Below are 72,089 nucleotides of genomic sequence, written 5' to 3'. Positions count from 1 at the left end.
TTGACATAGTTGGATAATGCATATTTTCCAACCAACAACAACAACAACAAACTACTTTATGAATGAAAGATTTATGCTAACACTTTTGGAATCCTTTTGTGATGATGATAATGCTCTAGTGTATTCTCACTTCTTTCTCTCTCTCTCATACACACACTCGTACAAACACACATACACAAGTATGAATTTATGAATTAATATGATTACACTGTACAAAAAAATTGAACTTTTTTTAAAATTACAAGAAACCCCGCACAGATTATGAAAGTGGACCGAAAAAAAGAAAACACGTGTATCTGCGTTTTGAAAGTTTACGTCGGGAAGTAACCTAAATAGGCGTGGCAAGTTCCGCCCATTTCTACAGGTTATTAAATATTCGACATCAGATTCCTTGGAATTCTTGCATTTTAGGTATAAAGTGTCTTTGGCAATATTACTGACAACAATGCGGGGTATCCTTTTATGAAAAAATTAAACCTCATGCGAGTCACTAAAGTGGTCATTTTGGTCCCTTTTTCCAAATCAATTTTAAAACTCCATTAAAATGTGATCGTATCAGTTCAAAATATTCTACAAAATTATTTGTCATAAAATTTTACTATAGGTCCCCGAATACACTAAAACCCTAAATCGTACCTAAACGCCAGGAATCTGCCAAAAGTAAAATCACGTTTTAGGGTTAATGTTGTACGTTACCGGAGTTTATTAAGTTTTTCCCACAAAACTTCATTATACATAGAAGACGTCAAAGACAAAAATATTCTCCATCAAATTTCAATATAAGTCGCCGAATAAATGAAATATATATTTGCAATATATTAAGAAAATATATACATCAAATTTGCCAACAAAACACCCAAATATTTTTTGAATAAATTTGTTTTGTTCTTTTTTCGAGTTGATGCATGAAAGTAACATGAAATTTAGTTTTAAACGAAAGGTGTTAAAAGAAGAAATATTGTACACAAAATTTCACTGTAAATCCCAGAACAGACTATATATCTAAGTAAAATACTTTGTTAAGAAAATTACGTTACAAAATTAGATATTAAAGATAGAAATTATTTGTTAAACTTTTACACTCTTAATTAAAGTTTATTCCATGTTGAGTCAAAATCGCCTACTTCACTTTTTGGGGATTGTGTCAAGGAAAGAAATGTTCCAAATGAAATTTCATTATGAGTTTCTGAACAAAAGAAATTTGTAGCTTTAATATTTAACATATCCAGAAGCTTTCGCTTTTTATATATGATTTTGGGACCATATTCTACCGTTTTTTACATTTTCGTTATCTGCAGTCACAAAATATATTATATTGACGTTTTTCATAATAAATTCTTTCAGAAGATTATGTGTGCTCGATCCAAACTGTTTTTGAAATATCTATGGTGAATATATATAGGGAAAATATTGATAACGCAGATCGGACTTTGTAAAATTACATATTTTAGTACTATAAACTAAAATAACGTCATCCGGATAAGTCATAGGTTCCTGATATTGTATCTGAAAATGCGGGGATAGTCCATGGCTATTGTCCAGTGAATATATTATCAGATATACGAGTCCTAACATCCATGATTTTGGCATGGTCCTAAATACTATAATTATGACAGCTACTCTTGCTCTGACAAAATTGACTGAATTAACCCTAGAAACTGACAAATATATATGTATCATGAATGATCATAACAAATTTAGTTAGGATATGGCTAGTTACTTCAATTTCAAGAGTGGCCGAAGTAGGAGTAATTTCAGTTTGAAAAGGCAAAAAGGTCCCTAGGGACCATCTCACTCATCGGAGGGTTAACACCTTTCGTCTAAAACTAAATTTCATGTTACTTTCACGCATCAACTCGAAAAAAGAACAAAACAAATTTATTCAAAAAAAAAAAATATTTGGGTTATTTGTTGGCAAATTTGATGTATATATTTTCTTGATATATATTGTAAATACATATTTCATTTATTCGGCGACTTATATTGAAATTTGATGGAGAATATTTTTGTCTTTGACGTCTTCTATGTTGAATGAAGTTTTGTGGGAAAAACTCCGATAACGTACAACATTAACCCTAAAACGTGATTTTACTTTTGGCAGATTTCTGGCGTATAGGTACGATTTAGAGTTTTGTTGTATTCCGGGACCTATAGTAAAATTTTATGATAAATAATTTTGTAGAATATTTTGAACTGACACGATAACATTTTAATGGAGTTTTAAGTTATTTTTTGAAAGGGACCAAAATGACCCCTTTAGTGACTCGCATGAGGGTTAATTATACCCTCAGCCTTTAGGCTAAAGAGGGTATTTACACTTTGATACGACCAAAAATGTGCCTCATCGAAATAATGGTTTTAGACCCCAAGTATGTTTGAACGATATCCGTTTTAGACAATTTTGAGTAGATCTAGCAATGTCCGTCCGTCTGTCTGTCTGTCCGTCTGTCTGTCTGTCTGGCTGGTGCGCACGATAACTCTCGAACGGATCAATCGATTCGGTTCAAATTTTGGGTATCGAAATATTTTGTCCAGATTCGATTTAAGTTCGAAGATGGGCCAATTAGGTCCACTCCTTCAGGTACCTCCCCCACAAATGTTCAAAAATTGTCGCAAAATTTGTGCGCACGATAACTCTTGTAGGGAATAACCGATTTGGTCCATACTTCGCACATCGTGTAATTTCTACCAAACTTAGATGAGGTTCCAATATGGACTCAATCGGTCCACTACTTCGGGTACCTCCCACACAAAATTTCGGAAAAGTTCAGTTTAGGACCTGGTCTCGAATCGCTTTGTTTTTTATTTACGCTAGTTGTATTCGCTGTCCTCTATACGACACTGTAAGTTTCATTAGGGGCAAGTCCATACTTCCTGAGAAAATAGCCTGAAAGTTACAAAAAACCCTATAACACCGTGTGTAAAGGTTGGAGCGCAAGATAACTCTCGAACGGATCTGCCGATTCGGTCCAAAATTTGGCTTTCGTAATATTTTGCCCAAACTTAGTTCAAGTTCAAAGATGGATTATATCGGTCCACTCCTTCCGGTACCTCCCCCACAAAAGTTCGAAAATGTTCGGAAAATTTGTGAGTACGATAACTCTTGAAGGAAGTAACCGTTTTGTTCCATACTTTGCACATTATGAAATTTCTACCAGACTTAGATGAGGTTACAATATGGAGTCAATCGGTAAACTCCTTCGAGTACCTCCCACACAAAATTTCGGAAAAGTTCAGTTTAGGACCTTCTCTCGAATCGCCTTGGTTTTTGTTGTAACATCTTGTATTCACTGTCCCCTATACGAAGGTACAGGTTTCCTCAGGGGCAAGTCCATACTTCCTGAAAAAATAGCCCGAAGGGTGTAAAAACCCCCTATTGCACCCCCATTGTCTATGTCGGTCCATTCCTTTAACTACCTTTTCCGCAAAATTTTTGAACTTTAATCCTAATCAACATTTTTGTGGGTTCATACGACCAAAATTTTGAAACCCCCTAAATACATAAGTTTTTTGTGAAAAAAGTGTTTCAATTTGCACAGGCTGAGGGTATATCTCTGTCGGCAAAGCCGACTGATACTTTTTTACTTGTTTTTTTTTTCATAAAAAGATACCCCGCATTGTTGTCAGTAATATTGCCAAAGGCACTTTATACCTAAAATGCAAGGATTCCAAGGAATCTGATGTCGAATATTTCAAAACTTGTAGAAATGGGCGGAACTTGCCACGCCTATTTAGGTTTCTTCCCGACGTAAACTTTCAAAACGCCGATACACGTGTCTTCTTGTTTTCGGTCATCTTTCATAATCTGGCCGAATTATTTTTATTTTTTGTGTTGTACAGTGTTATAAACTCCCAGTTGTTCGGGTAACTAGGGAATAACTAGAAATTTTGCTAGCAACTTGTAAACACAACTAGTTACCACCCAATCTACTCGCAATGCTATAGACTGGTGAATTTAACATGGGGATGTCATAGGATGGGGTCTATTGTCTCCTCACAGCATTACCAGTAACCACCCATTTCGATAGTCGATAGAAAGGCAATTGTGTCTTCATTACATTACCAGTCAATTCGATAGTCTTGGGAAACCCAATTGTCTCTTCGTTGCAGTACTAGTAACCTGCCGATTCGGTAGTCTGAAATGATAGCCAAAACAAGTAACAAAGTATCAGTCAGCTTTGCTGACAGAGATATACCCTCAGCCTGTGTATATTGAAACAATTTTTTCCCAAAAAAACGTATGTATTTAGGGGATTTTAAAAATTTTGGATGTATGAACCGACAAAAATGTTGATTACGATTAAAGATCAAAAGTTTTGCGGAGAAGATACTTAAAAGAATGGATCGACCTTGACCATTATGGAAGTGGATCTCGAGCTACTACATATGGTGCCATAGGGGGTTTTTATACTCTTCAGGCTGTTTGCTCAAGAAGTATGGACTTGCCCCTGAAAAAAAATTTACCATCGTAATTGAGGCAGCGAATGCTAGTTGCTTCAACAACAAGTAAGAAAGTATCAGTCGGCTTTGCCGACAGAGATATACCCTCAGCCTGTGCAAATTGAAACACTTTTTTTCACAAAAAACTTATGTATTTAGGGGGTTTCAAAATTTTGGTCGTATGAACCGACAAAAATGTTGATTAGGATTAAAGTTCAAAAATTTTGCGGAAAAGGTACTTAAAGGAATGGACCGACATAGACCATGGGGGTGCCATAGTGGGTTTTTATTTATTTATTTATTTATTTAATTCATTTTGTAATACAAGCCATCAAGGCCAAAAACATTACAAAGTATAATTCAACTGAGTAAGATAATAAAATAAAAGAGTAAGATAATAAAATTAAACATCAAAGAATATAAGTAAATATGGTTCCCCAACCATAAAATTTGAGAAAGAATTTATTAATCAAATAATAAGTCCTAGTCAGCAGTAGTCATAAAAATCAAAGTGCCTAGCCCGGCTAGTTTGGCCACAAAAGAACTGGAGAAGTTTTAACTTAAAAAGATTGTTAGAATGAGAGAAAACCCGTAACTCTGACGGTAAACGATTCCAGCTTCGAGCTATTCGTACTAAAAATGATCTTCTAAATACGTTTTTCCAAATTCTTGGGATAGGAATTTGCGGGTTTCTGAACGAGCGACCAAAGCTAAAACCACTATATAAAGAGACTGGTTTAGCAGTCTTTATTATTTTATGGAATGAAATCAAATTCCTAAAATGCACATATCTGTTGAACGTACATCCTAGAAATCTTATGACGTAACTTGACACATGATTTCTTCTAGGAATGTTGTAGACGAACCGGGTTATTGCATTTACTAGCCGCTTTATCCTATTCAGGTGGATACCCACAGTACCAGTAAAAACTTCAAATCCATAGTTAATGTGTGACATAAGTAAGGCATGGCCAATCTTATATTTTATATGGAAAGGTAAGTGCACCCTTCGGGCTGTTTTCTCAAGAAGTATGGACTTGCCCCTTAACTTTTACCATCGTAATTGAGGCAGCGAATGTAAGTTGCTTCAACAAAAATCAAAGTGATTCAATAGCAGGTCTTAAAGTGAACTTATCCAAAATTTTCTGGGGGAGGTACCGGATGGAGTGGACAAATATAGTCCATATTCGAACCTGATCTATATCTGGTAGATATTATGAGAATGTGTAGAGTATGGACCAAATCGGTCACTCCCATCAAGAGTTTCGTGCGCACAATTTTTCCGAATATTTTTGAACTTTTGTGGGGTAGGTACCTGAAGGAGTGGACCGATATGGCTTATCTACGAACTTAAACTAAGTTTGGAAACAATATTACGAAGGCCAAATTTTGGCCGGAATCGGCATATCCGTTCGAGAATTATCTTGCGCTTCCACCCATAAACATGGTGTCACAGGGTTTGTTTTTCAACTTTCAGGCTATTTTTTCAGGAAGTATGGACTTGCCCCTGAATAACCCTTTCGGGGATTCTATGCCATATGGCATAACCAGTTTTTGAAGCCCGTTTTAAGGCAAAATACCTATGGGCACTCTTTTTTTAATAATTTTGTATTTTTCCCTGAAGTGTTATCTAAAAATAATTCGACAAAAATTTTTGATTGGTGGACCCTATACATTGTTATGTCTCAAAGAGCAAGCGCTCCTCGTTCGATTTAAAATTTGCATGAAAATACCATCTTATAATTTTATATATTTTATTAACAAAAATATTTTTTTGGTTAACTTTTTGTATTTAATTTAGTAGATAATCATTGCCTTAATAATTAAAACGAAAAAAAGATCCGAAATATAGTTCAATGGAGCTGCCAGATGTTTTATATTTCATACTATGCCATATGGCATAGATTTTTCCCAACGGAAATGTTTCACTTTGTTTGACTCCCAGATCTTCTATTGTAAAACCCCTAGATCTTCTAAAAGAAGATCTCCAGATCTTGTATAAATAGACCTCCAGGTCTTCTAAAGGAAGACCTCCAGATCTTATATAAGTAGACCTCCAGGTCTTCTATACGAAGACTTCCAGGTCATCTATAAGGAAACCTCCAGATCCACCATAGGAAAACCTCCAGATGATGTATAACAATTCTTGCAGATTTTCTAAAATAACTCCTCCAGATATTATATAGGATGACATTCAGGTGTTCTATAAGAAGTCCTTAAGATCTGCTATATGAAGACATTCAGGTCTTCTATAAGAAGTCCTCCAGTTTTTCTATAAGAAGGCCTCAAATCTTCCATAAGAAGACCCTAGGTTTTCTATAAGAAGACCCTAGCTTTTCTATAAGAAGACCCTAGGTTTTCTATAAGAAGACCCTAGGTCTTCTATAAGACGCTTTAAATGTTCTAAAAGAAGACCTCCAGATATTCTATAAGAAGACCTTCTACGTGAAGACCTCCAAATCTTCTAATAGTAGACCTCCAGATATTCTATGAAAAACCTTCATGTCTTCTATAAGTAGACATCCTGGTCTTCAATGAGAAGATCTTATGCTTTTCTATAAGAAGGGCCCCTGCTCTTCTATGAGAAGACCATCTGGTTTTTTATAAGAAGGTCTCCTGCTCTTTTATGAGAAGACGTCCTGCTCTTCTATGAGCAGACCTCCTGCTCTTATATAAGAAGACCTCCTTCTCTTCTATAGGAATACCTCCTGCCCTTCTATATGCAAACGTCCTGCTCTTATATGAAAAGACGTCCTGCTCTTCTATCAGAAGACGTCCTGCCCTTCTATATGCAAACGTCCTGCTCTTCTACGAGAAGACGTCCTGCTCTTCTATGAGCAGACCTCCTGCTCTTGTATAAGAAGACCTCCCGCCTTCTATATGCAAACGTCCTGCACTTCTATGAAAAGACGTCCTGCTCTTCTATAAGCAGACCTCCTGCTCTTATATAAGAAGACCTCTTCCTCTTCTATAAGAATACCTCCTGCCCTTCTATATGCAAACGTCCTTCTCTTCTACCAGAAGACGCCCTGCTCTTCTATGAGCAGACCTCCTGCTCTTGTACAAGAAGTCCTCCTTCTCTTCTATAAGAAGACCTCCTGCCCTTCTATATGCAAACGTCCTGCTCTTATATGGAAAGACGTCCTGCTCTTCTATCAGAAGACGTCCTGCCCTTCTATATGCAAACGTCCTGCTCTTCTATGAAAATACGTCCTGCTCTTCAAGAAGAGAACCTCCTGCTCTTCAAGGAGAGGACCTCCTGCTCTTCTATAAGGAGACCTCTTGATCTACTATAAGATGACCTCCTGCTCTTTTATATGAAGACCTCCTGCCCTTCTATATGCAAACGCCCTGCTCTTCTATGTGAAAACATCCTGTCTTTCTATGAGACGACCTTTTGCTCTTCCAGGAGAAGACATCCTGCCCTTCTATGAGAGGACCTTCTGCTCTTTTATGAGAAGACGTCCTGCTCTTTTATAAGAAGACCTCTTCCTCTTCTATAAGGCCTCCTGGTGTTCTATAAGATGAAATTTAATTAAAAACTTGAATATTTTAGTTTTGTTTTTTTTTCCTTTAAATACATTCTATGCCATATGGCATAGTGTCCAAAAACCACCTTTCCAAACAAAATGTTAAAAAGTTAGTTTTGATTATTCATATTGTGGGCTTAAGTATATATAAAATTGGAAAAATATATTTTTCAGATCAAAAACAAAAAAGAAGCACCGAAAGGGATAAACTTGTACCTTCGTATAGTGGAAAGTGAATACAAGATGTTACAACAAAAACCAAGGCGATTCGAGAGCAGGTCCTAAACTAAACTTTTCCGAAATTTTGTGTGGGAGGTACTCGAAGGAGTTTACCGATTGAGTCCATATTGGAACCTCATCTAAGTCTGGTAGAAATTTCATAATGTGCAAAGTATGGACCAAATCGGTTACTCCCTTCAAGAGTTATCGTACGCACACATTTTCCGAACATTTTCGAACTTTTGTGGGGGAGGTACCGGAAGGAGTGGACCGATATAATCCATCTTTGAACTTGAACTACGTTTGGACAAAATATTACGAAAGCCAAATTTTGGACCGAATCGGCAGATCCGTTCGAGAGTTATCTTGCGCTCCCAGCACTATACACGGTGTCATAGGGTTTTTTGTAACTTTTAGGCTATTTTCTCCGGAAGTATGGACTTGCCCCTAATGAAACTTACAGCGTCGTATAGAGGTCAGCGAATACAACTTGCGTAAACAAAAATCAAAGCGATTCGAGACCAGGTCCTAAACTGAACTTTTCCGACTTTTTGTGTGGGAGGTACCCGAAGGAGTGGACCGATTGAGTCCACATTGGAACCTCATCTAAGTTTGGTAGAAATTACACGATGTGCAAAGTATGAACCAAATCGGTTATTCCCTACAAGAGTTATCATGCGCACAAGTTTTGCGACAATTTTTGAACATTTGTGGGGGAGGTACCTGAAGCAGTGGACCTATATAGCCCATCTTCGAACTTAAATCGAATCTGGACAAAATATTTCGATACCCAAAATTTTAACCGAATCGATTGATCCGTTCGAGAGTTATCGTGCGCACCAGCCAGACAGACGGACAGACATACAGACAGACAGACGGACGGACATTGCTAGATCTACTCAAAATTGTCTGAAACGGATATCGTACAAACATACTTGGGATCTAAAACCATTATTTCGATGAGGCACATTTTTGGTCGTATCAAAGTGTAAATACCCTCTTTAGCCTAAAGGCTGAGGATATAAAAATCAACGTGATTCGGTTGCAGGTCTTAAAGTGAACTTATCCGATCTGATCTATATCTGGTAGATATATTAGGATGTGTGAAGTATGGACCAATTCGGCCACTCCCTTCAAGAGTTACCGTACGAAATATTTTCCGAACGTTTTTGAACCTTTGTAGGGAAGGTGCCTGAAGGAGCAGACCGATATGGCTTATCTTCGAACTTAAACTATGTTTGGACCAAATATTACGCTCTTGTGCTCCAACCACCTCACGCGGTGTCATAGGGTTTTTTGCAACTTTGGGGCTATTTTCTCAGGAAGTGTGGACTTGCGCCTGATGAAACTTGTACCGTCGTATAGGAGGCAGTAAATACAAGTTGCTAAAACAAAAATCAAAGCGATTCGAAAGCACGTCCTAAACTGAACTTATCCCAACTTTTGTGTGGGAGGTACCCGAAGTAGTGAACCGATTGAGTCCATATTGGAAACTCATCTAAGTCTGGTAGACATTTCACGATCTGCAAAGTATGGACTAAATCGGTTACTCCCTTCAAGAGTTATCGTACGTACAAATTTTCTGAACATTTTCGAACCGGAAGGAGTGGATCGGTATAACCCATCTTCGAACTTAGACTAAGTTTGGACAAAATATTACGAAAGCCAAATTTTGGATCGAATCGATTGATCCGTTCGAGAGTTATTGTGCGCTCCAGCCAGCCAGACAGACAGGCAGACGTACGGACATTGCTCAATCGACTCCAAATTGTTCAAATTGAAACACATTTCGTCGAAACATACTTGGGGTCTAAAACCATTATTTCGATGAAGCACATTTTGCCCGTATGAAAGTGTATATACCTCGTTAGCATAAATGCCGAGGGTATAATTACTAGTAAATGGGTAAATGCATAAACATATGAATTAGCCACACTTTATATTATTAAATAGAGTGCAAAAATTTTACAAAGGACAATATAATAATCTTGATCCTTGATACTGGAACTTGTGTGTGACAACTTGATGCAATGACTTATGTTTATTTGGCTCTTGGTATGTTTTTTTCGTGTGTCCTTCAGATCATTCAAATGTTCCTGAAATAAAATGTATATAAGTTTAATGAAATGACGCTATAATGAGCAAAAAATTAGTCAATACTTACCACAGATATATTACAAATATTCTTCTTAAATTATTCATCCTTTATATGATTTAGCTCATAACACATTCTTGTTTGCATCTTTAACAAAATGACACAACATTTTTTCTATTTTGTTAAAAAAGTAAATAATGTTGAAAAGGGATTATAAGAGAGAAACATTGTCCATTACACTATCCATCGGTAGTCTATAAAATAGTTAATACAGTGGTGTGAAAAATAATAAGGACAGTGACATTCACAACTTTTGGTCGCTCATAAAATGTGTAAAATGGAGGAAATTGCGATGGAAATTTGTTTTTGAAAATGTACATGTATTGCAATAAGAAATTCCGTTACGATTTTGTTTTCTTTCTGTTTAGGTTTTATACAAAACAAATATTTTTCGTAAAATCCATGATTTCTGCTGTGAAAAATAATAAGGACAGTTTTTCGTTTTAGTAAAAATAAATTGATATTGTTTTTTGTGATTCATTCCTGTAAGTAAAAGTTTAAAATGAATTAATTTTTAGTCATTAAATGTTAAATCTATCGGTATTTTTTAGTGTTTCTTTGCAAATATGGGTAAAAATACGCATTGTTATCACGCTACTCGAGAAATCATTAAATTTTTACATAAAGAAGAAAATGCATACAGAAAAAGCTTAGAATCTTTAAAAACAATGGTGGAGTATGCAGCTAAGTGAACTTCAAAGATAAAAGTCGTAGCAGAAATCCAAAAATTGCACCTGTAATAATAAATGCGTTAATCGATGATTAAAAAAGATCCTTTTGCCACATCTTTACAAATAAAAAAACTACTTAAATATTAATTTTGACGCATCAACAACTCCTAAAACACTCTGTGGTGGCCACATTAGAGCTCACAGTGTCAGAAAAGTATAATTTTAATCGAAAAATTATGCACTTCACACGTAGTGGTGTAGGGTATAATAATATTCAGCAAATAATACAGGTTGCTAGATATCACATCGCTTGGTCTAAGAAAAATTGCGTACCATTCGTTGGTCTGATGAAACCAAATATATTTTTTTGTTCCGATAGAGGAGTTTATCAGCGTTGAAGACCTAAAAATCAATAATATAACCCAAAATATACTCTGAAGGCGGCTAAATATGGCAGAGCTAACAGCATGGTGTGGGGCTCATTTTCTTACTATGCTGTGGGGTCTCTATACAGTATTCAAAGTGTTTTTGAAATCACCAGATTACATTGAATTTTTGAAAAATATAATTCTTCCGTATGCTGAAGGGGGTGTGCCTCTCAAATGAGTCTTCAGCAAGGTTAATGACCCAAAAATGACGGCAAAATGCAAAAAGGTGTTCCAGGATAATTAAGTTAAGTTGTAAGAATGGCCCAAACAATCCCTTGATTTGAACCCGATTGAAAAATGTTGTGGAATGAAGTTAAAAAATCAAGCAGGGGAAAGTGTCCATCAAATTATGGCGACCTTTGGCAACTTATACAGGTTGCGTAGGACGCGATACCAGTAGAGAAGTGCCAAAATTTGGTCGACTCGATGCCCAGACGATGCGCTTCCGTTTTAGAAAACAAAGGATCGTCTACAAAGTATTAATGACACTGAAACACTTTATCTACCATTATTTAGTAAAAACCTGCATTAATTTCTTCCAAGTTTGGTCCTTATTAAAAGATGTCATGAAGTGTCCTTATTATTTTTCACACACCAAACTACGACAATTCGTATAAAATATAAAAGATAAATAAAATATGGTTACAAGCAATCAAAATATTTTTATAATACTTTTCTTAACATTTTAAGAAAACAATAAATTTTATAAACTAATGTAATTTTCACTTTTTTAGTCAGTTTTCAATGTAATCTTGGTTATGGATTGAAGTGTCCTTATTATTTTTCACACCACTGTATATTACATGCCTCATTACCTGTAACTAGAGAATTCACATGATAGGCAGGGACGCCCCTTTCCAGTGAGAAAAGCAAGCTATAGTCTATTTTGTGCGCCATTTTTGGGTGTAAAGTAACTAGGATCAATGAATAACTAGTTACATACATAAGTAGACAAATTATATTTGTTGAACTGGGTGGGCTAGGCCTGCTCATAAAAGTACAAAAATATTTTGTTATAGTGTTGGTTTTGAAACACAAACATTTTGAAAGTTTCCCAACGTACCATTCAGTCTGATTTTATAAAATTTACCAAAAATAATTGGTATAAACACATTCTACAATAACACGGATAAACTAATAATTAGCATACACATTCATTATTTTCAAGAGAATCAAGTCTCGTTTATTCTCCAGTGGCTACACAAGAGTTTACAATTCTAATATAAATTTTTCCCGAGAAATGTAGGTTTGTCTTTTGTAATGGACAAAATTATATGTTGAAAATCTTCATTTCAGAAACAAAAGCTCTCTCCTTTCATTGTGTGAGTTAGCAAATTGACACACATCGACAGCACGTCGGACCCTAATTGAGCACTGCTGTTATAAACTCATCTTGAGGTAGTTATGTATGTTTGCAAATGCACTTACATAGGTACATTAGGGCTATGACCACAAAAAAAAAACAAGTGAGAAAAAGCTATAGTCGGGACGGGGCCGACTATGTGATACCCTATACCACTACCCCTGTGCATCAGCATTTCACTCGTAAATATTTTTAGGGAGATACAAAAGTTTTCACCTATCTAGCTTTTGTACCAAATAACTTAAGGCGAACTGAACCAAAATAATTAATATTTAATTTTATATTTGACATCTACATTGTTGGCATGGAAATAAAATTGCAGAAATTGGAAATTGGGATATCCCAGAGTCCTTTTTTTTACATCACAATCATTTCACCAATTTTGGTAAAGCAATTGGGAACATATCTTCATTGTTGAATCGCATCCAACCAAAGCTGAGATACAATTCAAATAAAAAACGGGAAATTGGGATGTGCGCCAACCTATTTTGCATCATAACAGAGCTGACATTTTCCTCATCCATTGACGGGCTTTCCTTTTGGAATACGCCTACTAGAAGCGGAGATATTCGCATTTGAATAAAACGTTGAATGTTCTCCATATAAGTTTTTTGCCAATTCCGGCACCTGAATATTATCCGACCATCACCAACATCAATAGGTTTCTTTCTCTGTGAGACCCCCATCAACTCAATAATTTCGTGATGAGCCGATCAAAATTCAGACCTGTAGCGTGATTTCAAAAAAAAGGGAAAATGGGATGTATTACCGACTATTGCGATATCTACGTTCTTTGGCTACCTACAAAAACCTACTTTACTTGATTAGAAAGGTGATATTTTCTGCTTTCATAGTCAGGTTTTGCTTTTGGTATACTCCTTATAGAAGCTGGGATATTCTCTTTTGAATAAAATGTTGACGTTTTCTCCAAATAAGTTTCTTGCCCATTCCGACCCCTGAATATTATGTGGCCATCACCAAAATATGTAGTCATCTTCCAATCCGGGGTCCCCATTAAAAACCCAAAATTTGTGACGATCCGATCAAAATTGCGACCTGTAGCGTGATTTCAAAAAAATGGAAAAATGGGATGTATTACCGGCTATCGCGATAACTCCGTTATTTGACCATCTACGCCAGCCTACTTTGCATCATTGTAAGGATGGGATTTTCTATTTTCATAGTCAGGCTTTGCTTTTGGACAGTCGCTAACAAAAGCTGTGATATTCGTCATTATAGCTAAAATCGCAAAATTGAAAAGGGTTCAATTTGCGGCTATTGCGATATCTTCGTTGTTTGACCACCTACGGCAAGCTACTTTCAATCGTTAGAAAGGTGATTGTCAGATTTTGCTTCTGGTATAAACCTTATGGAAGCTGAGATATTTGCTTTGGAAAAAACGTTGACTTTTTCTCCAAATAATTTTTTGCCCATTCCGACCCCTAAATATTACCCGACCATCACGACTTCCCCTCCAAAATTTGGAGACGAAACGATCAAAATTGCGACCTGTAGCTTGATTACAAAGTTTAGATGGACAGACGGACACACATAGTCGGATCGACTCACCTCGTGGAGACATTCATTTTGGTGGATATAAGTATGGGTCTACGACCATTATTTCGATGCGTTACAAACTTTTTGGGCAAAACCAACTTATTATACCCTCCCCACATATTGGTGTAAGGTATAAAAAATACAACGCCAGTGCCACGTGCCTAATATGGTCCTGATAACGAAAACGCGTTTTATAGTTCGTTTCGGTGAAAAAAGTTCACGCACCGACAAGGATTTCTAAAGGCCTTTAGATCATTTCTTTGTCGTAATAATTTTTATTTAAATTTTTTGAGTAAACATTTTATATGTGTATTATATGACTTAATTAAGTTAAAATAACCGTTTAGTTACTGCGATTTTGGAGAACGGTCCGATATTGAAGACCATATTCAATATCACAAGTTTGTTTTTGCTAAAAATGCATGTAACACCGCGAAATATTCGTCGTAGACCTCCAATGTTATAAACCATTTTTAATATCTCGACGAGATAAAGCGATATAGCGATGTGTGTCCGTCTGTCCATTATTAATTGTAATCAAACTCCAGGACGCAATTATGGACCGATAGTCACGAAATTTGTTATGGAGGTCGGCTTCACATCAGGATAGATCGCTGTTGTTATTAGTAATAATCGTAAAATATTTAGGGGCTGAAATGGACCAAAAACCAAATTTTCATCCGAATTTGTATCTGTTCTGTATGTAGCAATCAAAATCCGATCAGCGCGAAATGTTTAATAAGGTGTGAGCATATGACAGAAAAAAGCTTCCAATTTTACACGATGATCAGATAGTTTTTAGCGGTTGAAATGGACCGAAACTTTTGTGTGAAAATTGGAAAAAAATTTAATATATATCTTATATCTGTATTTCTGGTAGGCACATTCCGCTCTCGTGAGTTATTTTTGAATGACAATCTCACGACCTTTCCATAAATGCCAATTATGTTAATGACGTGCTCAGATAACAGAGTTACAGCCTACTATATACAGAAATTCCAGATAACTTAACTACTGCCTAAAATATAAGTGTTTAAGTACATTCATATACATTCCATGTTACAAAATGTCGCAATTATGATAGAAAAGTTTTCAAATCATGAAAGAAGGATACCCAGGTTGTTACAAATTACAATGCTGTATGGGGTCTTGACGTTTTTGTGATACCTTTGGTAAAAAGTAATGTAATAGTACCTCGAAATATTGGTCTTTTTTCATTGATCGATTCGAAAAAAATCTCCGAAAACTATTTCTAAAATTCTTTTAATATTTGTTTATAACCCAACATTTAGGCCAATCGAAATAATGATTTTAGACCCCAAGTATGTTTGGACGATATCCATTTGAGACATTTTGGAGTCGATTTACCCATATCCGTCCGTCTGCCTGGCTGGCTGGAGCGCACGATAACTATCGAAGAATCAACCTATATAGTTCAAGTTTTAGGTCTCGCAAATTTTGTCCATCCTTAGTTTAATTTCGAAGATGGATATTTCGGTCTACCCTTCCGTTAATTACAACCACAAAAGTTTAAAATTTTTCAATAAGATTATTCGCATGATAATTCCAGGAGGGACTAACCGAATTGTTCCAAACTAGGGATGTGGAAATATCACTTCCATGCATATATCACGTTCGAATATGGACTATATTGGCCTACTCCTTTGGGAAAAGTATAGTTTAACAGCTCTTCTCGAACCGCTTTTACGACTATGCAACTTTTTTTGGGGCAAGTACATACTTCCTTTGACGACGCCAACTAAACTGGCTAGTGCCTAAGATAACCCTTGAAGAGAGAAACGGGTTTGGTCTTAAATTTGGACATCGTATTATTTCTTAGAGACCTAGATTACATCCGAAAATGGACTACATGTAAACACTCCTTCGGGTGCCTCCCACACAAATTTTGGAAAGAGTGCTGTTTAAGGACTCGTCTCGGATTGCTTCAATTTGTTTGCATTTTTTGTCTTTGTGGCCCTTGTTACGACTGTACATTTTTTTTTTTTTGTGTCAGACTCCAGTCTTCTTGGGAAATTGGCCCATTATTAAAAAACCAAAGAGGCGTTAGGTAGGTAGGCTGAGGGTATATCTCGCAAAAACCCCGATTGGTCATTATCAAATACGGAATATAATACCTTACGTTTCCAGTAATGACGGCGCACTATGTCGCGAGTTCATTTTAACTGTGGCCAAAACTAGAAGGAGTTATCGCAAGTGCATCGATTTTGGTACACGTACTTATTGTTGACATACAATCTCGAAGACAAAACATTGGGGTGTTCGGTCTACGTTTTGATATAGCCCTCATAGAACCGTACTTCCCGATTTTTGGTAATTTGAAAGTTTTAGTCATAATAACCAACCGAAGTGATTGAAATTTGGTGTTTAGTCTTCGGGGCAGGGTATGAAACATTTCAACAGAGAATTGTGAGTGTAAGTCCACGTTTTGATATAGCCCCCATATAACGGTACCTCCCGGTACCGAAATTGCTGAAATTTGGTATTTAGTCTTCGTTGGTGTTATAAAACTTTCCCCTTGAAATTTTTCGGTATATGTCCACTCCTTAATATAGCCCCCAAAGGACGCTACCTCCCGATTTTCATTATTTTGAAGGTTTTAGCTTCATTTTCACACCGAAATGGCTAAAAACTGGTATTTAGTCTTCGTTTGGTGGTCTATAACTCTCCACCTGAAATCTGTTAGTGTAGGACTTCGCCTTCATATAGCCCCCATGGAACCGTAGCTACCGATTTGCGGTATTTTGAAGGTTGTGTCCTCAATAACCTCCCGAAATGTCTAAAATTTGGTATTCAGTCTTCATATTTTTTTGGGCTTATTGAATATATCGAACTCTTGTGTTCAAAAATGAGGATTTCTCTTTAAAAAAGTTTTTGACCGACTAGTGGTCAAAAACGGCCAATTTTTTTGTTAAAAATCTAATGATGACTTCGGCTGTTCAGAATTTTTTTTAATTGTTATTTTAAAAAGTCTTTCGTCCAAAAGCAAGGATATTAAGTACTTAATTAGCCCACAAAAATATATGATGATCGGTCCATTCGTTTTCGAGCTTCAGTGGACACCGCAAAACATTTATATAAAAAGGGGGTAACTCACTAATGAGATGGTCATTGACCTCTGCAGCTGGCACCTTTATACATTTGAAGTACTCACTTTTCACAACTCAAACAGCAAATATACAATTTTTTTCCCACACCACTAATTTTCTACTTTTGGTTCACAAAATCGATGTACTAAGTATTACAGACTTAGGTACCTGTAAACACCATATGATCACTATTTACTTACTATTTAAACGAAAGTAAATCCACGTTTATTACATCCAGGGCAACTGAAACCTTTGAACCTTCACATCGACAAAACTACTTGACAAATCAATACAATAATTCAAATTCTTTCAAATTCAAATGTTTACTATCAATTCTCATCAATAAATTTGTATTCCGAAGTACTTGGTTTTGAACATTTTTGGCCACGGTCGTGACACTGTGCGGCGTTTATATGTATGTTCTATATCTCTGGTATCTTACCATATATATCAACTTATGTATGTATGACCGGACCGCTAAAATATGTAGCAATCATATAAAAGATATTCCTTGAAAAATAGTGCCCTGGTGTAGTGGAGTAGGGTATCACATGGTCGGCCCTGTCCGACTATAAACCTCTCTTACTTGTTTTGTTCTAAAAGGGATTGTTTTCGTCGATTAGGGAATATTGGTTTTAAAAGGAATTTAACATTTTAAATTCAATATTTTCCGTGTGGAAAATTCCGAGGGAAATATTCATGATTGCCCTGAATATTTTTCCATGCCCACCACGGTTATGTGGTGGTACTTTTGATATTTTCAAAAATTTCAAAAAAAAAAAAAAATTGATAACCCTAATGTATATATGCGTAGTGTCCCATTTTAACAACATTTTTCAGTTATATGCTTCTTTTGCATCATTCACATTCACAACCCCCTGGGTGTATTTTGGGCCTTGCTGGTTGATAGACGAATTCTTCATTTTTTTATTTTCTTGAATTTTGCTGTTGTTGTCTACAATTTGACAGGCATTGTCAATTGAACAGCTCTAACCAAACTAAATCCTAAGGTATATAAATGATGTCGATGATACCGTCGATGCTGTTGTCACATAAAAAACTGGCGATTTGTAAAAAAAAGCCTCAAATGAAGTTCGAGTAACATGAGTCTCTCAGGAGTAAAAAACTGGTCATCAATCAATCAATTTCATGCCAATTTCTGTTTGTTTTCCCCCTTTTCGGTTGTTCATTACGAAAGTGAGGGATGGGGCATGGTAGGCAGATGAAACCCAGCAACAACAAACCAAATATATGTATATTGAACAAATAAAGAAAATTCCTCGCTAAGACTAGAAAGACGATTTATTTTATGGGATTACAAAAGGATGCAATAACTTTTTTTACCGCTTTGGCAATATACTTTGAAAGTTATAAGAGAGTTAATTTGGGTGAACGAACAAAAAGTTTGCAAGACAGATAAGCCATGCAGACTTTGTGCACAAATCATAAGATATTTTTTATTTTGTGTTAAACGAGCAAAAAGGGAGGAACCATTAGATTTATTAAAAGGGCTTTGAAGTAATTGATCGATTAACAAATTAAACAATTACACGGGGGGGAAGATTATAAGAGGGGGCAAGTGGCTTTTGTGTGTTTATTTTGAAGGCTAATATCAATAATCGTGGATTTTTTAATGAATATTTTTCAAGGCCAATCAAAAAATGTTTAAATAATAGTTTCTCAAGGATTCTCAGAGCTGTAAACGTGGATTTTTTAAAGAATATTTTCTCGAGGACCTTCACAAAAAAAACCTGATTTTTTTTAAAGAATATTTTCTTGGGGAACATCATAACACTTATTTTCTCAAGGACCCTCACAACAATAAACGTGGATTTTTTAAAGAATATTTTCTCAGGAATCCTTGCAACAATAAACGTGGATTTTTTTAAAGAATATTTTCTCAGGAAACCTTGCAACAATAAAAGTGTTTTTTTTAAAGAATATTTTCTCAATGACCCTCATAACAATAAACGTGAATTCTTTAAGAATATTTTCTCAATGACCCTCATATTAATAAACGTGATTTTTTTAAAAATATTTTCTCAAGGACTCTCACAACAATTAACGTGGATTTTTTAAAAAATATTGTCTCTAGGATAATGTGTTTTTAAAGAACATTTTCTCAAGGACCCTCACAATAATAAACGTGGATTTTTTAAAGAATATTTTCTCAAGGACCCTCATAACAATAAACGTGGATTTTTTAAAGAATATTTTCTCAAGGACCCTCATAACAATAAACGTGGATTTTTTAAAGAATATTTTCTCAAGGACCCTCATAACAATAAAGGTGGATTTTTTAAAGAGCATTTTCTCAAGGACCCTCATAACAATAAACGTGGATTTTTTAAAGAGTATTTTCTCAAGGACCCTCATAACAATAAAGGTGGATTTTTTAAAGAATATTTTCTCAAGGACCCTCATAACAATAAACGTGGATGTTTTAAAGAATATTTTCTCAAAGACCCTCATAACAATAAACGTGGATTTTTTAAAGAATATTTCTCAAGGACCCTCACAACAATAAACGTGGATTTTTTAAAGAACATTTTCTCAAGGACCCTCACAACAATAAACGTGGATTTTTTAAAGAATATTTTCTCAAGGACCCTCACAGCAATAAACGTGGATTTTTTAAAGAATATTTTCTCAAGGACCCTCACAGCAATAAACGTGGATTTTTTAAAGAATATTTTCTCAAGGACCCTCACAACAATAAACGTGGATTTTTTTAAAGAATATTTTCTCAAGGACCCTCACAACAATAAACGTGGATTTTTTAAAGAATATTTTCTCAAGGACCCTCACAACAATAAACGTGGATTTTTTAAAGAATATTTTCTCAAGGACCCTCACAGCAATAAACGTGGATTTTTTAAAGAATATTTTCTCAAGGACCCTCGCAGCAATAAACGTGGATTTTTTAAAGAATATTTTCTCAAGGACCCTCACAACAATAAACGTGGATTTTTTTAAAGAACATTTTCTCAAGGACCCTCACAACAATAAATGTGGATTTTTTTAAAGAATATTTTCACAAGGACCCTCACAACAATAAACGTGTTTTTTTTAAATATTTTCTCAAGGACTTTCAGAACAAAAACATTTTCTCAAGGACCCTCACAAAAATAAACTTGGACTTTTAAAGAGTATTTTCTCAAGGACCCTCACAACAATAAAGTGGATTTGTTAAAGAATATTTTCTCTAGGATAATGTGTTTTTGAAGAATATTTTCTCAAGGACCCTCACAACAATAAACGTGGATTTTTTGAAAATATTTTCATAAGGACCCTGACAACAATAAAAATGGATTTTTAAAGAGTATTTTCTCAAGGACCCTCACAACATTAAAGTGGATTTTTGAAGAATATTTTCTCTAGGATAATTTGTTTTTAGAGAATATTTTCTCCAGGACCCTTACAACAATAAACTTGGATTTATTAAAGAATATTTTCTCAAGGACCCTCAGTGCATTAAAAGTGATTTTTTTCGATTTGTTCTTCTTTAATATTTCTTCAAGAACCTATAAAAACTATTCTTTAAAAAATCACTTTTATTGATCTGAGGCTCCCAAAAATATTATTTAAAAATCCACATTTATTGCTGCGAGGGTCATTGACAAATATTTGTGTAGGCCATATTGATGTTATCAAACAGTGTTAACTGCCACACACTCCCATTATACAAGAAAATAAAGTTCGGCCTCTCCTTTTTCTCGTCTTTTTGTTTTGTTCAAAAGTCGAAAATAGTCACATTTAATTCAATTTATGAAATCTCCTGATCTCTTATCACATACACGCTAAAAGCCACAGTATTCAGTAATTTGAAATGTTAATATATTCATAATGCCAATAATAAAAAGCAACATCAACTGTGCTTAAACACATTTGTGGCCACTTTTATTATCACTCGTATGTTTTTGTGGTCCTTTGCTGTTCTATACTATTTTTTTTTTGCTCTGTTTTATTGTATTGTTGCCTTATTTTACTGAATTAATTCAATTTTATTTTTATTTCACACAGTTTTAAGGATGGGTCTGTTAGTCGTCAGCCACATCTTTAGCAACAGCCTTCATACGAGGCCAATGATATCATCAAAGAATTTAATCCGATTTAATCATTCGTGTGCTGTTAAATATAAATGTATGTGTTCGTATATATGTGTGTCCTTATATTATTGTCATCATTATGCGTTGTACTTTTGTCGCTTCACTTATTGCTGTCAGTGGTGGTCCTTTAAAAACCATGTTTATTGCCGTGGTGGTTCGACTCTTTAAAAAATCAGCGTTTATTGCAGTGGTGGCCCTATTCTTTAAAAAATAGAGGTTTTTTGCAGTGGTGGCCCTATTCTTTAGTCCTTGAGAAAATATTTTATGACAGTGGTGGTCCTATTCTATAAAAATCCATGTTTATTGCTCTGAGGGTACTTGAAAAATTCACTTCTCACTCCTCCCTATTGTATTTATATTTTTACCTAAGCATAACCAATTAATATGCTCACCAAGGTTACCATAAAGCCGTTGCCCGATTGTATTAAAATCCTAACAAACAGGGCAAATGGCTTAATGCAAAATCAAAATGTTCTGCTTAGTATATGGCCCGGGGTGTGAGATTGTGTGTTTGTTCATTAACACCCATACACACATCCGCCCAAGGTTTCCAAATATGAGCTTACTAATGGGTTTGCTTGATAAGAGTTGCTCCTCAGGTGTTGGGATGGGTGTGTTAAAATAAAATCCCTACCTGTTCGGCACCTTACCGACTTTTCTCCACCTTCCAAATATAATGACATGAAATCGTTAATTCTAATATTTCACTGTCAGAACTTCTGAAATTGAATTTTGTGCATAGTCAAGAAGAAATTCACTAGCACTACGAATAAGGCTTCTACTCGTAATGTTTTTTCTTCCACTAGTTCTTTCATGATGTGTGTTCTCATGAAATTATTTTTTTTTTTATTTGAAATGTTCTTTTGTATTTGTGTTAGCATCTGTTTATGTGGAGGTGTGTGTTTAATTGTTCCTTTGTTAAGTTTTTCATTCACTTGGCCATCCACCTCTTGTTTCCGTAGTGGAGGCGATTCATATCCCTATTAGCTACTCATGCCACCTGTGCAAATGGCAAGCAACATAACCAGATATTGTAGCAACAAAAACAAAAACATTAACTATAAGAATTTGTTTTAGGTTTGGACCGACTAAGGAAAGTGTAATGCTGTCGTGCCAGCCAACATTTTCACTTTTAAATTTTTACGGAAATTTCTCTCTCCCCATATTTGTGCGATTTATTTAGGACAGAGTCAGGCACCATACTTTCCTATTGCATACTTTACGGGGTGTCATTGTGTGAGTGCATGCTTTTTCAATTGGTTGAATTGTGTGTGTGGAGAGCAACGTTCCGTGGGCGCTCTCTCGCCTGACGCTGATTTAGGAGCAGAATAAATATTGGTGTGTACTTAAGAGTGTGTGCGTAATTTCTTTAGTGGTTGTTGGGCATTGTTGCTTCTTTGGCCATGTTCATTGCATTCATCCATTCAACCAGTCATCCATCCATTCTTTTATTCGCTGCTTCATTCATTCTTTCATTTCAATCACTAATTCAAGACATACCCCCACAGGGATTTAGTCAGCCTTTGTTGTGGCGGAAAATCCCCCCAAACGAAACACACTCAGCCTTACTAAGACAGACAGGGAAGATATATCATCGTTTGAATCTCCAGAGCCAATATATATGAAGGGAGCCTTGAAATATAAATGCGAATGTTTTATTCACTGTTAATGATAAATATTATGCACCTTTAACGAAAAAGAAGAATAAAACAAAGTACAAAATATAGAGTAGAGTGGATAAAACATTAAAATTTCATTGAAATATGTAACGAAGTCATGAAAACATACTTACCAGGAAGTGCAACAAATACAAGATGATGTTAAGAAAGACGCAAACACAATAAGGACACTACAGCAAGGCAAGGTCTAAACAAATATTCTTTAAAAAATCAACGTTTGTTGGTCTAAGTTTGGTTGAAAGTATATTCTTTAAAAAAATTACGTTTGTTGGTCTAAGGGTCGTTGAAAAAAATTATTCTTTAAAAATCTATGTTGGTTGAACCAGGGGTCCTCGAAGAAATATTCTTTAAAAATTAGCGTTTGTTGGTCCAATGGTCCTTGCAGAAATATTTTTAAAAAATCCACGTTTATTGGTCTAAGGGTCGTTAAAAAATATTCAATAAAACATTTTTAAAATCCACGTTTATTTGTCCAATGGTCGTTGAAAAATTATCGTTTAATATATTTTAAAAATTCACGTTTATTGGCTTAAGGGTCGTTGAAAAAATATTCTTTAAAAATCCACGTTTAGTGGCCTAAGGGTCGTTGAAAAAATATTCTTCAAAAATCCACGTTTGTAGGTCTAAGGGTCGTTGAAAAAATATTCTGTAAAAATCCACGTTTATTGGCTAACGGATCGCTGAAAAATTTGTCTTTAAAAATCCACGTTTATTGGCTAACGGATCGCTGAAAAATTTGTCTTTAAAAAATCCACGGTTTTTAAAAGAGGAATTCTTAACTATATATGGACCGCGCCTACGAAAAATTAGGTCAGTGTGTCATCTGGGGGCTGAGCTGTGGATGCCTAAATTATTACGAATATAGACGAACGTTTATTGGCCTAAGGGTCGTTGAAAAAATATTCTTTAAAAATCCACGTTTATTGGCCTAAGAATCGTTGGAAAAATATTCTTTAAAAATCCACGTTTATTGGCCTAAGGGTCGTTGAAAAAATATTCTTTAAAAATCCACGTTTATTGGCCTAAGAATCGTTGGAAAAATATTCTTTAAAAATCCACGTTTATTGCTGTGATGGTCCTTGAAAAAATATTCTTTAAAAATCCACGTTTATTGCTGTGATGGTCCTTGAAAAAATATTCTTTAAAAATCCACGTTTATTGCTGTGATGGTCCTTGAAAAAATATTCTTTAAAAATCCACGTTTATTGCTGTGATGGTCCTTGAAAAAAATATTCTTTAAAAATCCACGTTTATTGCTGTGATGGTCCTTGAAAAAATATTCTTTAAAAATCCACGTTTATTGCTGTGATGGTCCTTGAAAAAATATTCTTTAAAAATCCACGTTTATTGCTGTGATGGTCCTTGAAAAAATATTCTTTAAAAATCCACGTTTATTGCTGTGATGGTCCTTGAAAAAATATTCTTTAAAAATCCACGTTTATTGCTGTGATGGTCCTTGAAAAAATATTCTTTAAAAATCCACGTTTATTGCTGTGATGGTCCTTGAAAAAATATTCTTTAAAAATTCACGTTTATTGCTGTGATGGTCCTTGAAGAAATATTCTTTAAAAATCCACGTTTATTGCTGTGATGGTCCTTGAAGAAATATTCTTTAAAAATCCACGTTTATCGCTGTGATGGTCCTTGAAGAAATATTCTTTAAAAATCCACGTTTATTGCTGTGATGGTCCTTGAAAAAATATTCTTTAAAAATCCACGTTTATTGCTGTGATGGTCGTTGAAAAAATATTCTTTAAAAATCCACGTTTATTGCTGTGATGGTCGTTGAAAAAATATTCTTTAAAAATCCACGTTTATTGCTGTGATGGTCCTTGAAAAAATATTCTTTAAAAATCCACGTTTATTGCTGTGATGGTCCTTGAAAAAATATTCTTTAAAAATCCACGTTTATTGCTGTGATGGTCCTTGAAAAAATATTCTTTAAAAATCCACGTTTATTGCTGTGATGGTCCTTGAAAAAATATTCTTTAAAAATCCACGTTTATTGCTGTGATGGTCCTTGAAAAAATATTCTTTAAAAATCCACGTTTATTGCTGTGATGGTCCTTGAAAAAATATTCTTTAAAAATCCACGTTTATTGCTGTGATGGTCCTTGAAAAAATATTCTTTAAAAATCCACGTTTATTGCTGTGATGGTCCTTGAAAAAATATTCTTTAAAAATCCACGTTTATTGCTGTGATGGTCCTTGAAGAAATATTCTTTAAAAATTCACGTTTATTGCTGTGATGGTCCTTGAAGAAATATTCTTTAAAAATCCACGTTTATTGCTGTGATGGTCCTTGAAGAAATATTCTTTAAAAATCCACGTTTATTGCTGCGATGGTCCTTGAAAAAATATTCTTTAAAAATCCACGTTTATTGCTGTGATGGTCCTTGAAGAAATATTCTTTAAAAATCCACGTTTATTGCTGCGATGGTCCTTGAAAAAATATTCTTTAAAAATCCACGTTTATTGCTGTGATGGTCCTTGAAAAAATATTCTTTAAAAATCCACGTTTATTGCTGTGATGGTCCTTGAAAAAATATTCTTTAAAAATCCACGTTTATTGCTGTGATGGTCCTTGAAAAAATATTCTTTAAAAATCCACGTTTATTGCTGTGATGGTCCTTGAAAAAATATTCTTTAAAATTCCACGTTTATTGCTGTGATGGTCCTTGAAAAAATATTCTTTAAAAATCCACGTTTATTGCTGTGATGGTCCTTAAAAAAATATTCTTTAAAAATCCACGTTTATTGCTGTGATGGTCCTTGAAAAAATATTCTTTAAAAATCCACGTTTATTGCTGTGATGGTCCTTGAAAAAATATTCTTTAAAAATACACGATTATTGCTGTGATGGTCCTTGAAAAAATATTCTTTAAAAATCCACGTTTATTGCTGTGATGGTCCTTGAAGAAATATTCTTTAAAAATCCACGTTTATTGCTGTGATGGTCCTTGAAGAAATATTCTTTAAAAATCCACGTTTATTGCTGTGATGGTCCTTGAAAAAATATTCTTTAAAAATCCACGTTTATTGCTGCGATGAAAAATATTCTGCTGCCTTGAAAAATATTCTTTAAAAATCCACGTTTATTGCTGTGATGGTCCTTAAAAAAATATTCTTTAAAAATCCACGTTTATTGCTGTGATGGTCCTTGAAAAAATATTCTTTAAAAATCCACGTTTATTGCTGTGATGGTCCTTGAAAAAATATTCTTTAAAAATCCACGTTTATTGCTGTGATGGTCCTTGAAAAAATATTCTTTAAAAATCCACGTTTATTGCTGTGATGGTCCTTGAAAAAATATTCTTTAAAATTCCACGTTTATTGCTGTGATGGTCCTTGAAAAAATATTCTTTAAAAATCCACATTTATTGCTGTGATGGTCCTTGAAAAAATATTCTTTTAAAATCCACGTTAATTGCTGTGATGGTCCTTGAAAAAATATTCTTTAAAAATCCACGTTTATTGATGGTCCTTGAAAAAATATTCTTTAAAAATCCACGTTTATTGCTGTGATGGTCCTTGAAAAAATATTCTTTAAAAATCCACGTTTATTGCTGTGATGGTCCTTGAAAAAATATTCTTTAAAAATCCACGTTTATTGCTGTGATGGTCCTTGAAAAAATATTCTTTAAAAATCCACGTTTATTGCTGTGATGGTCCTTGAAAAAATATTCTTTAAAAATCCACGTTTATTGCTGTGATGGTCCTTGAAAAAATATTCTTCAAAAATCCACGTTTATTGCTGTGATGGTCCTTGAAAAAATATTCTTTAAAAATCCACGTTTATTGCTGTGATGGTCCTTGAAAAAATATTCTTTAAAAATCCACGTTTATTGCTGTGATGGTCCTTGAAAAAATATTCTTTAAAAATCCACGTTTATTGCTGTGATGGTCCTTGAAAAAATATTCTTTAAAAATCCACGTTTATTGCTGTGATGGTCCTTGAAAAAATATTCTTTAAAAATCCACGTTTATTGCTGTGATGGTCCTTGAAAAAATATTCTTTAAAAATCCACGTTTATTGCTGTGATGGTCCTTGAAAAAATATTCTTTAAAAATCCACGTTTATTGCTGTGATGGTCCTTGAAAAAATATTCTTTAAAAATCCACGTTTTTTGCTGTGATGGTCCTTGAAAAAATATTCTTTAAAAATCCACGTTTATTGCTGTGATGGTCCTTGAAAAAATATTCTTTAAAAATCCACGTTTATTGCTGTGATGGTCCTTGAAAAAATATTCTTTAAAAATCCACGTTTATTGCTGTGATGGTCGTTGAAAAAATATTCTTTAAAAATCCACGTTTATTGCTGTGATGGTCCTTGAAAAAATATTCTTTAAAAATCCACGTTTATTGCTGTGATGGTCCTTGAAAAAATATTCTTTAAAAATCCACGTTTATTGCTGTGATGGTCCTTGAAAAAATATTCTTTAAAAATCCACGTTTATTGCTGTGATGGTCCTTGAAAAAATATTCTTTAAAAATCCACGTTTATTGCTGTGATGGTCCTTGAAAAAATATTCTTTAAAAATCCACGTTTATTGCTGTGATGGTCCTTGAAAAAATATTCTTTAAAAATCCACGTTTATTGCTGTGATGGTCCTTGAAAAAATATTCTTTAAAAATCCACGTTTATTGCTGTGATGGTCCTTGAAAAAATATTCTTTAAAAATCCACGTTTATTGCTGTGATGGTCCTTGAAGAAATATTCTTTAAAAATTCACGTTTATTGCTGTGATGGTCCTTGAAGAAATATTCTTTAAAAATCCACGTTTATTGCTGTGATGGTCCTTGAAGAAATATTCTTTAAAAATCCACGTTTATTGCTGCGATGGTCCTTGAAAAAATATTCTTTAAAAATCCACGTTTATTGCTGTGATGGTCCTTGAAGAAATATTCTTTAAAAATCCACGTTTATTGCTGCGATGGTCCTTGAAAAAATATTCTTTAAAAATCCACGTTTATTGCTGTGATGGTCCTTGAAAAAATATTCTTTAAAAATCCACGTTTATTGCTGTGATGGTCCTTGAAAAAATATTCTTTAAAAATCCACGTTTATTGCTGTGATGGTCCTTGAAAAAATATTCTTTAAAAATCCACGTTTATTGCTGTGATGGTCCTTGAAAAAATATTCTTTAAAAATCCACGTTTATTGCTGTGATGGTCCTTGAAAAAATATTCTTTAAAATTCCACGTTTATTGCTGTGATGGTCCTTGAAAAAATATTCTTTAAAAATCCACGTTTATTGCTGTGATGGTCCTTAAAAAAATATTCTTTAAAAATCCACGTTTATTGCTGTGATGGTCCTTGAAAAAATATTCTTTAAAAATCCACGTTTATTGCTGTGATGGTCCTTGAAAAAATATTCTTTAAAAATACACGATTATTGCTGTGATGGTCCTTGAAAAAATATTCTTTAAAAATCCACGTTTATTGCTGTGATGGTCCTTGAAGAAATATTCTTTAAAAATCCACGTTTATTGCTGTGATGGTCCTTGAAGAAATATTCTTTAAAAATCCACGTTTATTGCTGTGATGGTCCTTGAAAAAATATTCTTTAAAAATCCACGTTTATTGCTGCGATGAAAAATATTCTGCTGCCTTGAAAAATATTCTTTAAAAATCCACGTTTATTGCTGTGATGGTCCTTAAAAAAATATTCTTTAAAAATCCACGTTTATTGCTGTGATGGTCCTTGAAAAAATATTCTTTAAAAATCCACGTTTATTGCTGTGATGGTCCTTGAAAAAATATTCTTTAAAAATCCACGTTTATTGCTGTGATGGTCCTTGAAAAAATATTCTTTAAAAATCCACGTTTATTGCTGTGATGGTCCTTGAAAAAAAATTCTTTAAAAATCCACGTTTATTGCTGTGATGGTCCTTGAAAAAATATTCTTTAAAAATCCACATTTATTGCTGTGATGGTCCTTGAAAAAATATTCTTTTAAAATCCACGTTAATTGCTGTGATGGTCCTTGAAAAAATATTCTTTTAAAATCCACGTTAATTGCTGTGATGGTCCTTGAAAAAATATTCTTTAAAAATCCACGTTTATTGCTGTGATGGTCCTTGAAAAAATATTCTTTAAAAATCCACGTTTATTGCTGTGATGGTCCTTGAAAAAATATTCTTTAAAAATCCACGTTTATTGCTGTGATGGTCCTTGAAAAAATATTCTTTAAAAATCCACGTTTATTGCTGTGATGGTCCTTGAAAAAATATTCTTTAAAAATCCACGTTTATTGCTGTGATGGTCCTTGAAAAAATATTCTTCAAAAATCCACGTTTATTGCTGTGATGGTCCTTGAAAAAATATTCTTTAAAAATCCACGTTTATTGCTGTGATGGTCATTGAAAAAATATTCTTTAAAAATCCACGTTTATTGCTGTGATGGTCCTTGAAAAAATATTCTTTAAAAATCCACGTTTATTGCTGTGATGGTCCTTGAAAAAATATTCTTTAAAAATCCACGTTTATTGCTGTGATGGTCCTTGAAAAAATATTCTTTAAAAATCCACGTTTATTGCTGTGATGGTCCTTGAAAAAATATTCTTTAAAAATCCACGTTTATTGCTGTGATGGTCCTTGAAAAAATATTCTTTAAAAATCCACGTTTTTTGCTGTGATGGTCCTTGAAAAAATATTCTTTAAAAATCCACGTTTATTGCTGTGATGGTCCTTGAAAAAATATTCTTTAAAAATCCACGTTTATTGCTGTGATGGTCCATGAAAAAATATTCTTTAAAAATCCACGTTTATTGCTGTGATGGTCCTTGAAAAAATATTCTTTAAAAATCCACGTTTATTGCTTTGATGGTCCTTGAAAAAATATTCTTTAAAAATCCACGTTTATTGCTGTGATGGTCCTTGAAAAAATATTCTTTAAAAATCCACGTTTATTGCTTTGATGGTCCTTGAAAAAATATTCTTTAAAAATCCACGTTTATTGCTGTGATGGTCCTTGAAAAAATATTCTTTAAAAATCCACGTTTATTGCTGTGATGGTCCTTGAAAAAATATTCTTTAAAAATCCACGTTTATTGCTGTGATGGTCCTTGAAAAAATATTCTTTAAAAATCCACGTTTATTGCTGTGATGGTCCTTGAAAAAATATTCTTTAAAAATCTACGTTTATTGCTGTGATGGTCCTTGAAAAAATATTCTTTAAAAATCCACGTTTATTGCTGTGATGGTCCTTGAAAAAATATTCTTTAAAAATCCACGTTTATTGCTGTGATGGTCCTTGAAAAAATATTCTTTAAAAATCCACGTTTATTGCTGTGATGGTCCTTGAAAAAATATTCTTTAAAAATCCACGTTTATTGCTGTGATGGTCCTTGAAAAAATATTCTTTAAAAATCCACGTTTATTGCTGTGATGGTCCTTGAAAAAATATTCTTTAAAAATCCACGTTTATTGCTGTGATGGTCCTTGAAAAAATATTCTTTAAAAATCCACGTTTATTGCTGTGATGGTCCTTGAAAAAATATTCTTTAAAAATCCACGTTTACTGCTGTGATGGTCCTTGAAAAAATATTCTTTAAAAATCCACGTTTATTGCTGTGATGGTCCTTGAAAAAATATTCTTTAAAAATCCACGTTTATTGCTGTGATGGTCCTTGAAAAAATATTCTTTAAAAATCCACGTTAATTGCTGTGATGGTCCTTGAAAAAATATTCTTTAAAAATCCACGTTTATTGCTGTGATGGTCCTTGAAAAAATATTCTTTAAAAATCCACGTTTATTGCTGTGATGGTCCTTGAAAAAATATTCTTTAAAAATCCACGTTTATTGCTGTGATGGTCCTTGAAAAAATATTCTTTAAAAATCCACGTTTATTGCTGTGATGGTCCTTGAAAAAATATTCTTTAAAAATCCACGTTTATTGCTGTGATGGTCCTTGAAAAAATATTCTTTAAAAATCCACGTTTATTGCTGTGATGGTCCTTGAAAAAATATTCTTTAAAAATCCACGTTTATTGCTGTGATGGTCCTTGAAAAAATATTCTTTAAAAATCCACGTTTATTGCTGTGATGGTCCTTGAAAAAATATTCTTTAAAAATCCACGTTTATTGCTGTGATGGTCCTTGAAAAAATATTCTTTAAAAATCCACGTTTATTGCTGTGATGGTCCTTGAAAAAATATTCTTTAAAAATCCACGTTTATTGCTGTGATGGTCCTTGAAAAAATATTCTTTAAAAATCCACGTTTATTGCTGTGATGGTCCTTGAAAAAATATTCTTTAAAAATCCACGTTTATTGCTGTGATGGTCCTTGAAAAAATATTCTTTAAAAATCCACGTTTATTGCTGTGATGGTCCTTGAAAAAATATTCTTTAAAAATCCACGTTTATTGCTGTGATGGTCCTTGAAAAAATATTCTTTAAAAATCCACGTTTATTGCTGTGATGGTCCTTGAAAAAATATTCTTTAAAAATCCACGTTTATTGCTGTGATGGTCCTTGAAAAAATATTCTTTAAAAATCCACGTTTATTGCTGTGATGGTCCTTGAAAAAATATTCTTTAAAAATCCACGTTTATTGCTGTGATGGTCCTTGAAAAAATATTCTTTAAAAATCCACGTTTATTGCTGTGATGGTCCTTGAAAAAATATTCTTTAAAAATCCACGTTTATTGCTGTGATGGTCCTTGAAAAAATATTCTTTAAAAATCCACGTTTATTGCTGTGATGGTCCTTGAAAAAATATTCTTTAAAAATCCACGTTTATTGCTGTGATGGTCCTTGAAAAAATATTCTTTAAAAATCCACGTTTATTGCTGTGATGGTCCTTGAAAAAATATTCTTTAAAAATCCACGTTTATTGCTGTGATGGTCCTTGAAAAAATATTCTTTAAAAATCCACGTTTATTGCTGTGATGGTCCTTGAAAAAATATTCTTTAAAAATCCACGTTTATTGCTGTGATGGTCCTTGAAAAAATATTCTTTAAAAATCCACGTTTATTGCTGTGATGGTCCTTGAAAAAATATTCTTTAAAAATCCACGTTTATTGCTGTGATGGTCCTTGAAAAAATATTCTTTAAAAATCCACGTTTATTGCTGTGATGGTCCTTGAAAAAATATTCTTTAAAAATCCACGTTTATTGCTGTGATGGTCCTTGAAAAAATATTCTTTAAAAATCCACGTTTATTGCTGTGATGGTCCTTGAAAAAATATTCTTTAAAAATCCACGTTTATTGCTGTGATGGTCCTTGAAAAAATATTCTTTAAAAATCCACGTTTATTGCTGTGATGGTCCTTGAAAAAATATTCTTTAAAAATCCACGTTTATTGCTGTGATGGTCCTTGAAAAAATATTCTTTAAAAATCCACGTTTATTGCTGTGATGGTCCTTGAAAAAATATTCTTTAAAAATCCACGTTTATTGCTGTGATGGTCCTTGAAAAAATATTCTTTAAAAATCCACGTTTATTGCTGTGATGGTCCTTGAAAAAATATTCTTTAAAAATCCACGTTTATTGCTGTGATGGTCCTTGAAAAAATATTCTTTAAAAATCCACGTTTATTGCTGTGATGGTCCTTGAAAAAATATTCTTTAAAAATCCACGTTTATTGCTGTGATGGTCCTTGAAAAAATATTCTTTAAAAATCCACGTTTATTGCTGTGATGGTCCTTGAAAAAATATTCTTTAAAAATCCACGTTTATTGCTGTGATGGTCCTTGAAAAAATATTCTTTAAAAATCCACGTTTATTGCTGTGATGGTCCTTGAAAAAATATTCTTTAAAAATCCACGTTTATTGCTGTGATGGTCCTTGAAAAAATATTCTTTAAAAATCCACGTTTATTGCTGTGATGGTCCTTGAAAAAATATTCTTTAAAAATCCACGTTTATTGCTGTGATGGTCCTTGAAAAAATATTCTTTAAAAATCCACGTTTATTGCTGTGATGGTCCTTGAAAAAATATTCTTTAAAAATTCACGTTTATTGCTGTGATGGTCCTTGAAAAAATATTCTTTAAAAATCCACGTTTATTGCTGTGATGGTCCTTGAAAAAATATTCTTTAAAAATCCACGTTTATTGCTGTGATGGTCCTTGAAAAAATATTCTTTAAAAATCCACGTTTATTGCTGTGATGGTCCTTGAAAAAATATTCTTTAAAAATCCACGTTTATTGCTGTGATGGTCCTTGAAAAAATATTCTTTAAAAATCCACGTTTATTGCTGTGATGGTCCTTGAAAAAATATTCTTTAAAAATCCACGTTTATTGCTGTGATGGTCCTTGAAAAAATATTCTTTAAAAATCCACGTTTATTGCTGTGATGGTCCTTGAAAAAATATTCTTTAAAAATCCACGTTTATTGCTGTGATGGTCCTTGAAAAAATATTCTTTAAAAATCCACGTTTATTGCTGTGATGGTCCTTGAAAAAATATTCTTTAAAAATCCACGTTTATTGCTGTGATGGTCCTTGAAAAAATATTCTTTAAAAATCCACGTTTATTGCTGTGATGGTCCTTGAAAAATATTCTTTAAAAACCCACGTTTATTGCTGTGATGGTCCTTGAAAAAATATTCTTTAAAAATCCACGTTTATTGCTGTGATGGTCCTTGAAAAAATATTCTTTAAAAATCCACGTTTATTGCTGTGATGGTCCTTGAAAAAATATTCTTTAAAAATCCACGTTTATTGCTGTGATGGTCCTTAAAAAAATATTCTTTAAAAATCCACGTTTATTGCTGTGATGGTCCTTGAAAAAATATTCTTTAAAAATCCACGTTTATTGCTGTGATGGTTCTTGAAAAAATATTCTTTAAAAATCCACGTTTATTGCTGTGATGGTCCTTGAAAAAATATTCTTTAAAAATCCACGTTTATTGCTGTGATGGTCCTTGAAAAAATATTCTTTAAAAATCCACGTTTATTTGCTGTGATGGTCCTTGAAAAAATATTCTTTAAAAATCCACGTTTATTGGCCTTAGGGTCATTGAAAAATATTCTTTAAAAATCCACGTTTATTGGCCTAAGGGTCGTTGAAAAATATTCTTAAAAAATCCACGTTTATTGGCCTAAGGGTCGTTGAAAATATTCTTTAAAAACCCACGTTTTTTGGTCAAAGGATCGTTGAGAAAATATTCCTTAAAAAATCCACTTTTGTTGGTCTAAGGATCGTTAAAAAAATATTCTTTAAAAAATCCAAGTTTATTGCTGTGATGGTCATTGAAAAACGATTCTTTAAAAATCCATGTTTATTGCTGCGATGGTCCTTGAAAAAATATTCTTTAAAAATCCACGTTTATTGCTCTGATGGTTCTTGAAAAAATATTCGTTAAAAAAATCCACGTTTATTGTTGTGATGGTCTTGGAAAAATATTCGTTAAAAAATCCACGTTTATTGTTGTGATGGTCTTGAAAAAAATATTCCTAAAAAAATCCAAGTTTATGGCTGTGATTGGCCTTAAAAAAATTCTTTAAGAAAATCCACGTTTACTGATGTGATGGTCTTTGAAAAAAATATTCTTTAAGAAAATCCACGTTTATTGATGTGATAGTCTTTGAAAAAATATTCTTAAACAAATCCATGGTCCTTGAAAAATATTTTATAAAAAATCCAAGTTTATTGTTGTGATGGTCCTTGAAAAAAAGATTCTTTTTAAACCAAGTTTATTGCTGCGATTGTCCTTAAAGAATATGCTTCAAAAAATTGACATTTATTGACTTGAGAATCCTTGAACATTATTCTTAAACAACACACATTTATACTTTGAAGGACCTTGAAATATATTCCCAAATCCGTTTATTGCTTTCAGAGTTATTGAAAAATATTCTTTAAAAAATTCACGATAATCTGTCTTAAGGTCCTTAAAAATATTCTTTAGGAAATCCTCGTTTATTGCTTTCAGGGTATTTGAGAAAATATTCGGTCTTAAATTCTTTAAAAATTATTATTTAAAAAATCCACGTTTGTTGGTCTAAGGCTCAGATGGTCCTTGAAAAAAATATTTTTTTTTAAATATGTTTACAAGCCTTGTAGGGGGGAAGACTTTTGGAAGGTTTTCTAATGGAAACAGATCCTCTAAAGATCTTTTACAAAAGTGACGAAAAACCAAACATACCGATCATTTTCATGTGCATGTACAACTAAAAGAAGAAGATTCTGATGGTACCAACGGTGAATTGGCGAATTTATTCTTGTTAGCTGTTTGCCATTAGTGAATCTGTGATTGCCAGTCTGTCTATTTGCACTTGGGTTTTTTTGTTTAATTTTGTGTATAGAAATGTGTGTGTATTTACGGGTATGTATGTTCCTTGTCTTGGGTTCAGCGTTTGTTCTACTTTATGGTTTGACTATATTTTTCTCATAACGTTTTTAACAAAAAAAGTAAAAAAAAAAACCAAAAAAAAAAAACAGAACAACTTACCAGAATAACATAAAATTTTATTTTCATTCTAAGGATAATGGCAAAGATGGGGGAAGACAACGGAAAGAAGATATGAAATAAGCAAAGAAGCAAACGAAAGCAAAAGTCGGTAAGACGAAGAAGCAGAATAACCTGAAGGCACCAAGAGCTCCAAAGAAGTGACAAAATAAACTAACCGAACTGAGATGCTGTTGCTGGTATTGAGAACCACGAGCATCATTGCTCAAAAAGCAAGAGCGGCTACAACAACAATGACACTTTACCACACTACGACACACACACATCTACCACAAGTTGCTGCTGCAACCAAAAGAAATTTGAAATACTTACTCATCGTTACGCGCAAAAAGGTTTTTGTTGGTGTTCTGTGGAATCCTCAGTGTGGATGCCATCAATTAAAAATGTCATTGTTTGTTTTTTATCTTATTCACACCCCATAACATGCACACTCGCACACGTACTAAAAGGCAGTACCAGAACCAGATCCAAACACAGACTTTTAAACACATACCTATCTACACGCTTGACTATGCCAAGACATTGCAAAGCCAGGAATCTGGACGGACTTTAACTTTAATGTAAACAAAACAAACTTTGTTAAACCAAGCCTCACAAGAAGTGCATGGCAATGACAATGCACAGAGAGAAAATAGGGAATTCAAGCAGTCTGCATTTGCAGTTTTTGTAGAAGGTTTCAAAGACCACAGCTAGTTTTATAAGAAGATATCATGGTCTTCTATGAGAAAACCTCATGGTATTCTATAAGAAGAGCTCATGAGCTCTATAAGAGGAGCTCATGGTCTTCTATAAAGAGGCCACATGGTCTTCTATAAATTATTATCTTCCTCTCTACTCCTTCTGGTACGATCGTGGGAAAAATATTATGTTTTTAATTTTCTTTAAAATAACTTTCGTTTCATAATTTCCTTTTTTAATAATTCACATCATAATTGTAAATCGTTCTTCTAATCTAACAACTGAATTTATCTTAACTTTAAATTCTTTTTGAAAATTCTTCCAAAGTTTTTCTCTCTAAATTTGTTAATTATTTCTTTTGCGTTTTCGCTTTTTTGTGTGGAAAGTGTATATAAACTGATGCAATTATGCCTTCAGGGAGTTTCGCACAAACTTTGCAATGGCACACGCACATCGACGTTCACACATTTGCACAAACACAAAAATACGATATTAATGATGCTGTTTGAAACACTTTACCAGCACGGCACAGCACAGCATAGCACAGCGTACTGAACAGAACCGAACAGAGAGAAGATTGAGGTATAACCTAAAAACACATCGGCAGCAGTATGATTTTTTTTTTTTTTGAAATTAAAGTATCATTTCCTGTGTACATGGTATCATGCAACAGTGCACAGTGGGATGCAACCATAGGGGAAAGATGTAAAACAGTATGTCTGCATATGACACTTATATGAGCGTAAAAGTGTAAAAGCATATCGAAATTCACTGTACTAACAATGTTTAGAAAATTTGTAAAAATATTTTCAGATGGGAGCATCATAAAAACATGTGTTCATTCTTAACATGTAAGATAGGGTTATAGTCGGACAGGGCCGACCATGTGATACCCTACTGCACTACACCTGGGTACTATTTTTCACGGAATTTGTTTTATATGATTGCGACATATTTTAGCCGTCCCGTCATACATACATACATAAGTTGATATACACGGCAACATACCAAAGATATAGAACATATATATTTACATATATACGCCGTCATTACTAGAAACGTGAGGTATTATTTTCCTTATTTTATAATGACCAATCGGGGCTTTTAAGCAACATATTTTTAAGACAAGTTAGAAAGTATCAGTCAGCTGTGCCGACGGAGATATACCCTAAGCCTCGGACACAAAGAAAATAAGTAAACTCAATATTTATACTCGGGTGTCACCGTGGTGCAATGGTATACACACCCGTCTTACACGCAGAAGGTCGTGGGTTCGATTCCACGGCTAGGCCACATCAAATTTTCGACGGTGGCAAAATAAAACTCTGTAATGTTTGCGGCATTCTCTGAGTATTTCAGCCATGTAAAACTTCTCTACAAGTGGTGTCTTACACTGCGTTTACACATGACAGGACAGTTGACTTCATGTATTGATTGTCAAAATCCCAAAACTTGTGTATGTGACGTAGGCGTCCAGACAACTGCAAAAACAATTGTAAAATTATGAATGAAAATCATCGATTTCTCTTTGTTTTCTGTTCACATATTTTGTTTTTGTTCATGTTCTTTTGTTTTCAACACATTTCAATTATTACACTGGTCAACACGACTTTTGTTTCAGCCGAAGCTTTTGTTGTTTCTAAATGAAATCGGCGAGTTATTTTCAAATCCGGTCGAGGTTTTTCTCTATCAGCTCTTGTTCTTGAGATATAGCTCAAAATCGGTTTTTACGAGTTTTACCCAAAATTTCGCTATTTCCGGATACAAACAACAATTTTTTGTGGGTTTTTCGACACTAATATAAAACCGCGACCGGATTTGAAAATAACTCGCCGACTTCATTTAGAAGCAACAACAACTTCGGCTGAAACATTCAACTTTTTCAATTTTGTTGAGGAGTGTTATCTTACTTATTTTTACAAAAATTTCAAAAATTTTTTAACCCGACTGTTTGTAAAAAAATTATGGACATCTGGAAGACAGTCGACAAATGTACATATATATTTGAAGACAAACTGTCTGGTGTAAACGCCTAGTTAGGCCACGCCGTTCGAACTCGGCGATAAACTGTAGGTCCCATATCATTGAGCTAATATGAATCGGAGTCCACTCATTGATATGAGAGAAGTCTCCGTTGTCCGGCCTGGGAAGTTTGTGGAACAATTACACTGTGCTACAAAAGTTGACAAAATTTTTTTGCAGGGGTTCTGATGCATATATTCAGTTTTGTGGGAGTCCATGGAAGACGAAAATACTTGTGGTTTCTCTGGGTCACTTCGTTTTTTGATTTTATAACGGTAAATGTAGTGAAAAACGGGATTTCTTGGATTTTCAATTAAAAACGGACATAACTTCTTTTTTCCACAACGGACTTTTACAGCTTATTTTTTATTTAAAAGGTGAAAATCATGTCTTTCGAACAAGCCATAATTTTTAAATATCGGGTAACAAATGGTTAGGTTATAGTGATTTATGTGTGATAAAAACGAATTAAAAAACAGGAAAATGCTTTTCCTCGTGCTCTAGGCTGCGTTGAAGACACCAAACTGCATAATTATTTACTTTTGTCAAGAAGGAAATTTAGTTAGCTTTACAAAATAGGGAAAACCAATGAAATCGGTTGAAAAATGCATGAGTTATGCCACCTTTAGTGTTTTAACTTTTTGGTTTTTCCTTTATAAAAGGTTTTGCCCATTTTGTAAAGCTTACTAAATTTTCTTCTTGATAATAGTAAATAATTATGCAGTACAAAAATGTGAATCGCTTAACCTTAATGTTGATTTAACTACTAATGTCCATTATTAGCTGGCCAGGATAATATGGACCATGTTTAGAAAAGCGGGACGTCCTTCCCCCACATATGGGGAATCTCAGAATGTTTAGACATTACTCGATAGTGCTTCTAGCAATACCTTATATAGAAAATTTATTTCACCAAAATCTTCACATTTTTTAAATGAAATCGAGTAATCTATTAAACTGAATTTATTGTCCCTGATTACTGGTCGCCACTGTATATACAATTTTTTTTCCAATCTCCACACAAAAGTTTCGGTCCATTTCGCCCGCTAAAAACTATCTAATCATCATGTAAAATTGCAAGCTTCTTTACTGTCATAAGCTCACACCTTTTATAAAATTTCGGGCTGATCGGACTATGATTGCAATATACAGAGCAGATACAAATTCGGATAAAAATTTTGTTTTTGGTCCATTTCACCCCCTTAATATTTCACGATCATCACCAATAACAATAGCGACCTATTCTGATGTGAAACCGACCTCCATACCAAATTTCGTGACGATCGGTCCAAAATTGCTGCCTGGAGCTTGATGAAAATTTATAATGGACAGATGGACACACGGGCGACGCTTTATCTCGTCGATATATGAAAAATGGTATATAACATTGGAGGTCTACGACGAATATTTCGCGGTGTTACATGCATTTTTTGCAAAACAAACATATAATACCCTTCCCACATTGTGGAGTAGGGTACAAAAATTCAATTCACACAGGTTAAGGGTATATCACTGTCGGCAAACCTTATATTTTCTATACCCTACACCACAATGTGGAAAGGGTATTATAAGTTTGTTTTTCCGAAAATTCATGTAACACCACGAAATATTCATCATAGATCCCCAATGTGGTATAACAAAATTCATATCTCGACGATATAAAGCGATTTTGGGATATGTGTACGTCCGTCCATTTAAAATTATAATCAAACTACAGGCTGCAAATATGGACCAATCGTTACGAAATTTTGCATGGAGGTCCGGTTCGGACCAGTTATTGGTAATGATCGGAAAATATTTAGTGGGTGAAATGGACCAAAAACAAATATTTTACCCGATTTTGTAGTCCGCTCGGCTCGAAATTTTAAGTAATGTTTGAGTTTATGACAAAGAAGGAGGTTGCAATTTAACATGATGATCAGACAATATATACCCTGTTAATAGGACCAAAACTTTTGTGTGAAAATTGCTAAAATTTTCAATATGTATCCTACATTTTTATTTGTGGAAGACACATTCCACCACCGTGAGTTATATATACAAGAGGAACCTTTGACATTTCCATTAATGTCAATTAAGTTTATGTACGTGATTAGATAACAGAGTTACAGCCTAGAATATACAAGGTTTCCACAGGTATCGTTCAATACTTTTTCACCATAAGAACCGCGAAAAAAGGAAAAACAAAGTTGAATTTTGAAAAATGTCGAATGTTTAGAAGCGATTGGTATCATTATGTTAATAAAATGATGACACGATCTTTTTATTTTTGTCGTTGGGCGCATCCACTGTACATACGCTTTGCTGCCAGCCAGCTCGTAATGTCTGCGTATGCTCTCACAAAGCGTGTGAATATAACACCGACAGATTCAGTGAGAATATTATCAATTTACTTTGAAAAAGAAAAAATAAGATGGCATCATTTAAAAGCGAATGAACAAATAAAAAAATCATGAAACCGCTAAAAAGGGGCCAGAGGGACCCTTAGTCAGAATAAACACACACACATACATAAAGTGTAAATGTAAATAAATAACTACAAAAGTCAGCAGCTGAAAAAGTAAAGTAAATTCCAAAAATGGATGGCGGTTTAAATATGCATTTTAAAATTATAAAGGCGACATGTTTTTAGAAATATTGAAAAAATTTAATAAATATTTTAAAAGCAATTTCAATGTGTTTTAAAGAATTTGTCTGGATAAGCATACGCTTCTCCAAACATTCTAAACATATTAAATTATTGTTTATTTTTATAGTTGACCTTTGGACTGTTTAAACTTATGCTTTTTTGTTTGCCTTTAGGTCAGAATAATTAAAAAACAATTTTCGTTTTGTTTTTTATTTACTTCTTTGAAAATTGCTTTACAAATTTAAGTTTGAAGAGTACATATTTGTTTTTATCTTAGATATAACCACTCGTGTTTCTCTTGGCAGATGGGGCTTTTCTGCTGCGTTGGGTGGAGGGTGGTTTCCCAGTATAACATTCACACTTAATTTTTGAACTACGTGTGCAACAGAATCAGTGTGAATGATATCCAATTACAAAAATCTTTTTTTTTTTTTTGTTGATATACTGGTAAAATCTTCGCCTCCATGGTTGTTGCAGTCCTCAGGATGGTATTATGAAAGGATTCAATATTATTTAACTGCGTAGCGCAAACATTTGCACTGGTGCCGCATATTTTACTTCAGACCGGCCCATTGCTTTATAACTGATCAACAAGGTTTCACACCCCAGGTGCTGCCGGTCTGCGTCTTAAGAAGCTTTTTCCTACTTCAAATTTGTCGCAAATAGAGGTTTTTTTGCACATAATCATTTTCTAGAACTTTACAACCAATATCTTAGGATAGTTAGTGGTCGAAAGTGGTGGCGTTCGAAAGGTGTGGAATTTTATGAAGGTTGGAGCCAAACAGTTCTGAGATTCCAACCCAATTTAGGGAACATCTTGACTAACTCTACTGGTCTTCGACTTCTTATTTCTGAATTCCACAAAGGACTGACATTCGATCGCACGGTCGGTTCAGTCCTCGAATGTTAAGTGCGGATATGTCGTGTAATGATGTTGTGATACAGTGCATTTACAGGAATCCATGCTGGACAAATCGGTAACAGCTTCTCATAATAGGGAAGACTAGTGCCTCTAGAATATTCTCATTTCTGACATCCTTGCTTGGCTTCAGTAGCGGTATAACCTATCAACATTTCAGAATGGGTGACTGACTATAAATTAAGGTACTCCAATACCCAAATCTGAGTTCGCCCAGTGTCCAACGCTTTGGATAACATCACAACATAGCCTTTGTTCGGACGACTCAGGACACATCAAGAGCGAAGTAATATCAGGCATATAACACAATGCACATCATTATATACCTATTAAACATCTCTACCTCGGCAGTCCCACACTTTACTACTATCTGTAGAGTTGGGTAATCTAGTTCCTAGTTCGCTGTACTAGTTCCAAAACGTATGAGCAACGGCATAAAATCTAATGTGTGATATTACGTATACGCAGTTTGTTCATACAAATTATATGGGCCATTTGAACTGGGTAGTGAACTAGATTGCTCCTTATAGTTAATTTGGCTCAACTCTAACTATTCCCATACATTTCTTGTATGGGTCACCCGGAACAGATCCATAGACTGGGGTTGTTCTCGATACCGTCACGGTCCTAAGAACACGGAAAACACACGCACAAAAACATATAACTATTGGGGTGACGATCATACGTCGAAGATGACATCCAGTCGATCCGGTGAATGAAGCCGTCGTAGGATTGGTGAAGTGCTCATCAATTATTTTAATTGATGCCGGAAGGGGTTTTTGGAGCTATTGGGCCATTATATCGGAAAAGACCGTTGTGGTCCATCTTCAACGTTTAGCTAAGTTTAGACAAAATACTACGTTGTTCGAAGTTTGCACCAAATCGATAAATCCGGTCAAAAGTTATTGTGCGCGCAAGCCAGACAGACAAATGGACGTTCAGGGCTACATCGACTACAATTTGTGTGAAATGGATTTCATCCAAACAAACATGGGACCAAAATTATTATTTCGATGAGGCACAGTTTGATTGTGTTAGGGTAATGACTTTTTAACAACCTCGTATCCCTGTATCATATTTCATAAAATCTTAATTTTGTTAATGATACACAGACATACAAATGACATTTTTTATTTCGTAGTATTATTCCACTAAAATATAGTTTCAAAGGGGTTTGCGATGGTCCTTTTTTAATACTTAAATGAAAAAATGTTATTTTAGCCATTAATAGGCAAAACTTCATTCATACTTAGAACAGAAAATCATTTTTTAGAAAAAAGGTCAAAAAGTCATAACCCTTTTATATTTGCATAAACTCATTAGCCTAAACCCTGAGGCTATAAAAATAACACATCAAAACTGCTAAAATCAACCCTAAGCATAACTAATAATCCACGGGTTCATTACTCAAACGCTTAGATGTTATTGGGGACAAACTTTATTAAATTTCCAACACGAATCATAACAAGAATCCTCCACCCAGTCCCGCTGCCTTCCCTTAGATATTAGCAATTCCGTTCATTTGGGGAATTTCACTGGAATAACAAAATCTGTGTTCTCACCTTTTTTCTGCCGCCTTTACCCTCAAGGATCACTTAGAAAGCGTAAAAACACACATGAAGTCCTCCATATTTCCATTGTAAGGATTACAAGAGTGTTGTTACAACGATAAGATGTACAATAACGTTTCCTTCCGGTTTGAAGATGTTGTTTTTTTGTTCGTATTTTTTGTTTTGTTAAAGAAAATCTAAAATGAAGAAAACTAAGAGAAAAAGTGAAAAAATATGAATTCAGATGTTTGTTCACCTTACAACCCTTCCCTAATAACACGAAGCACACACACAAACAACGTCAAAAAGAATGAAAAAACATGAAACGAGGGAAAGGAAATTAATAATATTGATACTGTATGGTCAAGGACCATACCGGTCATAATTACTTTGGTCGAACCTGTTGTTTGTCAAATTTGTCATTTACTTTGGGCTAGCGGTTCGCAAATATACATATATATTTACATATTTATGCAACTGCTAGTCTATTCCCTTTGCTGCCTTCCAATAGCATTGGAAAACATAGTTATGCTTTAAAAGCGATCAAGGCAGCAAAGGGATTTCAGTTTCTCACCGGTATTTCAAGCGCACGTTACTCTCACAGTGAACACAAGTTACAATAACACAATTTGTTACAACATAAAATCTGCTCAAGTCACATACATATTGTTAAAAGAACAGAAAGTGAACATAAAATAATCACAAGTACAAACTAGAAATTACACACAAGAAACAATCACATTTTGTTAAACACAAAACATAAAAGTTGTTAACCATCTTTGTACATATAACACGTAATTGCATACAAAAACAAAAATCACAAAGTTTAAAATATTTACTTAAAACCTAATTAAAATCACAACACATTTTGTACAGAACAGTTAAAAGTGAAAACTAGCCTAAATTGCACATTACTTAAACATATTTAAAACCTAAAACTATGTAAAACTTAAATCTATCTAAAATCTAAACCTACCTAAAGAATCTAAAACTAGTTAAAATCTAATATTGCACGAAGTATATTGCATTACCCACCAATTTGTATAAAAAAGAACCTAGCCTGAATTAAATATATTGCACTAAAAATTTCACTAATTAAAACCTAATCTCAAAACAACACAAAATTGAATTGTACATACACATACAAACCACATTGAATTACAAATAAAACCACTCACTATACTTTGTACAAATATTAAAACGAAAAACGAAAATCTTATCATTTGTGAGAAAACGGAAAATTAAAACATTAAAAAGGTTTGTAAAGAAACATTTGGTCCATACGAGCCAGATTTGTGTTTTTTAAAAATCATTTAAAAATTGCGTATAGTGCTGGAAAAAGAAAAAAATAAAATTTCATTGCCAAAATAATTTAATAAAAGAGAATAAAAATTGAACTAAGCCCCTAGTGAACCGTTCAGTGAACACCGGCAAATTGAACGCATAAAGAGAAATAAATAAAAACATCAAAACAATTAGTGACAGTGAAAATATAAATGAATTCAATTACGAAAAAATTAAAAGAAATATAAATAAATTTGAAAAAAATAGAACAGTGAGTGGTTAAAACAATAAAAACAACAAACACAGCATAAGACAGTGAAAAAAGTGCAAAAATAATATATAACAACAACAAGTGCAAAAGTGGAATAATACAAGAAATAGAAATATTGGAAATATACAACAAAAACATAAAGATAGATCGGTGAGAGAAAATTGGAAAAAGTGAGAACATGGAATACAAAAATAGTGGAAAAACACAAAAAAGTTAAAATACAAAGAAATTAACAAAAAATTAAAAACAATAAATAAACTGTGCAAAATAAATATAACATAAAAGTGTCAAATTAATACCGGTTATGTACAACAACAACAACAACAACGAAACAGTGCATAAAAGACAGTGAATACAACAACAACATAAACAGTGACATTTAAATTTGTGGAAAGTAAATACATAAGGAGAGTGCAAATTAACTACATTTACAGTGGAACCCACATACATTGAACACGAAAGGCAAACAGTGGAACCTTAATAAAAATCATAATTTAGTTTTTTTCAAACATAAAAAAAACACAAATACATAAACAAAATCAATTTTTTTTTCACAAATATAAAGTTCATTTTACATAATTATTTTTCAACAAATACCAACAAAACAACAAAAAATTAACAAATAACAATACGGTACGGGTCGCAAAAACAAATTAAAATAAAGAGCAATCCAACAGTCAACAACAAAAGCGGAGAGCCACGGAGAACAGGACCGACAAGAAGAAGCAAAGGAGCCAAGAGAGTGGTAACAAATCACACACATATACACATACACATTTTTGTCCACTAAAAAGGAAACAAAGTGAGTACCCATGAAATTTTTGTTGTTGGCGTGATTCAAAGGATACAGGGTGCGGCAAAATACGGTACCGACTCTGTATTACCCTTGATGACGCGTCCCAGTATTGGATAATTTGACGCTAGAGACACAAAAATACCCAATCTCTGGATAAAGGACTGACGTTGACCCATTAACGATTACGAGGGAATACACATACACGTCCGCACAAACACATACGAAACTTGCTCTCTTTTTACTTGTTTCACATACAATTGTTTGGAATTTTGGAAACTTTTTTTGGATAAGCCTACACATACACGTACAAATCCAGACCTTTTCGCTCTCTTCTCGTAAAATTGTGGACTTTTTACTAAATATTGGAAGAAAAGAGAAATTTTATTGGAAACGTTTTGGAATTTTGAGAAGTTAGCATCCAAAGCTTGGAAATTAGAGCTAAAATCTACACATACAATCGCATAACCTAGAAATCTTGCTCACACATACATTGGAAATTGGGAATTTGGTGTTAAAATCTTGGCAAAATAGACACACATACATACAAAACGTGAACCATTTATAAAAAAAAGGTTGGAAATTTAGAAAATTGTTGGAAATTTTGCTCTATTTGTGGAAAGTTGGAACATTTTAACACTTTTTCTCTCTCGTACTCTCTTGTGTCCGTCCGAATACAGTGGGAACTGTGGAATCTGACCCGCCTTTTTGAACGCTTTAAATGAAAGCATAACCTGTTAGCCATTTTGAAAACAATACAAACTCACAGTTTTTGGAAATTTTACATAACTATGGAAAGTTGCCATCTCATTTTGAGGAATTTTTTACATTACATACACAAACAAGTTTTTATATGAAAATTTTGGCGCAATCTTTGGCATCATAGTGTTGCAAAGACATATTTTTTCTCACTCTCTTTTGAAAAATTTTACAAAAATTACATACACCAATACATAAGCGTACATCTGAAACTTATGGCGCATTTTTTGGCGGCATAATTTCACAAATTCATAACCTCATAAAAACATGCAAGCTTTTTGGGAATATTGAACTCCTTGTTTTTAACTCTTGCAATCCCAATACTGGGAATACTCTCAAAAATTCATAACCAAACTAAATTTTTGCAATTTGGCGCGGATTTGCGGCGTCATATTGATGACACAACAACATTTAGAGGAATTTACATAAAAATAACCCATCTTTTGTTGGAAGAATTACAATAACTTACAATACAAACCTAATATAAACAACTATTTGGAAATTCAAGCGCAGATTTTGGCGTCACTTATACAAAACAACATAACCTTACTAAACATATATTTTTTTGCGGATTTTGTTTACACATAACCCTATAGGGAAAATACTTTACATAATCGCCATATTACATTACCCTATATACAAATTCCGATAACCGTTGGAGAAGCGTGGCGTCATTGTCATACACAACCGAGTAAATACAATACAAGCGTGAACACACTTGGAGGTTAGATAACCTCACTTTATAAACTCAACATTTATGAATATTTCATCCTTTATTATATTTACCAATTGATAAAACATTTACTTTGCTCAAAAGCATTTACTTTTGTTTTATGAAACATTTTTGTTTGAAACTCTGAACATTTACTTCCCCAAACATTTTCACCTGTGGAACAGTTTGCTGGGACTTGTTGAGTACATGTATTGTCTCAACAAAAAACTTTAAAACTTTGGAAAAATCTAATTTTGGATATTACACTGGCTAAAATTAAATAAAATCCTCCTGTAAGCGGAATCTTAAGTGATTTTATAAAATTTTGATAAATTGTGCTTCTAAAATTGACACGTTGCTGAACCCATGAAGTGACAACCCAACAAACATTTTTTGAACAATCTTTTGTGGATAAAATTTATTTAAAATTTTTAAATTTTTTTTTGCTCATTTGTGCTTCTTATCGTGTTGTGGACCATCAAGAGTTGCCTTTTTGTCGTATTTTGCACATTTCTGACTCAATTTGGAAAACTTTACTCAACTTTTTTGGAACAATTGCATACAATTCTATTGCTTTTCTCGCCACTATTTTTTTATGCTCGTTTTGGAAGAATTTTTCTTGTCGAAGTTAAATTTTTTGGCGATTTTAAGAGATATTTGATTACAAATATTTCTTTTTCTCTCACAAAAACCTCGATAGTGATTTTAAAACCATTTAAGATCATTTTGACTCCTCAAATTATTCGTCGTTGATTTTATAATTTGGAAAATAACATCCGAAATTTTGAAAACTCAAAATTTTTTTGGATTTGTTGCAAAACCAAAAGGAACAAGTTTGTCCTCGTCATTGGGCGACTTTGTCAAATTCTTGCTAAGCAAAAATCTGTTTGAAAGTTTGACCCTTCACTTACCAAAATGGACAAATCTTTATGCGAAAAGTTTGCGAATTGCGTGAATGATCTTAGTGATTACACGTCAATTTTAGCAATCGCGAACCAGATAGACGACATACATTCACTGGAGTCATCACGAGTGAAACTGGATGCGGTGTTCGATCAAGTCAAACGAGCTTATGAGGAGTGTCGAGACTATGTTCCTGAAGCCGAGGAAAAACCGATCGATAAAAATAAATTAAGGAAACATTATTTGGAAGCAATGGACGTCTACAAAAAGGCGATTGGTGCACTTAACGGACAAATACAAACAGTTAAACTGAATGAGAAGGAAGAAAAGGCCAAACGAGAATCCCAAATGGAACAAAAAGCCAGCACAGAACCCGATTTCACCCCGATTTCGAGATTGCCGCCATGTGATACGGAGTCTTTCAAAGGAGGATACGCGGCCTGGCCAACCTTCAGAGATTTATTCACAGCCATATACATAAAGAGCTCCAAAATGAGTAACGTGGAAAAGCTTTTTCATCTCATGCAGAAAACAACAGGCGAAGCTCAGGAAATTATAAGCCACGTGCCTTTAACAAATGACGGGTTTGAGGTAGCCTGGAAACTTTTGATAGACCGATATGAGAACAGGAGGATGCAGGTAAACGAGCAACTCAAAATACTTTTCAATCTCCCAAACGTTACCACTGATTCAAGTTTCACAATACAAAAGTTGCAGAGAACAGTAAATACTTGCGTTCAGACATTGGAAACACTAAAAATTCCAGTTTCTGGATGGGATCCAATTCTAATTTATCTGTGTTCCAGCAAATTACCCAGATCCTTTTTGGAGGAATTTGAAAATTCGCTGGAGGATTGCAAAACTTTGCCATCATGGGAAGATTTCAATAAATATCTTACTCATAAATTCAAAACCATGGAGTCGGTGGGAAATATTAAGCCGAACTTTTCTAAATATAGTCAACCTAAAGTGGAGCAAAATAAAAGGATGAGATACACCAACAGTTTCCAAACAAGTACATTTCAGAAACCTCAAAATCAGAGCGCTATGGGAAAAAATAAAGCCAATTTCTCTCAACAACCCAAGCAACAATATCAGAATACTTGCCAACTTTGCAAGGCAAATCATTTTATTCGAGATTGTGCACAATTTTTGGCCAAAAATGTGAATGACAGAATTCACGTTGTCAAAAATTCTCACTTATGCTATAATTGTCTATCTTCCAATCACGGAGTTAAAGAATGCAAGAGTCGTTTTGGCTGTAGGAATTGCAGTCAACGACATCATACCATGCTTCACAAAGGTACGGAGAACCGAACCGCAATACAAACCCTAGAACGAGATGGAGAACGCCCTAGTACAAGTACTTCAACTCTAACTACATTCATACAGTCCACTTCGAATGAAAAACCACTAAATACAACTACTTTGACTCTCCAGGATAATGGAAACAACAAACAAAGTTCTGGAGAAACCTTGCTTTTTACGGCTCTTGTGCGAATTGAAGCAAATGGCCAATTTTATGACGCCAGAGCAATAATTGACTCTGGGTCTCAGTCTACATTTATTACAGAAAAGCTCAAAAATCGATTAAGTTTGCCAACAAGAAAGAACCTTGTACACGTCTCAGGCATAAATCAACTTGTTGCAGAAACATCAAATAGATCTTGCGTTTTTACTTTACGATCACGAGTCGAACCCAGCTTTAAATTGGAAGTTTGGGCACCCGTGTTAAAATCGTTACCATCTAATTTGCCGCCATATACTTTGGATAAGACTCAACTAAGAGATGCCACGAATATGGAGTTAGCAGATCCTAAATTCTATATCAGCCAACCAGTCGATCTGTTAATTGGAATGGATATAGGACCACTTATCTTTACAATTGGAGCTCCGATGAAATCAATTGGTACTCTATTAGCCCAAAAAACAGTTTTTGGATGGATTATTGGCGGACCATTGCTAGATGAATCACAGAAACAACGACAAATTACACTTTGCAATACAGTTTCCTTAGAGAAAATATTGACACGTTTTTGGGAGGTGGAAGAAACCCCAAAACAGGTTTTGAGGTCAGAGGATGATGTCTTTTGCGAACAAAATTACATGGAAACCACTCGAAGAAATCCAGAGGGTCGATACATAGTTACCCTCCCTTTTAAAAAATACGAGGAGCTCGGAGAATCGAGGAATATAGCACTGGCGCAATTCTATAGGATGGAAAGAAAACTAATGAAAACTCCTGACATTAAGGAACTTTATGATAAAACTATCCTGGAATATCTTGAGCTAGGACACATGCGAAAGATTTCTGCACAGGACATTAGCAAAGCTCCGAACTATTACCTACCTCATCATGCGGTTATCAGACCCGATAAGATCACATCGAAACTTAGGGTTGTTTTCAATGCTTCGAGTCCAACATCAAATAAGAAGAGCCTGAATGATAACTTATTTGCTGGACCAATCTTACAACAAGATATTGTGTTACAAGTACTGAAATGGCGATTCTTCAGATATGTATTTAATGCCGATGTGACAAAAATGTACCGGCAAATATTGTTGAACCCCAAGCAAACCCAATTCCAAAGGATTCTATTTAGAAAATCTCTCAATGATCCTGTTGAAGACTACGAATTACTTACGGTCACTTTTGGAGTGAATTGCGCACCTTTTCTAGCTCTGCGAACTCTAATACAACTAGCGGAAGACATAAAGGATACTTACCCTCTAGCATCAAAAATAATATTGGAAAATTTATATGTCGATGATGTGTTAGCCGGAGGGCACACATTACAAGATACAATCAATTCTCGGAAAGAACTCATTTCTGCAATGGAATCTGCAGGATTCGAGCTAATGAAATGGACATCAAATGACCCACAGATTATTAGTGATTTACCTGCAGAAAAATTACTTCCTGTAAACCTACTTGATATTTCCGAGGATGCATCTACAAAAACCTTAGGGATACGTTGGAATATCTCAGGAGATTTCTTCACATTCAACCCTCCAGACATGGAAAATAAGGATTCATATACAAAAAGAGAAGTACTTTCAACGATCGCGAAATTATTCGATCCATGTGGTTGGCTCGCGCCTATTGTAGTGGTAGCGAAGCTAGTCATGCAACAAGTATGGCTAGATAAGATAACCTGGGATGATATTCTGAAACCCCTTACAATGCTAAATTGGAAAAACTTCGTCAAAAATAGTTGCGAGATAGAACACTTGAAAATACCAAGATGGATTCATTTCTCACCAGACACAAACATCGAAATACATGGATTTTGCGACGCATCAGAGAGTGCCTACGCAGCCGCCTTGTACATAAGAATTGAAAAATCGAATAACGAAATTGAAACTTTTTTGCTAACGGCCAAAACTAGAGTTGCGCCTATTAAAAAAATCTCTCTTCCACGGCTGGAACTATGCGGAGCCGTTTTACTGTCGAAGTTGACGCATACGATCTTAAAAAATCTTCAAATCTCAAACTTTTCATTACACTATTGGACTGACTCTACAATAGTCCTTGCCTGGCTCAAGAAACCGCCTTGCCATTGGTCAACTTTCGTCGGGAATAGAGTATCAGAGATTTTAGACAATGTGGGGAACGAAAATTGGCATCATATTGACTCAGAGGATAACCCAGCAGACATTGCTAGTCGCGGTTGCTCGCCTAATGAACTAAATAGTCATCATTTATGGTGGCATGGCCCACACTGGTTAAAATTACAGAAATCCAGTTGGCCATTAAAGGAAGTTAATGAAGAAACTAATCTAGAAGCGAAAACTGTAAAAGTTCTGGCGATTAGTATCGATGAATATCCCTTGCAGAATTTTTCCTCTCTATCAAAACTTTATCGAACATATGCTTATGCTTTGAGATTTTGGCGGAATACCGGTGAAAATAGACGGCATCTTCGAGTTTCATCGATGGAGCTTACAGCAGAGGAAATTCAAAGCGGAAAACGAGCCGCCATTATACGAACCCAGAAATTCTACTTTCCCGATGAGTACGATGTTTTACAAAAGCGCTCTCGAATATCATCAGGCAGTTCTTTGCTAACCTTGAACCCGTTTCTAGACGCAAAAGGCATTATGCGTGCAAATGGTAGGCTCGTACAATCGCCGGCTCTCACCTACAATGAGCGGCATCCTATTATTCTGCCGTACAATGCGAAGTTGACACATTTGCTTGTTGAATTTTCACACAAGGTAACGTTACACGGTGGGAACCAGTTATTAACACGTATTTTGAGATCTGAATTCTGGATATTCAGACTGAAGCCGTTGATAAAAAAGGTTATCAACAACTGCAAACCATGTGTATTATACAAAAGTCATGCTCAAAAGCAAATTATGGCATCTCTGCCCCCCGAAAGGACGTTATTGTCGCGCCCATTCAACACAACAGGGGTCGATTTCGCGGGCCCATTCAACATCAAAAACTTCACTGGTAGAGCTTGTTTGATCACCAAAGGCTACGTCTGTGTTTTTGTCTGTTTCGCGACAAAAGCTATGCACCTCGAAGCCACCAGCGATTTATCAACTCAGTCATTCCTAGCAGCATTTTCGAGATTTATTGGTCGGCGCGGCTGCCCATCATGTATTTACTCAGACAATGGTACGAATTTTGTGGGAGCTGCGGAAATTTTGAAAAAGGAAAGACTCGCTTTTTTCAAGACTCTACAAAACTCTGTTATTCATCAAAACATACAACAAAATCTTAATTGGAAATTCATTCCTCCTGGAGCTCCCCATATGGGCGGTCTTTGGGAGGCAGGTGTCAAATCCTTTAAAACCCATTTGCGTAAATCAATTCCGAAAATGAACTTTACATTTGAGGAACTTTCTACTATTTTAATACGGATTGAAGCATGTCTGAATTCTAGACCCCTCAGTTCTGCTAGCGAAGATCCAAACGATCTATCCCCACTAACACCCGGTCACTTTTTGATTGGCACGCCAATTCTTGCTCCACCCGAACCTGATTTCTCAGATTGCGACATAAACTTAGCAAATAGATGGAAAAGGCTCAAGATTATTTCCCACAATTTTTGTCAGAGATGGGAGTTAGAGTACTTGAGGGAATTACACCGTAGAACTAAATGGAAATATCAGCAAGATAACTTAAAAGAGGGGGATTTAATAGTCATTAAAGACGACAGACTGGCTCCCAATGAGTGGAAAATGGGAAGAGTCGACAAAACATATCACGGGGTAGACACCAATGTCAGAGTTGTAGATATACGTACTAGTGGAGGAATAGTAACTCGACCCATAACGAAAGTCGTCAAATTATTTACCGACTGACTAGTCGGACCCCCTACTTGTAAAAATCTTGGTACTCGCCTCTCCCTCTTTTCAGATATGGCAGCCTATTTGCAGGATCGCAACATGCCAGCAGCCAATGGTGCACCAGTACAAGCCCGAAGACCCCGATCCCGTTCACCTGGAAGCCAGCGACAACAGCATCACCAGCAACCAGACAGAAGCCGTTCATCCCAGCGCCGTCGCCAGCAAGATGCCCGCCGTGATCGCCCCAGCTTCTGGCAGCGTGCGTGTGGTCTGTGTCAGGATGACCACGCGCTAAGTACGTGTCGCCGCTTCCTAGATATGTCACCCCATCAAAGATACGAGACAGTAGAGAGGCGAAGCTACTGTCGTAACTGTCTGGCTAGAAGCCACCTCGCACCCGACTGTACATCATTGACGAGCTGCCATAAATGCGACAATCGCCACCACACCCTTTTACATGGGGCTCCCCAAATTCAAGAGCCTCAACCGATGATTCCCGATGTAGTTGTGAGGTTCACTTGGGACCTTGTCTTTGTGCCAACAGCGATGGTACGTGTGGTGGCGGAAGAAATTGAGACGTACGCGACAATTCGAGCGCTCGTTCTTCAAGGGGCAGCAATGTCCAGGATTTCTTACTCATCCTTCAGGCGCCTGGGTTTGCGTTCATTCCTGCACAAAAACAGAAGATTTACGACATTTAAAATCATGAGTCGCAACACCAATGATACGTGGGCATTGAAGATAAACGCCCTAATTACGAATGAGCTCCCATACCGGCCATATAGCGACCCAATTATCGAGGACCCTACAGTCGACTTCCCCGCAAACCGTCTGGCCGATGTTGATCCCAGAGGTAACCTCCCAATTGAACTGGAACTAGGCGGTGACACGTACCCGGCGATAAGCAGAGAAGGCCGAATGTTTACTGGGCTGGGCGATGTTTACGGCTACGAGACGGCGTTGGGCTTCGTCATCAGCGGTCCAATTAAAAACATGGAGAGAAGCTGAGCTGAAGAGAAGCGGAGTTTATCACTGTGTCACTGTGAGGGGGAGCATGTATGGTCAAGGACCATACCGGTCATAATTACTTTGGTCGAACCTGTTGTTTGTCAAATTTGTCATTTACTTTGGGCTAGCGGTTCGCAAATATACATATATATTTACATATTTATGCAACTGCTAGTCTATTCCCTTTGCTGCCTTCCAATAGCATTGGAAAACATAGTTATGCTTTAAAAGCGATCAAGGCAGCAAAGGGATTTCAGTTTCTCACCGGTATTTCAAGCGCACGTTACTCTCACAGTGAACACAAGTTACAATAACACAATTTGTTACAACATAAAATCTGCTCAAGTCACATACATATTGTTAAAAGAACAGAAAGTGAACATAAAATAATCACAAGTACAAACTAGAAATTACACACAAGAAACAATCACATTTTGTTAAACACAAAACATAAAAGTTGTTAACCATCTTTGTACATATAACACGTAATTGCATACAAAAACAAAAATCACAAAGTTTAAAATATTTACTTAAAACCTAATTAAAATCACAACACATTTTGTACAGAACAGTTAAAAGTGAAAACTAGCCTAAATTGCACATTACTTAAACATATTTAAAACCTAAAACTATGTAAAACTTAAATCTATCTAAAATCTAAACCTACCTAAAGAATCTAAAACTAGTTAAAATCTAATATTGCACGAAGTATATTGCATTACCCACCAATTTGTATAAAAAAGAACCTAGCCTGAATTAAATATATTGCACTAAAAATTTCACTAATTAAAACCTAATCTCAAAACAACACAAAATTGAATTGTACATACACATACAAACCACATTGAATTACAAATAAAACCACTCACTATACTTTGTACAAATATTAAAACGAAAAACGAAAATCTTATCATTTGTGAGAAAACGGAAAATTAAAACATTAAAAAGGTTTGTAAAGAAACAGATACAAAAAAGTGGCAGACTATGACACTTCCTTCTCAGCAGAAGATATTAAAAGTTGAATATAAATATGAATAAATTTTTCTTATTTTTCTTGGAAGTCTGAAGTGGAAGTGCGTAAAGGCTTGGCAGGATAATCCTGCTGTTGTTTTTTTTTTATTTTCTAGGCAGTGGGTAGTTAAGACCAGATATTGAGGTTATAATTTACTTAAAAACAGGTGGTGGTGGTGGCGGTGGGTCGAAATAAGGATTTGGAAAATCTATGAACACCAAAACATTGTAGTACCCTTAAATAAGTCATATTTTTTGGGGAGCAAGGATACATGTCTACACATTGAAACACCTTCTCTTGGGTATTTGGTGTGTATGAATTGACGTGCTGTTTTTGTGTAATTTTTTTCACTCCATTACACTTAAAATAATATTTTTATTGAGAATTTTATAGGTTTTTTCTGTATCCTCTTTTTCCATTCTAAGCATGCTTTTTAATCCTCTTTTGCCTGTGACATTAGTTATTCAATTCAAGTTTCGCCATAAAATAATAGTTATTTATTACCTTCAAACAAAAAACCACTGGGTTATATAATATGCAAATATCGAAATTATGTTGGGTATTGAAATCGTATATGAATATCTTCCCTCACAAAAATGGCGTTTTATTTGCCTAATGGAATTGATTCAATAGAAACTCATAAATGTGTTGTGTTTTTTTTTCGTTCTTTAATAGCGGAAAGGTGTTGTTGGTTTTACATTTCAAAAGGATGATACATTGCTAGAAAAATTGCAGAAAATCTAAAACAATTTTTATAAGAATTTAAAATAATATTTCCTATCCATATCATTAAAGGGACAAGTATAGATTAATCTCATAAAAATAGGCCAATGTGCAAAATATTATTATTTTTATACCCTCTGCCCTATGACCAGTGATATATAACCCCTCTTTGATACCATCACAAATCGAGTTTGATTACAATTTATAATGAACAGATGGACACACATCTCAAAATCGCTATATATAGTCGAGATATGAAGATTTGTATGCCACATTGGGGGTCTCCGACGAATATTTCGCGGTGCTACATGAATTTTTGCCAAAACAAACTTATAATACCCTTTCCACATTGTGGTGTAGGGAATACAAAATAATATTTCCAATATATTTCGTTCTTAATATTATAGGTCACACTACATTTAAGTTGAAACACAATTAATGCCAGCAAAATGCTTTCAATTATTTCACTTTACAAACAGAAGGATTCATTATTCTCCCCGCCTCAATCGTTCATGCCCATAAATAAACGATGAAATCTGAATTCTGAGAAATAATTAAGCAGAGAAACGATTCAGCAGATACATGCAATTTGCATGTCTCTTATCACTTTTGCAGTTCATTCAGGCAAACTGTCATTTATTAAGTCAGTCAGACGAAAAGTCAAACAGTTTGTCACTTAGTCACTCTCTCACTCACTTATTATTTTTTATCAAAAAAGAACTGGTGGGTGACAAAAGGTCCTAAATGATTGCATGTAAATCACGTTGTTGCAAGACAAAAACAAAAAAGGGATTTGATTTCAATGTATTAAAGTAATAAATACAAGAACATCAAGCAACAATAAATTGCATGACAAACTTACTAAGTGACTAACTGAATGGCCTGTACTGTCCATGTGGCTCATGGGATGAGAATTGTTTGTATTACGGTTGGGTTGCTAGTAAACAAAATGGCTTGTGGTCAGATATATATTTCTGACTAACGAATCAATTTACCAAGTAATTCATCATTCGAATTTGACTTTGTAATCTGTGGTATACGTATTTGAAATTCTTTTGTGTAGAATATCATAAATACCGAAAATTCCAAAGAAATAGACAAAAATTAAAGAAAAATTGAGTTTGTTTGCCAAAGGGTTTAAAACCTCACAATGAAATACTTTGTGATTTATTGACACTAGAACGATTATAAGATTTTACAATTGTCCTGGATATGATTTGTGTTTATTGGAATATGCAACATTTTGCAATGTGGTATACTAGAGTTGCACAGTGGTGGCACTTACATGGGAAGGTGTGACAAAAATACTCCTAGATAATATATCGAATTGAAATTTGTTATCAATGGGTCCTCGTGGCCTAAAAACACTCTAACAAAAATATTGCAGTCCTACGTCCAAGATTTCGCGTGGTTCCCATGTAACGAATCATCTTGAATTTAAGTATTTTACTGTTACCAAGACATTGTTCAACCAAATTTGCTGTAATCCGGTACCAGCACTTATTATTGCATAGTAAGCATACCCACGAAAAATTGTCAGTATGTCCATGATTTGGTTTACTCCCCATATGATTTATATATCGATTTATTTGGGCAGATGTCAACCAAATATTCTAACCGAATAGGTTTTAATAATGAGCTCAGAGTTCAGAACACCACCATATAGAGAAATTGTATATCGGTCCACTTTTGACTACAACCTCCATATAGGGTTACCATCCTTTTTCGGGCTTTATAAGCTTTAATCACCTTTTTCTGCAGATTTACCTGTAATAATGTATTTATAGTTCTCAGTAGAGGGAAAATCTCCATGTTTTGGCGTGGCGCAACATTAGGGTGTCTCAAAAAAGAAAAATTATTTGTTAAAGTGAATACGCCCAAAAAATTGTCTTCTTTTTCACGAGTTTTCAATGCGGCTCTAAGTTACAATAGAAATCTCTAATAGTACAAAAACATTATATTGAACATAAAGGATAATACAAATAATTAAAAAATTCAAATAATATAAATTCAGCATTTAAAAAGGGAGTTATACTTTTGGTCATAACTGCCAAAACCGCAAATTTCCGCAAAAAGTCTACACAGTTTTGAAATCTATAGGCGCTAGGCTACAATTTGGTACTAGTGGCCATTCTTGCGAATTTGTGGAAAGTAACTAAAACTTTAAGGAAATCCATACATCTATATTAAATATTTTAATTTTGACCAATATTATAACCAGGGTTTCGGAGTCGAGGTATTTTTGACCCGAATAAAATATGCACAATTTTTTAACTTTTTCCTATATTTTGGCCTATATAGGCTAACGTGTTAGTCTTACCTTACATATTCATTAGAAAGGGTAACAAATAGCAAAGTTATAAAGTTTTTTCGGGTTTCCTTTTTTGCACGAGTATATTCTTGGGTGCCACCGTGGTGCAATGGTATGCACACCCGCCTTGCACGCAAAAGGTCGTGGGATCGATTCACAGGACAGACAACATCAAAAATTTTCAACGGTGGCAAAATACCCCTCAGTGATGTTGGCGACATTTTCTGAGTATTTCAGCCTTGTAAAACTTCTCTACAAGTAGTGTCTTAGGACACGCTGTTCGGACTCGGCAATAAACAGTAGGTCCCATATCATTGAGCTAATATGAATCGGGGTGCACTCATTAATATGAGAGAAGTCTCCCTTGTCCCATCTGGGATGTTTGTGGAACAATTATACAGTTAAACCTCGATTATCAGTGAATCGATTATCCGGGAACCTCCATTATCCGTGATAGAAAAGAAATGTTGGACTTTTCCCACGTCTTCTATGTTTCGTTATAAACTTCATTACCCAGGAGTTAAAACACGCTTTCCAATGAATTTGATTAAGCAAACAAAAGGTAAACAAACGAAAAGTGCAATTCTCCCGTATTACACAATTTCTGTATTTATGGTATCACTAAAACCATGGGACAAAGTCAATTCAGATGAATCTGATGATGATATTATGTATCTTTCTAAAATTTGGTGGATTACACATTTAGTAAAAATTGCAGATTTTGAAATGATTTTCGTCCCATAGGATATTAGCTTATGCTACACATTTTTTTCAATTTTTGAATAAAACTTTAAAATGTTTTAAATTTCTCAAGAAATATGTAAAGTATTTGGAGGAAGTATTACAGAGAATTACTACATTAACTACATTGGTATATTTATTGTCCAACATATTTGAAAGTACAAAGACTAATGAACACGTTAGGCTTTTTGAGCAATTTTCCGCATAGTTTTTGTTAAGTTTTAAAGTGTTGTTTAAGCGTTTATTCGTTATTTTAGGCTGACTGCAAGTGTTACTTAGTTCAGAACAAGGTGTTTATTTGTATTTATTGATCGTTTGTTGCATATTACGTCCAATACTTTGGCTTATAAACAACATCAAGAAACAACATTCTTGCTATCTTTTGTTTTTGAAATTTTTGCTAAGAGCAATTCAACAATAAAAGATAAAATCGTTGCTTAATGTTTGTGGTTTTAAATTTTTGTACATAGTTTCTAGCACGTTTTTGTAATGAACTATTTTAAACATCATAACAATTACAAATTCTTTATTATGTTTGAAATTTGCAAAAAAAAAAAAAAAAAAACTATATCAACCATTTGTATACCCTCCACCATATGGAAGGTATAATTAAATTTGTCATTCCGTTTGTAACACATCGAAATATTCGTCGGAGACCCTATAAAGTATATATATTATTGATCAGGTTAAAATTCTATGTCGATTTAACCATGTTCGTCTGTCCGTCCGTCCGTCTGTCTGTTGAAATCAAGATACAGCTCGCAATTTTAAAGATAGAGAGTCAATATTTGGTACAGAAATGTTTATTACTTGCAATATGGTTGGTATTGAAAATGGAATATATCGGTCCACGTTTTAATATAGCCCCCATAGAACGGTACCTTCCGATTTTCGGTATTTTTAAGGTTTTAGCTACATTATCCTACCAAAATGGCTGAAATTTGGTATTTAGTTATCTTTGGGTGTATAAAACTATCCACCTGAAATTTGTTGGTATAAGTCCACGCATTCATATAGCCCCCATAGAACGGTACCTCCCGATATTCGGTATTTTGAACGTTTTAGATTCATTATCCCACCAAAATGATTGAAATTAGGCGGAGCTAAGTACTTTCGCAGATGAAAGGAAAATAATTCTTCCATTCTCTTTCAATTTAATTTTGGTGGAGAGTATAAAAAGTTCGGTCCGGCCGAACTTAACGTTTTCTTACTTGTTTATGATATAATTCTGTTCCACCGCAGTGTCGCCCGTTGAGATTATTTGAAACTGGTCTCTTGCTACAAATTAGTAGATGCCTATTGTACAAAAAAGGGATTTTTCTGTCGTTTTTTTATGTTTTGTTCGACCTTTTGAGTGATAGTAAAATCAAGATTATTGAGGTTAAAGTTTATATTTTTATACCCTCCACCATAGTATGGAGGGTATATTAAGTTTGTTTTTCCGTTTGTAACGCATTGAAATACTCATTTGCGACCCTATAAAGTATATATATTCTTGATCAGGGTAAAATTCTAAGTCGATCTGAGCACGTCCGTCCGTCCGTCCGTCCGTCCGTCCGTCTGTGGTAATCACTCTAGCATCCACAAAAATAGAGATAGGACGCTGAAATTTTGGGAAAATGCGTCTTTTGTTTGCAGGCAGGTCAAGTTCGATGATGGGTTATATCGGTCCACGTTTTGGTATAGCCCCCATATAACGGTACCCCCCGATTTACGGTATTTTGACGATTTTAGCTACATTTTCAGACCGATTTGTCTATAATTTGACATTTAGGGTTCTTAAGTGTCAACAAACATATATAACAAAACTTGTGGACATAGGTCCACGTTTTTGTATAGCCCCCATATAACGGTACCTCCCGATTTGCGGTATTTTGACGTTTTTAGCTACATTTTTAGACCGATTTAGCTATAATTTAAAATTTAGGGTTCTAAAGTATCAATAAATTTATATAACAAAAGTTGTGGACATAGGTCCACGTTTTGGTATAGCCCCCATATAACGGTACCCCCCGATATACGGTATTTTGACGTTTTTAGCTACATTATCAGACCGATGTAACTATAATTTGACATTTAGGATTCTTAAGTGTTAATAAACTTATAAATTAGAAGTTGTGGACATAGGTCCACGTTTTGGTATAGCCCCCATATAACGGTACCCCCGATTTGCGGTATTTTGACGTTTTTAGCTACATTTTCAGAGCGATGTAGCTAAAATTTGACATTTGGGGTTCTTAAAAGTCAATAAACCTATATAACAAAAGTTGTGGACATAGGTCCACGTATTGGTATAGCCCCCATATAACGGTACCCCCCGATTTACGGTATTTTGACGGGTTTAGCTACATTTTCAGACCGATTTAGCTATAATTTGACATTTGAAGTTCCTAAATGTCAATAAACTTATGTGACAAAACTTGTGGACATAGGTCCACGTTTTTGTATAGCCCCCATATAACGGTACCTCCGGATTTGCGGTATTTTGACGTTTTTAGCTACATTTTCAGACCGATATAACTAAAATTTGACATTTAGGGTTCTTAAGTGTAACTAAACTTATATAACAAAAGTTGTGGACATAGGTCCATGTTTTTGAATAGCCCCCATATAACGTTACCGCCCGAATTCAGGTATTTTGAGAATTTTACCAACAAGTTTTAACCGAATTATCTGTAATTTGAACATTTGACATTTGAAATTCTTAGTGGTCACCACACCTCTCCACCAAAAATTGTCAAGAAAGCCCCCATATAACGGTACCTCCCGATTTTCAGTAATTTGATGATTTTAGCTACAATATTAAACCGAACAAGCAGTAATTTGACATTTGAAGTTCTTAGTGGTCACAACACCTCTCCATCAAAAATTGTCAACATAGGTCCATGTTCGGATATAGCTCCCACGTAACGGTATCTCCCAATTTTCAGTAATTTGACAATTTTAGCTACAATTTTTAACAGAACTAACTGTAATTTGACATTTGAAGGTTGTAGTGGTCACCACACATCTGCATCAACAATTTTCAACATAGCCCCAATATAACGATACTTTCCTATTTTCGGTACTTTGAGGATTTTACTTAAAATGTTTAACCGAACGTAGCTCCATGTTTTTGTATAGCCCCAAAACAAACCTCCCGATTTTCAGTACCTTAGATTTATTTTTGGGACGAACTTTCTGTAATTTGAAATTTAAAAAAATTTAAAATGTTCTGCAACAAAAATTGTTCATTTAATTTCATATTTTCGTATAGCCCAGATACCTCCGAACTAGCTGTTAATGGCATTTGAAGTTCCCACGTTATGTACCGATTTTCGATATTTTGAGGATTCTAGCTAATTTTTTTAACCGAATTAGGAGTTATTTGACATTAAAGGCTCCCATCAAAAACTGTCAACATAGGCCCATGTTTTATTATAACCCCTATATAACAGTACCTCCCAATTTCTAGCACATTATCTGACCTTTTAACGTACTCACTTAAAGTTGGGGACAGGAATGAATAATTTATGGTGGAGGGTATGAAAAGTTCGGCCCGGCCGAACTTAATGCTTTTTTACTTGTTATTTATTGCATATTATTTCCAATATTTCGAAATTACATTGAATTTCATCTTCAGGGATTTTTCTGTCGATTACTCACTGAATTGTATTTTGGGAAGTACTTTCAATGGATACACATTTCTAGAAATGTTCCTTTTTCCTTCTTCGACAAAGGACATCGTGACGACAAACGAAATCAAAAAAAAAAAAACTGGTCGGAAACAGATTCTTCTTCGTCAAAATCTCAACAAGTATCAGCCGGCTTTGCGGACAGGAATATACCCTAAGCCTGTGCGAACTGAAACTTTCATCTATGGACAGATCGAACAACGGCTACACCACCAAAATCCCTTAACCCAAAGCTATGTAGTAAGAGATTTTCAGAATTGTGTAGCCATTTGCGGACGTATGAACTTGCCAACAAAATATGGATTTTATCATTGATCACAAGTGATGCGGAGAAGGTACCTGAAGAAATGGACCGGACCAACATAGTTTATTTTGGAAGTAGATATTATTTTGGGGGTCATTCCTTTTAAAAGATATTGCGCCCACCAGTCATTTCAGTTCTTTAACAATGTGGTTCATTTTCGAGCTTAAACTAAGTTTGGACAAAATATTACTAAATCCAAAGTTTAGTCCAAATCTGTTGCTCCATTTAAGAAAAATCGCACATACCTAAAATTCTTGAAATTTGAGGGAAAATACCAAAAGGAGTAGACCGAAAATCACCATCTTCGAACTTTATATAAGGCTCGCAGAAATATCACGATAAACAAAGTTTGGACCAACGCAGTATCCGGTTCGAAAGTTGTAGTGCGCACCAACCACTACACATGTAGGTGTAGGTGTTCTTTACAGCTTTCGGACCATTTTCTCTGGAAGTATGGACTTGCCCCTGAAAAAACTTGCACTGTAGTAATAGGAGACCCGAGAACGCTTGTTGCAAAAAAGCAAAGCATTTCCCGGGAGGTCTTTTTGTTTATTAATTTCATATATTTATACCCTACACCACTATGTGGAAAGGGTATTATAAGATTGTTTTGGGAAAAATTCATGTAACACCGCGAAATATTCGTCGGAGACCCCCAATGTGGTATACCAATCTTCATATCTCGGCGAGATAAAGCGATTTTGTGATGTGTGTAATCAAACTCCAGGCCGCAATTATGGACCGATCTTCACGAAGTTTGGTATGGAGGTCGGTTTCACATCAGAATAGATCGCTATTTTAATTGGTGATGATCGTGAAATATTTAGCGGGTTAAATGGACCAAAAACATAATTTTTATCCGATTTTGCAGCTGCTCTGTAGGTCGCAATAATAGTCCGATCACCTCGAAATTTTAAATAAGGTAAGAGTATATGACAAAGAGGAAGCTTGCAATTTGAGATGGCGATCAGATAATATTTAGAGGGTTAAATGGACCATAACTTTTGTGTGAAAATTGTGAAAATTTTTAATAAACAGCTTATATCTTTGTTCCTGAAAGACACCTTCCCCACTCCTGAGTTATATTTGGAAGACGATCTCTTGACCTTTCAATTGATGTCAATTATGTTGATGTAAGTGATCTGATAACAGAGTTTTTTAATTGTTCCACAAACATCCCAGATGGGACAAGGGAGACTTCTCTCATATCAATGAGTGCACGCCGATTCATATTGGCTCAATGATATGGGACCTACTTTTTATTTCCGAGTCCGAACGGCGTGTCTTACAACACCACTTGTAGAGAAGTTTTTCATGGCTTAAATACTCAGGAAATGTCGCCGGCATTTACTGAGGGGGAATTTTGCCACCGTTGAAAATTTTATGTTGCTTGGCCTGGGATTCGAACCGCAGACCTTCTGAGTGCAAGGCGGACGTGCTAACCATTGCACCACGGTGGCCCCCCCTGATAACAGAGTTAGAGCCTAATATATCCAGTTTTTGTTTGTAGTGTAATCATAAACCAGCTAGAGGTCGCAATTATAGCTCAATAGTCACGAAATTTTGCACGAAGTAAGAGTTTAGGTTGAAGAAAATGCCTATAATTTTGCATGATTATCTGATATTATTTAGCGGTTGACTTAGGCCATTACTTTTGTATGAAAAATATACAAATTTTATTTTTGGTCCATATTTTCATTCCTGGAGGGCATATACCGGCAAAGTGGCCAACATATGGAAAAATAACTTCTGATCATTCCCCTGATGCATATTGCAATAACGTGTCTGCTAGATAACGCACCTACTGCCTGTTATATAATGTGTTTTGTGTAGAGAACCACAATTTCCTCCCATGCTACAAATAGTCTCTATCATGACAGAGAAATTTTCAGTTCAGTTGTCAAATTGGATTTTTGTACAAATATTGCAACTTGGGGTCGCCTCACCACCTATTTTATACCTCAGGATTTAGGGTAAAGGGGATACAAACAAAATACGTGCAAGCCCTGTCCGTTCATCTGTATCTCTTAATATCTAGCTGGCTGGTGCGCACGATAACTCTCGAACGGATCTGCCGATTAGAACCAAATTTTATAGTTCGTTATATTTTTCCCAAACTTTTTTTAAGTTCGAATGTCCACACCTCCCCCAAAAAAGTTCTAAATTGTTTTCGAAAAATTGTGTGAACGATAACTGGCGAAGTGAGCAATCGATTTGCTCCAAACTTTCCATATATTATTATTCCTACCAGATATAGATCGGATAAGACTATATTGTTCCACACCTTCGGGTACCTCCCACACAAAATTCGGTAAAGAGAAATTTAAGAGTCCTTCGTTTTGATTTTTTTTTCATCAGATTGTACTTGTGCGGCAAATCCGCAAGATAACTCTCAAGGGGATTTTCTGAGTGGTCGAAACTTTACACATCCTATTATTTCATTGAGTCATGTATCTTTCGAGTACCTCCCACAAAAAATTTGGGAAAAGTGCAGTTTGAGCACCCGTATCCGATCTATTTGATTTTTTTTTATTGAAGAAGGTTCTTTTCACGTTCCCTATTCTGGTCCCTTTTCCGGGGTAAGTCATACTTCCTGAGATAATAGTCCAGTCCTCCAACTAAAATTACAAATCTAAAAAAATAATTCTCAAACTTTTCCCAAACTCAGAAGTTAGCTTACTAAAATTGATTTGGTATAGCCCCATATTACGATACCCACAAATTCCAAGTATTTGAAGCAAACTCGTGTTACAAAATAAATATATTTTTTACGGCAGAGGCTGAGGGTGTGTAATTGAATATGAATAATATTGGGATTTATAAATTTGTTTGCATGCAAAATTTTTCAATTTCTATTCATTGTTACTTATTTCTACCGGTATAAAATATATTTTTGATATCACAATATATGCCCACAATGAACTATTTTCGAAGCATACGAGGTACAAGTGCACAATTTTTGAACGATAGCTCTTTAATAAACTCGCAATTTTCCCAATTATTAAATATACCAAATTGCATGGTATATATATTTACAGTCGAAATCGCTTATAACGTCGGTCAAGGGACCGACCAAAATCGGACGCTATAAGCGATAGTCGTTATAAACGATACTTGTAAAAGAGGTGAAATTTTATTATCTATAGTGACTTTTGGGTATAAATACGTTGTTTTATTACTTTTTAATATATATACATGCATGCATATATATACAAAAACAAAATAATAAAAAATAACTATATTAAATACATGTTTCAGCAGATATATTACGTAAATATGGGACATGGTTATCTGGTTATCTTTAAAATAGTATGTTATTTTAGTTTGGGCTTCTGAATTCCAGATCCCAGTTTTGTAAGGGTCTTTTAAAGCACATTCTTTACTTATAACATCTTCTGAGTAAATACATTTTTGAAGTGTTTCTACAGCTAGACACGCCCCTGACACTGAAATTCTGGTTCGGTAGTATCCTCAATTTCTTCGTTAGAATTGTCTTTATCTTCCATTATTATGTCGTCATAGAAAACATTGTCATCAATGGCAACTTATTCATCAACATCTTCTACGTGCTGGGAGAAATGAGAATGAAGATAGATGTCTTCTGAATCGTTTAAAGGACCATTAACAATCGCTCATGATGAAAACAATTAGCAATGGCAGACGACGTTACATTTGCCCACTCTTCTTCTAACAATAACACGGCATCCAACATATTTAATTTCGTAGGTACCGATTCCGGCAATGTGATTTTAATACACCTTTGTCCATGGGTTGAAAACAAATGTGACATTGGGTGGCAAAAATTCAAGCTTTATTGACTTGAGAGCACCTCCTTCAGTTGTCCAAACCCATTTTCGAACATTTTACGCATATGTTTGGTATTTTGTTGTTTGAGTTTGAAAAAATATACATACAACAAAATGTTGAGAGAAAATTTTTCTTTTTCGTATCGTCCGACGTTATAACCGATAGCAAAATTCAAATATTTCACAAAAAACCGACGTTACAACCGATATGACGTTATAATCGACGACGTTATAAGCGATATTTATTTGTGTGGAATATAAAGGGCAGAAATTCGGGACTTTTGGATTTCGACGTTATAAGCGATATGACGTTATAAACGACGACGTTATAAGTGATTTCGACTGTATTTATTTTAGGTGCATTCCAAAAAGGAACCTGATATTCAAGGACAATTTGATGATGTAGCAGGAGAGGCTCATCAATGAGAATTTTCCAATTTTCGAATATTTTTTAGAAATGTATAATTTATATATTTTTCCACAAACATCCCAGTTAAGACAAGTGAGGCTTCTCTTATATCAATGGATTCATATTAAGTTATTGATATGTGACCTAGTTTTATCGACGTTTTTCATGGCTAAAATACTCAGGAAATATCGCGAACATTACTAAGTGGTATTTTGCCACCGTTGACAATTTGATGGGAATCGAACCCGGACATTCAGCGTGCAAGGCGATTGCACATAGCTTAATCCTACAGGTTGTGGTGTAGGGCATCAAATGGTCGGCCCCGTCCGACTATAGCCTTTGCTTACTTGTTTACTTTATATTTACTAATTATCCAGAGAGGTCTTAAACTGCACTTCTCTGAAAATTTTATAAATACTCTGTGGAAGGATATCGAAAGAGTGGATCGATATTGTCCATATTCGAAGTTGATCAAAATTTGGATAAAATATCACGAAGGCCAAATTTTGGGCCGAATTGGTCTGTTCGAGTATTATCGTGTTCTCCAGGCAGCCACCCAGATGGACGAACATAGCTAAGTGGACTCCAAATTTTCTGAAACATTTCTTCCAAACACTCTTTGCGCTTAAAACCATTATTTCGATGAGGCACATTTTGACTAAAGGCTGAGAGTATAAAAAATGTAGTTTGGGAAAAATTGTGTTTATGGATTTTTACTAAAAGAATGTATACATGTATAGGCCTTGGATTGGCGCCAGAATTTCATTTTAAAAGAATTCAAGACTGTTTGCCAGAGTTTTCCTAGTTCCTGATCAACTTATGAGAAGATCCACGATAGGAAACCAGAATTTCTATAAGAGAAGTCCGACGATTCCGCGATTGGGTGCTAGAATTTCATCATGGATAGGCTCACTATTGCTCAGCATTAGTTCTCTATCAAGAAAACCACTTTCTGAAGGCTGATCAGAAATTCTTTGCGATAAGATCTACGATTGGACACAAAAATATACTTAGGGAAATAACTACAATTGGTTTCTTTATGACAATAACAACGATTGAATTTCCGAAATTGACCATACTCTGACACGGCAGCGTGATAAAAGACGAAAAAGAAGACCCGTGTATCGGCGTTTTTTCCTTTATTTATATAACTCCTAAATATACCTGTAAATATAAACAATACTACTGGATAACGCCATGATATCCGAACGTTCCCTCTGCATAAATCAATTCTTTACTAATCCCATTTTCCTTCCATAAATTGCTCATTATAATTGGAGTGGAAAATGGAAGCCGTGATTTTGAACTTTTGTGAAGTAGGATACAGAGGGAAGGCCCTCAAAGGCAAAGGCCCTAAATGTTAAGATATTCCTAAGGTTTTCCGATTGTATACTCTTTCTTTTGGTCTTACCGAAGTGATATCACTGAATTATATAACATTCACTGTAGTTGTAAGTTATTTGATAAATGATACACCCTAAAATATATACGATTATTAATATATCAATTGTTTTGAACATATATTAACTCTGATATATTGTCAAAAAACAAGGGACATTGGCCTAGAAGTCTTACGTCATTTTATTTAAAATATAGTAATGAACATTATTTCATCAGTAATATAAGTCTAAAATAAGGTTTACGTCTTTGCTAAATAAGACATTTTCGCTCAAATGAACTTTCAAAATTTTGGTCAGGTGGGCCCCCCCCCCCCCGAAATGAAATCCTGGCTACGTGCCTGGTTTGTCAGACTTCTGAGTTGTGGCGGGATGAATTTGTCGTTGACCAACAACGAATTTATGATGCCCTAATTCAGAAGCGTAACCATCCGAATTTAATATATAGTTAATAGATTTTGCGAAATTTACCGAAATACATAAACATACGGTTTTTTTGAGAAAGTAGCTAGTAAAACATATAAAGGGCAATGAAATCGTGACAATATCGATTTCGTGGATATGGGAAACCTAAATATAATTTTCGGTGGAACGTTTTTGTAGAAAATATCATTTTGTTTTACTTTTTGAGTTCAAGAACAAAAAGAGCGTGGAAGGAACTGAGCTAGAAGGACAGCATATTCGAGAGAAAGGTTCTTCATTCTATTTAACTGAAAACATGTCATCTAAAAATGATGAAACAATATCTCCAAACAGAGATATAAAGCTATTTTCTCAGTGATTGATGGGGGTCAATCACAAAATTCATTTTTGGGTTCTTAATTTTTTCAACCCCCAGATCTTGACTTCCATTTTGTATCACAGGGTATTCAGTAATTTTTCCCGTAGAGGCCACAATGTCTTTAATATAAGACAAGGATGACTTCTGAAAATAAAAAACAAGATGAGAATACCAATAGACCTTTGTGAGAAGACCAGTAAGACTTCTGACGAAAGAGGTTAAAGGTCCAATCTTAATTCCATTATCATAGAACTTTACTTTTGTTTGCAAAAATATAAAGAATCGATTGGATCAACAAAATAAGGATGAATAGACTACACTTCAGAGGATAGTAAATTTCCTGTTATAGCAGCAGCACAACTATAAACATGATTAAAAATCACTGGATATGTGCAAGCCGGAATTTGTTGATGGGGATGAAAAACAGATTTTATATCTCAAATACGCAAAAAGCCGGACAAAGTGAACACAAATTATATAAATATCTGGATTTCAATATCGGGCCACTTTATTGTCGACAAAATTATAGCCAAGAACATATCACGCTTATAATGAAAGCAAGAGGCGACTTATTTTGGCTAAATTTTGCTAAGCACAGGAATATAATCGGTCAGAGATGCTCATTGTGTAATATGGGAGAAGCCGAAACATTTGTACATTTCATTGGTCGATGTCCTGTATTGAAAAGTATGCGGGTAAAATATTTCCACAAAACTGAATTGTTACTAAATGAAATCATCTTTATCCTAAATGGTGGTGAAGATTTTTGTTGGCTAAGTTTATGCAATTTCTTGAAAGAAGCAATTAATTACAGAAAGATGTTAATAAATGAATTTAACTATTAATTAATAATACAAAAAGTTAAGGAATACTATCACTCCAATTAATCACTCAACATTCCAGCTGATGGTTTCCATATAAGCCAAGCTGTAAAATTTCTTTATTTATTACAAGAATAATATGTTTTGTAAAAAATTAACACCTTTTATAACGTTTTTGAAAATAAAGAAAATTGAATTGAAATGAAATTTCCTGTGAATTGTCCTTTAACTTAGTTAAATATACCGTTTCTTTTAAAATAAATAATGATTTTTAAAAAAATGTTATTGTTCCAAATTGAATGTTATATTTCTATAACGAAAAAAAATAATGCCCGGAGTCGGAGCCGAGTTATTTTTTTCGGCTCAGACTCCAGCATAATTGCTCGACTCCGACTAGTAGACTCCGACTCCGAAACCCTGTTTTTGGGTTTACGACAGAGAAGTATTTTGCAATTTAACGTTATGATCAGAAAATATTTAGCGGGTTAAATGGACCAAAACTTTTGTGTGAAAATTGGTAATGATTTTATCTTTATTCCTGGAAACTAAGTTAAACCCATGTCAGTTATATTTAGAAGGGGAACGCTTGTCCTTTCCATTGATGCTAATTATGTTGATGTACGTGGTCAGATAACAGAGTTACAGAGTAGTTATACCGGAATCCCTCAGTTTTAATTATTGGTAGTGTATCCTTATTCGCGCTAGAGGTCGCAGTTAGATTTTAATACCGGCTAATGTTTGCACGAGATAATAGTTTTGGTCAACTGCTGAACTGAAAAATATCCAAATTTAATTTTTAAACAGTATTTAAATTCTGGGCACATATTCGGACAATTGACGAATGTGGTTGCACCAGTGAAACAAAAATGTTCGTAGATGAGAAAAATAAAAAGCAAACAAACAATCGGCAGGGCGCTTTTTAAATTAATCGCGATCAAACATCTCATTTTTTTGGTTTTCACGATTTGGCTTGGAAACCGCAAGTCCTATTGAAATGAGACTAAACAAGAAAAAAAGTATCCGTCGACTTGGCCGACAGAGATATACCCTCAGCCTTAGACCTAAGAAAATAAGTAACTCACAATATTTCAACCGTCTATATAATACCATAAACAACGAGGGTTATCTTACCAACTACCTAGTTTAGTTGGTGCCGCTAGACGTTTTGGAGCTTTTGGGCCACTATCTTAAGAAGTAAGGACTTGTCCCCGAAAAAACATTTACCGTCGTAATGGGGAAAGCGAACATAATTTGTTTCAGCAAAAATCAAAGGTATTCGTTTGGACCGATCAGCCGAATGATCCGTCCGAGAGTTATCATGAGCTCCAGCCGCAAAACATGGTGCCATAGGGGTTTTTTACGGCTTTCGGACCATTTATTCCTGAAAAAAGTGTACTGCCGTAATGGGGGCAGCAAATACAAGTTTCTACAAAAAGAAGCAAAAAGATCCAAAATCAGACCTTTAACTGCACTTTTTCCAATTTTTGTGTGGGAGGTACTCGGAGGAGTGAACCTATATAGTCCATATTACGATATGAATAGTGAAGACCAAATCGGTTACTGCCTTTGAGAGTTGTCATGCGCACCATTTAACCGAAACA

General features: G+C 34.6%; 1 protein-coding gene across 1 annotated transcript; it reads left to right on the top strand.

Moving 5' to 3' along the window:
- Window positions 1–45,714: 45,714 nt before the first annotated feature.
- LOC141399638 (uncharacterized) lies at window positions 45,715–54,509 on the top strand. The gene is made up of 2 exons (XM_073979142.1): window positions 45,715–45,835; window positions 53,572–54,509. The coding sequence occupies exon 2, from the start codon at window positions 53,574–53,576 to the stop codon at window positions 54,507–54,509; it is 936 nt and encodes a 311-aa protein (XP_073835243.1). The 5' UTR covers window positions 45,715–45,835; window positions 53,572–53,573.
- Window positions 54,510–72,089: the final 17,580 nt, after the last annotated feature.

Source organism: Musca autumnalis, unplaced genomic scaffold (assembly GCF_047663935.1).
Source record: "Musca autumnalis isolate F117 unplaced genomic scaffold, ASM4766393v1 scaffold_1, whole genome shotgun sequence".
Lineage (NCBI taxonomy): Eukaryota > Metazoa > Arthropoda > Insecta > Diptera > Muscidae > Musca > Musca autumnalis.
Note: the sequence above shows the minus strand (reverse complement) of the source record. Positions and strands in the feature narration are given on the sequence as shown.

Bases quoted from the DNA above. Each gene is read 5' to 3' on its own strand.
- LOC141399638 (XM_073979142.1), top strand. From the start codon at position 53,574: ATGGCAGCCTATTTGCAGGATCGCAACATGCCAGCAGCCAATGGTGCA.